Below are 72,089 nucleotides of genomic sequence, written 5' to 3'. Positions count from 1 at the left end.
CTCCATCAGTACCTTCCAAATCCAGACTTCACAAGTTTCCTGTTCAGCAGATCCTCCTCTTGTTGGCTCAAACTGTACATACAGCATGGTTTCACTGTGACTGAACAGTCTTTTCTTTATAACTAGTGCAACTTCAACTGCATAAAGGGTTACAAGAACAACAAAATATTGTCCTCCTACTACACTAAAGCTGTGTTCACATGTTTACACTGAAAAACCGCCATTCTTCCCCTCATAATGTTACACAGCCAAGGGTGGCATGAAGCCGCATAAATGTTGCCATGCTGACCGCAGTGCAGAGCTTTAGCAGTATCGAATGTTTAAGGTGGAGAAAGGCAGGACGCGCTTTACTCTTTTGTTTTTATTGTATAACACTGGGTTCATCTGGAATTTGACAACGAGGAGACATTTGTCGTCCATGGCTCCCAAAAAATCAACGTTTGGTTTATTCCACCGCTGCGGTCAACGGCAAGACTTAGGAAAACTGAACTCTTGACGGATCGCTGTGGTGGTAGGTTTTTCCCCCATGGCTCCATTGAAAATAATAGATCAATGGATTGAAAATAATTTGTCCATTTGTCAGTCTTTCACATTATCGTTATAGTTTTTATTCATTGACGAAAATGTAATACATGTCGTCATAGTTTTTGTTTTAAATGTTGCTTTTTATTTAGTTTTCGTGGTACGAAATAGGTCGTCAATGAATATTTTTCATTCTATTTTTTATTAACATAATTAACACTGTTAGCTGCATTATCATTAAATTTAGTAAAGCCCACACTTTTGAGCATCTTACCCTTTTAGCCATGACCGGAGAGCATGGAATAAAGCTCGGCATTCGAAATGGTTAAGGTCATCAGAGGCATGCAAACGCTTTCTTCACACAGAGCAGAGTGCCCCTTCTGCTAAAATAATGCCCGCTATGTAGAATGAATTAACTTTACATAAATACTGATAGCAGCACTGTTTGTTCAGGAACTTGTTGATATTTCAGTACTGACCAGTCAGGAACCAGTACCAATTCGTTACCAGTTTGCCAAAGTCATCCCTAATCATGGGTGCACATTAAGGTTGGGTGATTGGACAAAATTATCGGCTATCATTGAGTCCATCCCTGGTTGTTTTGTTTTTGGACAATTTTTTTCACCAATTTTTGTCATTTTCCACCAATCAGGCATTGCTGTGTCTGAATCACTCAGACCAGCGCAGCACACACTAACACACCACCACCACGTCAGTGTTACTGCAGTGCTGAGAATGATCCACCACCCAAATAGTACCTGCTCTGTGAGGGTCCATGGAGGTCCTGACCACTGAAGAACAGGGTAAAAGGGGGCTAACAAAGTATGCAGAGAAACAGATGGACTACAGTCTGTAACTGTAGAACTACAAAGTGCATCTATATAGTAAGTGGAGCTGATAAAATGGACAATGAGTGTAGAAACAAAGAGGTGGTCATAATGTTATGCCTGATCGGTGTATATTGCAGTGGTATTTGAGGGGGTAGTTTCTCTCAGTGTAAGCATAACCTGCTCAGCAGATGGTGCATTCGCAAACGGTTACGCAAATTGGAAGTGTTAGAATCACAGGTGTGCAACATGCGTTTGAATGTGAACGTGAAACGAAATAGAAACCACACTTTGGGCCAAGTTTCCAGCAGCATAGACGCATTTTGCTTTTGCTGGGGCGGGTCCCCACAGGAAATGTTACCAGCAAAAACACTGCACTATACGTTTGCAAAGATGGCATGTTGCTTCATTTAGGTCTTATGGCTTCCGGTTGCACTTGCTTTAAAACCATATAATGCCAGACAGGTGATTTTTATATTGTTTTATATTGCAATAAGCTCTTCCATGATTGTATTTGATGACAATGGCATATACGGAGAGGAGGGAGAGGACTCCCACGTCATATTGCCGAACCCTAGTTTGCTTTAACTGTCGTGCATACTGTTTATCTTTTTCTGTTCCTATGATCTTGGGTAAGAAATTTGCGTCAAAATGTAGCCAGAACCTTAAGATAATCACTAGACCTGCTAACAAAACTATTAGTAGGTTAGTTGAAAGGTAGCACACTCATGTTCTTGCCACTATTAACTGTGTGATTGCTGAGCAATCATACATACACTGACCAGCCACTTCATTAAAACCACATCCTTGTATCTGCATTCTTTGTTCATTTTATCAGCTCCACTAACCTTAAAGTTTCACTTTGTAGTTCTACAGTTACAGACTGTACTCCATCTGTTTCTCTGTGTATTTTCTTACCCTGTTCTTCAGTGGTCAGCACGCCCACAGGACCCCCACATAGCAGGTACTATTTGGGTGGTGGATCATTCTCAGCACTGCAGTAACACTGACGTGGTGGTGGTGTGTTAGTGTGTGTTGCGCTGGTCTAAGTGGATCAGACACAGCAGTCCTGCTGGAGTTTTTAAACACCTCAGTGTCACTGCTGGACTGAGAATAGTCCACCAACCAAAAATATCCAGCCAACAGCGTCCTGTGGGCAGCGTCCTGTGACCACTGATGAAGGACTAGAGAATGACCAACACAAACTGTGCAGCAGCAGATGAGCTATTGTCTCTGACTTCACATCTACAAGGTGGACTGACAAGGTAGGAGTGTCTAATAGAGTGGACAGTGAATGAGTGGACACTGTGTTTGGAAACTCCAGCAGCACTGCTGTGTCTGATCCACTCGTACCAGCGCAACACACACCAACACCACCACAACATCAGTGTTACTGCAGTGCTGAGAATGATCCCAAACAGTACCTGCTCTGTGGTCTTTTGGGGGTCCTGACCACTGAAGAACAGGGTAAAAGGGGGTAACAAAGTGTGCAGAGAAAGCAATGAATTATAGTCTATAATTGTAGAACTACAAACAGCACCTATATAGAAAGTGGAGTTGATAAAATAAACAATCAGTCTGAATTTGGTACAACTTACTGGCTTCAACAGGTGACTGATCCAGATGATGGGCAGACCAGAGGTGTTAAGATGGGTGTCCTCACTGTTCTCGAAAATGATGATGCACCTACCTCACTGCCCACGGTTGTCAATATAGCCATTGCGTTGGAAGAGGCCATTGACCTCACAGATCTTCCGGACCTCCCTACTGCGTTTGCCTACCTTTTTGGCCTCCTCTATGCCTTGAACATGGAGTTCCTAAAAAAGCTTAAGCACACTTTCGAAGCTATTCAGCACCTCTTCATGGAGCTTTCCACCAGTTGCTCACAGAGTGTCAGGAGCTTGAAAACAAAGCTCATACTCTAAGTTAGAAGCTGATCTTTTTCCTTTAGATTCTTTTTCTTTATATGTTTTTTTCTTTTTTTGGCTAGCCTAGTCAGCCTGTGTGACATTTCAGGACATTTTAGCAAAGGAAGCTCTAGGAGACAAGAGTGATAGGGGACCCTCTGTGATTTTGACATGGCCAACATTCAAGTTTTTATTATTGTCCTGTGGTTTTTTGAGATAAGGGCCTTTTTTGATTAAACAATATGAGAGCTTTTGACTATATTGTGGAACAGGTGAGCATTTTGTGAGAGAGGTGCTGTTGTACTGGAAGAGGCTTTCGTCTTGTCAATGTTTACTTGTTTTGTGTTTATGCCTTGAACATTGGTAAAACATTGACTTCTCAACAAAAGTATAGCACAGGACACGACTCCAGAATAACAGAAGTTAGTGAAATCAAACATGGTAATATCATTTGGGATGATTAGGCATTGTATCTTAATCTTAAGTGGAATATTTCTAAGACAATACTGGGTATAGTACATATCGCTGCTGTCGGAAGAAAACCTCCATTTTTGTCGTTTTTTGTTTGTGACATCATTTGAAAATGCCTGTTGTCCTTTACATTGTGTGTAAATTTCATGAAAAATGAACCAAAAGAAATGGCCCAAAATGACTTGGAAAAATTCTGGTTCCATTGACTTGCGTTAAAAGTAAAGCAGATTTTTTTCCTTTTCCTGTAAAGTTATCAATTTGGAGATACAGTGATATGCTTCAGCCCACATGCCATTTCACATGGTTAACCAGTGTTTTCAGCAGAGCTTTACTGCTTTCTCTAGGTAAATTTTCTAGTATTTGTATTGTGAATCTTGCTTATACAATTTGTAATTAAATTACTCCATTATATATGATATATGATCATGTTTTCTTGCAAATAATACTCCAGTTATGGCAAACAAGCAAGCGATTGTTTATGCTATACTGCAATACATTTAAAAAAAAAAAAAATCCCCTCTATTTTCTTGCCCAAGTCAGGATTGTTCTTTCTGGTTTCAGGGTTAGCCTGCATCTTTGGTGTCATATTGTGCTGTGTATTACTTTGAATTAATAGATGCAGAAAGGTCAGTTTACCTTTGCATTAATTTGTTGGAAGTATTGATTAAAATATTGTTTTAACAGACTAGTAGACTAGTTGTCAGTCCTGTTACAGTTAGTTGAGTGCATACTATTTTGGAAAGCCCTATTCCAGAACATAACTTGTTGGATAACGGTCAAGTGCAACGCATTAGCTGGCACCGTTTTAACAGTTGGCTGGTGCTGGATTGTAGTTTGCATTGTACATTCAGGACTTGATTATGGTTGAAAGGTTTTACATTTTTTTTACTGTGTCATGTTTAAAATAAACATGTTAGTTGAACTGTTGTCTTGTTTATTATCTTAAGATAATTAGTTGGAACAACTTTTGTTGTTTGGAATTCTTAGTATGGTAAACTCAAATTTTAAAGTTTTTATACATATGAAAGATAAATTATCTGAACAAGAGACAATAAGTTGTGATACCATGTGTAGTATTAGTATTTAGTATTAAGGTCTGGTTAAATATGTGTGTGTGTGTTATAGTTGGGTTAAAAAGAGGTTATTGTTTATTATTTTTATTTAGTTTTTTAAGTTTCAGTTAGTTTTAAGGACACAGTTACTTTTCGATTTTAGTGTTATGATCACTCTTCTCAGTATATGTGGTTGTGTGTGTGTGTGTGTGTGTGTGTGTGCAGGTGTGTCTATGTGTGTGGCTGTGCATGGGTGTGTTTGTGTATGTATGTGGCTGTGTGTGTGTGGGTGTGTCTGTGTGTGGCTGTGCATGGGTGTGTTTGTGTATGTACGTGGTTGTGTGTGTGTGTGTGTCTGTGTGTGGCTGTGCATGGGTGTGTTTGTGTATGTATATGGTTGTGTGTGTGGGTGTGTGTGTGTCTATGTGTGTGGCTGTGCATGGGTGTGTTTGAGTATGTATGCGGTTGTGTGTGGGTGTGTCTGTGTGTGGCTGTGCATGGGTGTGTTTGTGTATGTATGCGGTTGTGTGTGGGTGTGTCTATGTGTATGGGTGTGTTTGTGTGTGTATGTGGTTGTGTGTGTGGGTGTGTGTGGCTGTGCATGGGTGTGTTTGTGTGTGTATGTGGTTGTGTGTGTGGGTGTGTGTGTGTCTATGTGTGTGGCTGTGCATGGGTGTGTTTGTGTATGTATGCGGTTGTGTGTGGGTGTGTCTATGTGTATGGGTGTGTTTGTGTGTGTATGCGGTTGTGTGTGGGTGTGTCTATGTGTATGGGTGTGTTTGTGTGTGTATGTGGTTGTGTGTGGGTGTGTCTATGTGTATGGGTGTGTTTGTGTATGTATGTGGTTGTGTGTGGGTGTGTCTATGTGTATGGGTGTGTTTGTGTGTGTATGCGGTTGTGTGTGGGTGTGTCTATGTGTATGGGTGTGTTTGTGTGTGTATGCGGTTGTGTGTGGGTGTGTCTATGTGTATGGGTGTGTTTGTGTGTGTATGCGGTTGTGTGTGGGTGTGTCTATGTGTATGTTTGTGTGTGTATGTGGTTGTGTGTGTGGGTGTGTTTGTGTGTGTCTATGTGTGTGGCTGTGCATGGGTGTGTTTGTGTGTGTATGTGGTTGTGTGTGGGTGTGTCTATGTGTATGGGTGTGTTTGTGTGTGTATGTGGTTGTGTGTGTGGGTGTGTGTGGCTGTGCATGGGTGTGTTTGTGTGTGTATGTGGTTGTGTGTGGGTGTGTCTATGTATATGGGTGTGTTTGTGTGTGTATGTGGTTGTGTGTGTGGGTGTGTGTGGCTGTGCATGGGTGTGTTTGTGTGTGTATGTGGTTGTGTGTGTGGGTGTGTGTGTGTCTATGTGTGTGGCTGTGCATGGGTGTGTTTGTGTATGTATGCGGTTGTGTGTGGGTGTGTCTATGTGTATGGGTGTGTTTGTGTGTGTATGTGGTTGTGTGTGGGTGTGTCTATGTGTTATGGGTGTGTTTGTGTGTGTATGTGGTTGTGTGTGGGTGTGTCTATGTGTATGGGTGTGTTTGTGTGTGTATGTGGTTGTGTGTGGGTGTGTCTATGTGTATGGGTGTGTTTGTGTGTGTATGTGGTTGTGTATGTAAAACTATTACTTACAGTTTAACATTAACTGGATTTATGGTAAAATCCTTATTCCACAGTCAAATAGATTTTATTTCCAATTTTAAAATCTAATTTGTGCCCAGTACTGTTCATAGCTAGTGATTTATTGTATTAATACAACAAGCACTGGCAAAGTGTTTTCATTATGTTCTGTTTGTGGTAGTTGCAGTGCATAAATGTTAACCACATCATAGATGAGAGCTAAGCACTCTGTTCAGTTTCCTGTGTTAAATATTGGGTGCCGCCTTAATTCTACATCTTCTGAAAAGTTTCCCACAAGTTGGTTTGTAAAAAAAAATAATATTAACTCAAAAAATATACAATGGAGAAAATAAGTATTTGATCCCCCACTGACTTTGACAGTTTGTCCTCTGACAAATAATTAAACAGTCTATGATTTTTATGGTAGCTTCATTTTAACAGTGAGAGATGGAATATCAAAAAGAAAATCTAGAAAATTAAATAATATTTAAATAAAAAATAATTTGCATTTCATTGAGGGAAATAAGTATTTGATCCCCTAAAAACCATGACTAGTGTTGGCTCCCACAGACCACTGACACACCCTAATCTCAGTGAAGTCGTTATCTGCATGAGAGACACCTGTCCCAAATTGTCACCTGTATAAAAGGACACCTGCCAACAGACTCAGTGACACTCCAACATCTCCACCATGGGCAAGACTAAAGAGCTGTCTAAAGATGTCAGGGACAAAATTGTTGACCTATACAAGGCTGGAATGGGCTACAAAGCCATAAGTAAGAAGCTGGATGAGAAGGTGACAACTGTTCAATTATTCGGAAGTGGAAGAGGTACAACATTACTGTCAATCGACCTAGGCCTGGAGCTCCATGCAAGATATCACCTCGTGGAGTCTCATTGATCATGAGACATCCATACCTGAGTTCTACCACACTTATACAGTAACACAGACATCCATACCTGAGTTCTACTGCACTAATACAGTAACAGACATCCATACCTGAGTTCTACCGCACTAATACAGTAACAGACATCCATACCTGAGTTCTACCGCACTAATACAGTAACAGACATCCATACCTGAGTTCTACCGCACTTATACAGTAACAGAGACATCCATACCTGAGTTCTACTGCACTAATACAGTAACACAGACATCCATACCTGAGTTCTACCACACTTATACAGTAACACAGACATCCATACCTGAGTTCTACTGCACTAATACAGTAACAGACATCCATACCTGAGTTCTACCGCACTAATACAGTAACACAGACATCAATACCTGAGTTCTACCGCACTAATACAGTAACAGACATCCATACCTGAGTTCTACCGCACTTATACAGTAACACAGACATCCATACCTGAGTTCTACCGCACTAATACAGTAACAGACATCCATACCTGAGTTCTACCACACTAATACAGTAACACAGACATCCATACCTGAGTTCTACCACACTTATACAGTAACACAGACATCCATACCTGAGTTCTACTGCACTAATACAGTAACAGACATCCATACCTGAGTTCTACCGCACTAATACAGTAACACAGACATCAATACCTGAGTTCTACCGCACTAATACAGTAACAGACATCCATACCTGAGTTCTACCGCACTTATACAGTAACACAGACATCCATACCTGAGTTCTACCGCACTAATACAGTAACAGACATCCATACCTGAGTTCTACCACACTAATACAGTAACCCAGACATCCATACCTGAGTTCTACTGCACTAATACAGTAACACAGACATCCATACCTGAGTTCTACCACACTAATAAAGTAACACAGACATCCATACCTGAGTTCTACCACACTAATACAGTAACACAGACATCCATACCTGAGTTCTACCACACGACAGCGCTACCCACTGCGCCACCATGCCGCCCAATTAGTTCAAATTAATTCTAAATATGTAAAAATGTCATTCCCTTTAATGCATCCTCATTTGCGAATCAAATGTATGCTTCAAAATGTACACACAACTATAACAATGACTAGGTGATTACACATATTAGTGCAACCAAGAACAAAATTACTTTCTTTATGATTGAATCAACTGAGACTCTATATTTCTGTGTATTTGAATAACATATTTAGGACCCGCTTATCTAAGAGAGAGGAGATAACATGCTTGACTATCTTTGCTTGATCTGTGTCTGTTGTAAGTGGACGGATATAGTGTTTAAGTCATACTAGATCCATGCTTAATACAAACTACAAAGAGACAGATCTACTGTGTGCCAACTTGACCAAATATTTTGATCAATTATATCAATTTTCTTACTAAGCGCTACTTTAAAATTTCACAATGAACAGACATTTTGAGGTAATTACAAAAAATGTCCTTCATTCAGACCCCAACCCCCCACCACCCCCACACCCAGATTTAGCCCCCCCCCATCCATAGATTTCTATTTACGCCCTTGCAACCAACCTGTCTTTATTCTGACTTGGAAATACATTTAAGGTGATTCTCATTCACAATGTAGCCGAGCGTGACAATACAGAAAATCGTACTGATATGATATTTAAAGGTACATTTGTCAAGCAGCCATGATATTCATATACAGTGACTCTTTCAATATTGGAATATTTCAGAGTAGTGTTTTGTAGAGAGTTAGAATCAACACTGGAAGCTGAATTTAGTTCTTCTTTGCATTTAAAACTGTATAGATCAGTCTGCACTGTATTGAAGGAGTGCTGTAATTTTTCATTGCTGTGTGAACAGATTCAGCAGAACAGTGTAGAACAGTCTTTACTGTATGAAGGTGCACTTTGTCAGAGACGCCAGTACCATTCATATCATACACGATCACTTCTATTGGAGAGCGGTTTATCATTTAACTGGCTTATACAATAGAAGACCTCTACTTCACCTTAACATGCACTGTTCTTACCAGGTAGACTGGTGGTGAGACAGCTTCCTGATGATTTAATATCTCTTTGAAGGCAGACTTTTTTGCTGCATGTGGTTTTTGTTGTATAACTTAGTGCTGATGTCAAAGCTGATTTCCACACTCAAGGTTTAGATTCAGATTCTCCGTTGTCTGGTATTGAGCTCTACATTAATCAGAAATGGTATTGGATCAGATACTAGAGGTAGTCAGACCAAAAGTTACCAAGAAGAATGGACTTTTAATTTTAATCTTATTCAGCCTTGTTGCTGCAGAAAGCTTTGTCGAGAGAGACTTTCAGTGCCCTTGCAAATTCGGCTTTAGAGTAACACTTTTAATTTTCTACCTGCTGATACCTGCCTTTATCATTTTTGCCATCACATTTTGCATTATGCGTGAACTAGAAAGGCAGGAATCTAATGGGGAAACTCAGATGTCTGGAAGATGTAATCAATGCTCATTTGGGAATTTTATTCCCAGTATCTTTTGGATAATCTTGGTCTTCTGTGATGGCAGATATGTGGCTTGTTTTTATACCACATTTAAAGGAGAATATGCTGACAGCACTGCAGAGCCTCAATGGGAATGGTGTGACAAAAACCGAACGCTGACTGATGACCAGAAGAAAGCAGAGACACAATATAACTGGTCCAAGGTAAGCTGTTTACAACTAAATGTAGGTGATGTGAAATATTCTAGCTGCACAATGTAGAACCCCTTCTTAAAACTTTCATCTACATATTTTACTGTTGCCAATGATTACTTTGACTGGATGGAATTTTGTTAATTCACTGGAAGGTAGCATGGCCTCATACATTTGAGTTTTAACCCTTCTGTGGTGTTCAGGTCTGTGGGACCCATTTTCAATGTTTATCAAAAGAAAAATAATGTGATTTATTATTATTTCAATCTCAGATTCTTGGCCATTTTCTGTGAAGAACATATAAAATAACCCACTTTCAGCGCCTTCACTCTGTTCACCCCCCACACATTTATATTACACATGTGGTGTTGGGCTGAACCCACGGGGAGTAAAAGTGTGGAGGTGCTGTGTCCTTCACTCTGTTCTCCTCCTACATGGCCTGCTGGTAGTGTAGATATTTTAAACATCTGTTATTTTTACATAAATTATTATGGCTGTATTAATATAAAAAACAATCATTTGACCATACCGGCTCTAGTGCCCCTTTAGTGCTCCCCCTTTCTTAATTAAATACAGATTTAAAGATTTTTTCCCCTCAAACTGTATAGCTAAAGCTTGTACAATTTTGTATAAAAATCTGTAGAAAATGTGGTAACACTTTCTATGAATGTCATGTTTGTAAGCATCTATAAACACATTTATAACATGTTATAATGCCTTCATATGGCATTATAAACATGATTATAAACATTTATAAAAATGAATTACACTGGATTACACTTTATAGCCATGTTTATTATACATTGTGAATTGTTAATATAATGCATTATAAGTGGTGTTGATAACATGTTATACTGTCAGTGCCAAAGAAGTCAGTCCCAGCTTGGAGACTGCAAAGTAAAGACAAATACCAAGCTAACGGTGGTGTACATTGACTTTCCCACATTGGGTAAAACACTGATGGCAGCTCTAGTTTAAACTCTGACATTTGAAGCCTGTAATGTGCTTTATTATGTATGTTTTAGTGTTTCAGTAAATTCTTCAGTAAATACTTCAACTTCAAGCCTCACTTTTAACACTGGAGGAGGCTTTAGTACAGTACACTTCACTTTAGAGAGGACATACAACTTATGAGCTCATAATTTGTTATGAGCAGTACTTATAATGTATTATGTTAACAATTCATAATGCATAATAAGCATGGCTATAACGTGTAATGCATTTTTATAAATATTTATAGCCATGTATTATAATGCCTTATGAATGCATTATAACATGTTATGAATGTGTTTATAGATGCTTACAAGGGTGACATTCATAGAAAGTGTTACCGAAAATGTGTTAAAGTTAGTAGTTGAAATCAAAACCATTAACATAAACATATCTGAACAATATGCATAAGATAAATGATGATTATGTTCTAAGAGATGTATACTCTAATGATTTCAGTGCATTTTCTGGATGTTAACCTACAGTCGTATGCCAATGTTTGAACGCTTATGGTCAAAGCATATTTTATTAAAGCAAGGCATATTTTATTTTGTTGATTGTTGATTTGTGGATGAAGTGAAAATAATACAATAATAACACATCCTCTACAGAAAACACACTTAAATATGACATTTTCTGCAAATTTAAGTGTACTATTTTTGCAACCCCAATTCCAAAAAAGTTGGAACGCTGTGTAAAATGTAAATAAATGTAAATAAAAAAAGAATGCAATGATTTTCAAATCTCATAGACCCATACATTATTCACAATAGTGCATAGAACAATATCAGATGTTGAAAGTGAGACATTTTACCATTTCATGAAAAACCCAGACTCTTCTTCTGTGAAGCCATGCTGTTGTGATGGATGCAATATGTGGTTTAGCATTGTCTTGCTGAAATATGCAAGGTCTTCCCTGGAAGAGAACGCATATGTTGTTCTAAACCCTCTATATACTGTTCAGCATTGATAGAGCCTTTACAGATGTGTAGCTGCCCACACTATAGGCACTAATGCAGCCCCAGACCATCAGAGATTTTGACCAGACCATCAGAGATTTTGAACTGTGTGCTGATAACAAGCTGGATGGTTCCTCTCCTCTTGAGTCCACACAGAACAGTATTTCCATTTTGCCTCAGTCCATTTAAAATGAGCTTTGGCCCAGAGAAGATGGTGGCGTTTCTGGATCGTGTTGACATGTGGCTTCTTATCTGCATGATACAGCTTTAACTTGTGTTTATGGACTGCACAGCAAACTGTGTTCACAGACAGTGATTTCTGGAAGTGTTCCTGAGCCCATTTATTGATTTCCAGTACAGAATCATGCCTGTTTTAATGCAGTGCCACCTGAGGGCCCGATCCCAGCATCCAATATTGTCTGTTGTGTACAGAGATTTCTCCAGATTCTCTGAATCTTATGATGATATTATGTACTGTAGATGGTGGGATATACAAAGTCTTTGCAATTCTACATTGAGGAACATTTTTCTGAAGTTGTTCCACAATTTTTGTGTTTGTGTCACAATGAGTTTTTCACACATTGTGAACCTCTGCCCATCTTTACTTCTGAGAGATTCCACCTCTCTAAAATGCTCTTTTTATACTCAGTCATGTGAGTTAGTTGTAAATTGCTCCTCCATCTGTTTTTTATTAGTACCACTTACTTGTTGCCCTGTCTCAACTTTTTTTAGATGCATTGCTGCCATCAAGTTCTAAATGTGTTAATATTTTTGATTAAATGGTAAAATGTCTCACATTTAACATCTGATATGTGTTCTATGTACTATTGTGAATAAAATATGCGTCTATTGCATTCTGTTTTTATTTACATTTATTTACACTTTACACAGCGTCCCATACTTTTTGGAATTGGGATTGTATTTATTTTACTATATTGGAAAAAATAAAACAAAATTTATCAAATCAACCTTTTGCACAGGCTACAGTCTATATATTTGTTAATGTTAAATTCGGTCAATAAACAATAATTGTGCATTAAAATGTGAGGAAATGTGTTTTCTATAGACAATGTGTTAACTTAGTTACACTTAGAAAGCTAAGAAAACAACTGTATCTCGAAACTACAAATATGTTCACAAATAAATTATTATCAATGAACTTAGAACAAGTGGTAGATCAAGGATATACATATACATATCCATATTCCTTAGTGATATTACTTAATAATATTACTGATAATAATAATAATATTACTTACTCTCATTTGGAATCCTGGTTAGTCAGTTTTGTAAAAAACGTGGAGTCTCCATTGAACAGGTTAGTCCTCCATTCAAGGCTTGTTTTAATCTGCAGTGGTGGAACAACAAAATATCTTCCTGATCAAACTGTTCTCTTCACAGACCGGGGGACCACATGAAAGTATTCCATTGGAGAGCACTACCAGGAGAACGCAGATGACAGCAGACGACATGTAATTTTAGACTGCTGAGTTGTCAGAATAATTCAGTATTATACTCTATGATAATGCTTTAATTGCCATATATGGTTTTTACTTAAGCTTAGAACTCTGTAAGCAGAAGAGTTCAGACAGAGTGCACTGCGTACACTCTGGGGTCAGATGAAGGGCTCTCCTATCAGTAAGAGGAAACAACGGTACGCAGAAAGGAGAACTTGTCCTTTGGGTAAACTCTAAGAAAAGGGATGTATCAGGAAATAGATAAACAAGAAGTTGAAGAATAGTTCAGCTGAGCAAGAGTGAAACGTACATTTCCAAAGGTATAAGACAGGGCATGACCCAAAGCGCTTTGAGCATTACATTCTAGACTTGACTCTGTGTGTAACTGCTCCCTTGCTGCAAGAATAAAAGCTTCAAAGACATCGGTGGTCTCAGGCTGATTATTTAAAGAAGATTTTTTTAACATGAGTCATCATCAAACTCTGCCCAGCTTTCAGTTTAGAATGAAGAGCTATCAGGATCATGCAAGAAAGCATCAATTCATCACTGTAACATTTTATCCTCTTTGAAGTCTTTTAACGCTTTTTAAGAACAGATGTTTTTGCATCATTCATATGTTCTTTTGTTTATGTGATTTCCTGGAGTAAGAACTGCTTTTTTATTTATTTTATTTTTCAACTTTTACACCCATATAAGAGCTGAATTTGTTCTGCATGTTGTGTTTAAAGGATTTTCTTGAAGTTTCCTTATTTTTCTGAATGCTGCTGAGATGGTCTTATTTTCCTGTTTCCTACTGTATGGGTGGCCAGCTGCCAAATAACTTCAACTTTTGTTCATCCAGTAACTGTTCTGGTCTGTTCTGATATATAAATGCATATGCCAAATGCTAGGCTTCTGTAAATTAGAAAAGATTAACATTTGTTTATAGTATGCAGTTACCTTAGGACAAGGATGTTCAATGGAGGTCTACCACCCTGCAGAGTTTCACCTGGACCTGAACTCTGCAGATCTCCAGGACCAGAATTGGGCCTTAGAAGATGATGTTAACTCATTGATTTATGAATAAAATGTATAATTTTGTGTTGCTTTTTATTAAGTGGATGACTAGCTAAGAGTACAATTCATATTAGTAAACATGTATCTTTAATTTTTTCACTTCACTTTACTCTGATTTTTGTGAGCTTTGTAAAACCTTACACATAAAGTTACAAATAATTACAGATTACATATATAAGGAAGTGAACATGTGCCAATAAGTCCTAACCTAAATGAAACTGAGCTAGACGATTTGGAATTAATGCAAATCATTTATTGCATAATACATTATTTTAATCAAGGTAAGACGAAGCATCAGTGAGTTATCTGGCTTGGAAAATGACCCAAAATCCACTCTATAACCGGATATTTGTTCTCTGCTTTTAGGCTTCCAAACTCAGCCAACACAGACATGTGATACACATATGACAGTAATAATCAGCAGGACGCACCCTTTTTAGTCTGAGAGGTTTTATCGAGGTGCAGAAAACTAACAACAAGTAATCTGGCTCAAAATACTGCCCAAATAATCAATTATTTTGATGTTATTTCTCTGCTTTAGTGTACTATACTGTGATGTTTTCATGTGACAGTATGATAAGATGGTACGTCACAGTGTAATAAACGCCTGCTAGCAATATGTGACAGTTATTACACTTGGCAAAGGACAGCACAGTTTGGCACTTCAATTTGTAACTGCAAGTCAAAAACTTCAAATTCAAAAGGCAAGTCATTTTCTTGCCTTTAACATAGCTTGAACTGCTTAATGTATAGACTTTCAATTATGTGTAGATAATTTCAGCAAGAGGTGTGATTTATAACTTTAATATGTTTTGAAGATATTTTAGAATAATGTTTGAGATTTTCCCAAAAACTTCAATGGTATTATCTTCTGTGTTTTTTGTGTTGTAATTACTATGATTTGAAATTGTAATAATCAGTAAACACTTTGCTTTAAACCTTTTCACTAACTCTGTCACAGGAGTCTAAATAAGCTTAGATTTTGTATTATTATTATTATTATTATTATTATTATTTACCTTCTTAGCATTTCCTTCAGGAATTGCATATCTACAGGGCTACAGACTGCAACTAAAATGGTTGCAAATGCAACAACATTTATTAATTTGCGAGTAATAAAATTAATTAACTCACCAGTGGCGACAGGTAACAACTTTGGATTATTCTTATTTTTCATATAAATATTTGCATAAATATTTTTCTGTATTTATTACTTTTTTGTTTTTCTGTATTTTCTTTCATAATTTTTCATCTTAAAATGTAACTGATATTCTTTAGTGTCACATAGATGTGTCTGCCTATCAAAAAATGCCTGCATGTTTGCAGGATTTCAACCAGAGTGGCAAAATGTGGCAAAGCAGCTGAGCTTTTTGCACCAAATGTCGGCATGTAGAAAATAAAATATGTGAATTTTTTTCACACAATCTATGTCACTATCAGACCTTAAGAAGTCATCTGCTCAACCCCAGACTCAGTTAGGACCAATGAGCTAGTGAAAGACGCACACGAAGATGTGCTTTCAAACACTTCATGCAGAAGAACAACCACAGAATTTCAAAACTTCTTGGCTTCATAAAATAAATCCAATTAAATGAATATTGACAAATATGTACTATAGATAAACATAAACATTCTGCAAGCCAAAGGATGAGCAAAGGGAGATACAGTACAGTACAGGTACAATTGAGTACTGAAGTACTGAGGTACATATACACAGCACATACAGCTAAATGAATTGAGCAGCAAATATAAATGTAAACATATTTATTAAATATGTATATCGCCACAAGTTAAAGTGCATATGTGCACTGACTATGAAAGTGGGACAGGCTTTTATTCAGGAGGATTATGGCATAGTACACACAGTGGTTTAGTACACATACTAGTACACATGTAATAAAGTGGATGTGCAGCTGTCTCAAGGTCTAAATCTTTAGAGCTCTCTCTTTCTTGGTGTGGAGATGGAAACCACTGGAAAAGAGAATGACCAGGATGTGAGGGGTCAGCCATGATTTTCCCTGCCCACTTCCTCACCCTAGATGAGTGAAGGTCTTCAAGGAGAGCCGAAAGCTGATGATTTTCTCTGCACATGGCAGTGTTCGCTGCAGCTTAGGCTTGGTGTGCGTAGGCTACCAAATGGAGATGGAGGATGTGATGATGGATTCTATTATGGCAGTGTAGAACTGGACCAGCAGTGCTTGAGACAGCCCAAATCTCTTGAGCTGTTGCACGATACAGGATACTGCTGGGCCTTCTTCAAAACTGCATAACTTCATAACTGTCTGTCAGGATTTGAGATCCCCCTGAATGGTGGTGCCCAGGAAATTGTAAGACTCTGCTCTGGAGCTGTATATTTACAGTGGAGGCAGTGGGTGGGTTTCTGTCTGTAATCAATGATCATCTCCACGGTGTTTGTGTGTTTAGCTCCAGGTTGTTAGCTCCACACCATGACACCAGTCGCTTTACTTCCTCCCAGTACATGGACTTTTCATTGTTTGAGACGAGACTGACCAGGGTAGTATAATCTGCAAACTTAATTAATTAATTAATATCCAGCCAACAGTGTCCTATGGGCAGCGTCCTGTGACCACTGATGAAGGACTAAAGGATGACCAACAAACTGCACAGCAACAGATGAGCAGTTGTCTCTGACTTTAATAGAGTGGACAGGGAGTGGACACAGTGTTTAAAAACTCCAGCAGCACTGCTGTGTCTGATCCACTCGTACCAGCACAACACCGGTCAGTGTATACTGTCAATGCATGATGATCTGTCTATCTATCTATCTATCTATCTATCTATATATATATATATATCTATCTATCGTGGACAAAGCTGGTATAGCTTACTAGTTTTTTGACAGTTAACTCCTAAGTCTTTTATTTCCTGGTTTATAAAGGGTAACGGAAAAAAATTACAGGTGCCCCCTGCTGGTCAAAACTGGAAAAATTGTGAGGAAAAAAATGGCTCTTGGCATGTGATGCTAGAAGTATTATTCAGCTGTTTTTGGTATGTTATGCAAAAAAATAAATAAATTGAAATTTAGATTCATGAATGAACTTTTTTCCATCTTACCTTTTAGGGCTTCTGTAAATAATACCTATGTTGCCGTACAGTTGCTATCAACAACATAACACAATGAAATTCAATTCAGCTCAATTCAACTTTGTCATTATACCAATAAAGGGTTGTACAGTATAACAAAACATTGTCAGGCTACTTCTCTGGTGCAGTAATAAAACAGAGTAAAAAACAAAAGTGCAGAGACAATAGACACAAAGACAAAGACAGGTGCAAAGACAGTAAATACAGAATGTATGCAGGAACAGTAACTGTAGGTCAGAAGGTGGAGGTAAAATTTAAAGTGTAAACTGTAAGTAAAAATATGTAGTCTTTGAGTGATTTACAACTTAGGTGTTCTAGACAGTGTATTCAGTTGGAATTGTACAGATGTTGAGGTAAACCAGGTGTGGTGTGCAAATTATAGAAAGTGTTTGTAAACAGCATCACAGCTATTAAATTCACAGAGTGTACAGTGCAGCTTTATGAATAAGTATAAAGCTTACAGCATAAATGTTCAAGTGCAGAGCATTCCAGTTAAAAGTGTGCATACTGTCTCATGGGTCACTGGGACTCAGTGTGTAGATATGCTCAATAAACTCAGAGGACCAGGGTTTAGATCAGTAACAGATCATTAACACTTAACAGATCAATGACTTTCTTCACAAATATACTTGAGTAGAAGCAAATGTACAAATCCAAAAATGTATTTGAGCTCATATAACTGAGAAAATGAAACTAGTTACTACTCTTCTCTTTTTACACCAAAAAAGAAAACAGTCACAAAACTGTTCTAATGCCACAGGCAAGTTAAGAGCTTCAGACAAATAAGATCAGGAAATAAAGGAAGTCAGGTAAACAGTGTGCAGTTCGGGGGAACCGCAGAAGATCACTTTTTTGTCTTTTCCTGCAAACCCTCTCAGAAGATCACTCGGGACTCTCATCCTAATAGGTCCAATCAAATGTTTATACAGGGCTACTTTATCAGATTCAAAACTGAGACCAAAATTCTAATTTCTACATTTATTCATACTTTAGTTTGTAATATTAGTTTGTAAAATTTAGTTCAGTGTTTCTGTAGTAAACTGCTCTTTTGTTTAGAAAGTAGAAACCGGCTGTTTTGCTTGTTAACCACCAGGTGGCAGCAGGTATCCTAGAGCAGAGTGAAGATTAAACAACAAAAAGCAAGAAAGCTGTATTAGCAGGAGATTGAGCCTTGCAGTGGACCTGTGTGTAAATCGTCAAACGAATAAAGACGCTTCAAGCTGCACTCACTTAATTCTGTTTAATGTGATGACTTCCACAGTGGAGATATTACATATTTGGCGACGAGGATAAACTGGAATGTGTTGGGACTGAGTTACAAAGAGTGAGAGAAACTTTCTCGGACAGCGACACGAAAAAATGGCCATGGTAGGAAATGTGACTCCCTTTGATTCCCATTCGCAGTCTTGGGAAGAGTACTGCGAAATGTTGGTATATTTTTTCAAAGCTAATGATATTGTGGAGGCAGACAAGAAAAAGGCCATTTTGATAAGCTGTGTGGGGCCGGTTACGTATAGCTTAATCAGAAGCTTAGTGAGCCCGCAAAAGCCTGGTGAGAAGACATTTGAGGAGTTGGTTAGCCTACTCAAGGCTCACTTCAACCCCAAACCAAGTGAGATTGTGTAGAGATTCAGATTTAACTCCAGACTGTGAAAAGAAGGTGAAAATGTTGATGATTATGTGGCTGAACTGCGTAAACTTGCCCAAGATTGTAATTACGGCGAGTTTTTACCATAAATGCTGAGAGACCGACTGGTGTGTGGCGTCAATGATGATCATATTCAGAGGAGACTACTGGCCGAACCAGAACTGACATTTGAGAAAGCTCTGAAAAAGCCCAGGCTATGGAGTCTGCTAGTCAGAATGTGATGGATTTGCAGGGTCATATGCAGGAAGATTTGGGAAAATCTCATAAATCTCAAGCCACAGTCCATCGTGTCAGATCAGAGCATAAAATTGATCAAGTGTGCCACAGGTGCAATGGGTCACATGCGGCAATGGACTGCAGATTTATAAATCAGCTTTGTCACAGGTGTGGCAAGAGGGGCCATATAAAAAAGGCATGTCGCAGCAAAAACAATGTAGGCCTAGACCAGAAGAAAAAAGGGTCTGTGGTGTGGCATGGTCAGTCTAAGCCCGGCAGAGTAAACAAAGGTCAGAGAGCTCACCTGTTAAAAGAAGAAGGAGAGGAGGAGTCAGCGGAGGAAAGAGAAATGCACACAATTTACAGTGTAGAAGAGCACAGCTTACACAGAGTAGCTCCAATCACAGAGAAGGTGAACATAAATGGAACCGAGGTAATATTCGAAATTGATACTGGCTGTGGAGTGACCGTGATAAATAGAGATCAGTACTCCAAGCTTTGGCAGAAGTCAAACATACCGGAGTTAGAGAGTTGTAATCTGGTGCTAAAAACATACACAGGACAAAGAATAGAGGTGCAAGGCAGGACAGAAGTGATGGTACATCACTATAACCAGACAAAATCCCTCCCAGTGATTGTGGTTAACAGAACAGGACCCAACTTGTTGGGCAGAGATTGGTTACAGCAGTTAGCTATGGTGGTACAGCCAGTTAACCAAGTAGGCCCTGAGATGAAACTCACTCTGGAGGCAGTGTTGGAAAGGCACTCTGAAGTCTTCAAGGAGGAGCTGGGTCAGCTCCGAGGCACCAAGGCTCAAATACATGTAGATAAGGAAGCACTACCCAAATTCTACAAACCCAGGCCAGTGCCTTATGCCATGAAACCCTTGGTAGAAAAGGAACTCCAGCAACTCCTAGAAGAAAAAATTATAGAACCCGTTAAGTTCTCAGAGTGGGCTGCCCCAATAGTCCCTGTTCTTAAACCAGGAGGGGCTGTAAGAATCTGTGGGGACTATAAACTCACTGTGAATCGAGTCTCAAAGTTGGAACAGTACCCAATACCAAAGATCGAAGATTTGTTTGCTAACTTGGCGGGAGGAGAACGATTTACCAAGTTAGATATGAGTCATGCATACCAACAAATAGTGTTGGACGATGAGGCTGAGAAGTATGTCACTGTTAACACACAAAAGGGCCTATACACTTACTGTCGCTTACCGTTTGGTGTGTCCTCAAGTCCTGCAATATTTCAGCGCACCATGGAGAGCATTTTGCAAGGCATTCCTCATGTAACAGTATACCTTGATGATATACTAGTGAGTGGAAAGACAGAAACAGAACATCTCAACAACATGGAGGAAGTACTGACACGGTTGAAAGACAGTGGCCTCAGGCTCAAGCGAAGTAAGTGCAGTTTCCTGCACAAAGAGGTGGTGTTCCTAGGCTACAGGATAGACGCCACAGGCCTGCATCCGGTAGCTGAAAAGGTGCAAGCTATTCAAGAGGCACCCACACCTAGGAATGTGACAGAGTTAAAAGCTTTTTTGGGGTTATTGAATTATTACCACAGGTTTTTGCCAAATCTGTCTACGACCTTAGCGCCTCTGCACAAACTGTTGAGGAAAGACAGTGGATGGAGTTGGGAAAGAGAGCAACAAGTAGCTTTTGAAAAAGCCAAGGCTCTCATGCAGACATCCGGATTTCTAGCACACTATGATGCCAGCAAAGAATTGCTGCTGGCATGCGACGCATCCCCATATGGGGTGGGGGCTGTCCTATCCCACTGTATGCCAGATGGATCGGAGCGACCAATTGGATTTGTGTCTAGGACATTAAACACAGCAGAAAGAAACTACTCCCAGCTGGACAAAGAGGGTTTAGCTGTGGTCTTTGGTGTAAAAAAAATTCACAGCTATCTGTATGGGAGAAAGTTCGCAATAATCACAGATCACAAACCACTCCTTGCCTTATTCAATGAGCAAAAAGGAGTGCCTCAGATGGCCTCACCAAGGATCCAACGTTGGGCAGTTACTTTGTAAGCCTACGAATATACGATTGTATATAAAGCAGGCAAGGATCACAGCAACGCAGATGCCCTCAGCAGACTCCCGCTGAAAGTGACGGAGGAACCCCCAAGGGATGTAGAGAGAGTATTGTTATTAGATCATATGGATACACCTTTGGTGACAGCCAGACAGTTACAGAAATGGACAGACAGAGACAAGCTAATGACTTTGGTACGTGAATATGTAGTGAGGGGTTGGCCAACAAAGATAACTGACCCTAATTTAGTGCCTTATGTACACCGTCGGGAAGAACTCAGTACCAGTGAGGGGTGTGTATTATGGGGTTCTAGAGTCATTGTTCCACCAGCAGGTAGGGAAGCAGTGTTGAAACAATTACATCAGTCACATACCGGTATAACGCGAATGAAAGCACTGGCGCGCAGCTACCTCTGGTGGCCAAAGCTAGATGGTGATATTGAAGCTTTGGTGAGGGCTTGTCCTGCGTGTCAAGAAGACAGACCGCGCCCAGAAGTAGCGCCCCTCCATCCCTGGGAATGGCCGGAACAGCCATGGAGGAGGGTACATGCAGCCTATACAGGACCCTTCATGTTCCTGATACTGATTGATGCCCATTCTAAATGGATGGATGCATATCCGCTCAACAGCTCAACCTCTGCTGTCACTGTAGAATGCTTGAGGAAGAGTTTCAGTCATCTATTCCTGAGATGCTAGTAACTGACAATGGGACATGCTTCACTAGTAGTGAATTTGCAGAGTTTATGAGACGAAATGGCATTAACCATGTCACAACAGCTCCTTACCATGTTTCATCTAATGGATTGGCAGAGAGGGCTGTACAGACATTTAAAGCGCTGCTAAAGAAAACCACCGGTGGAAGCATCGAAACCAGAGTGGCCAGAGCACTCTTCAGCTATTGCATAACACCCCAGAGTACCACAGGAAGATCACCTGCTGAGCTGTTGCAAGGAAGAAAACTGCGATCCACCCTAGATCTACTCTATCCAGATTTCAAGGGTAAAATGGTACAGCAACAGTTACGACAGAAGCACTACCATGACCTACAAGCCAAGGGCCGAAGTCTGAAGGTGGGGGATCCGGTGTACACTCAAAACTTTGGATCCGGACCAATGTGGATTCCTGGAGTAGTTGAGCAGCGAACAGGACCAGTCTCTTGTAAGGTACTGTTGGGAAATGGCAAGGTAGTGAGGAGGCACATAGACCAAGTTAAAAGCAGGAGTGCTTCTTACACTTCTGAGTGTGACTCACAAGGGAGTATCTCTCAGGAAAATGTTGCAGCTGAAAAGGTTCTAAATCCTGGAATGCTGAAGAACGCAGTCATGAGAGAGAAAACAAAAAGTGAGACTGAGACATCAGAGGCAACATCTTCAGAGGTATCGCCCCAGAATCATCAACAACCGGTGCTTCGAAGATCAGAACGAGATCGGAAACCACCTACATATTTGAAGGAATTTGTTAGAGTAGTGGTGAGTTCCCCAGCCACAGGGTGAGAATGAGCCCTGGAACTCATTGAGGCTGAAGGTAGTCTACCCTGATGTCTCTAGTGTAGGAAAATGACAAAGCCAGGACATTCCTTTGTGGATAGTTACAACACTTGTTGGTGGACTAAAAAAAAAAAAATTCAAGTTTGTATTTGGAAAACTGTTCATCTCTGAGTGATGTTGAGCACCTTAGGCATAGGGATAAGTTTTATTCAGAGGGGAAGGAATGTAGTAAACTGCTCTTTTGTTTAGAAAGTAGAAACCGGCTGTTTTGCTTGTTAACCACCAGGTGGCAGCAGGTATCCCAGAGCAGAGTGAAGATTAAACAACAAAAAGCAAGAAAGCTGTATTAGCGGGAGATCGAGCCTTGCAGTGGACCTGTGTGTAAATCATCAAACGAATAAAGACGCTTCAAGCTGCCCTCACTTAATTCTGTTTAATGTGATGACTTCCACAGTGGAGATATTACAGTTTCTTTTTCTGCCGGAGATGCTTTTCTCGCATCTCTGGCAGGAAACTTTTCATCAAAAGTAGAACAGTTTCTTGTAAAATGTTTCTCAACGTTTGATTTTTACGAGGCTGAAGTCACTTCTCATTCGCCAGCTTCTTGTTTAAATTTTCCGGTTCCACCTTAAATGGTGCCTGAGGTGCTAGAATGTAACTGCTGCACCATTTAAGGTGGAACGGAACAATTTGAACAAGAAAATGACTTCAGCTTTGTGACTTCTTGTTGCAGATTAAACAAATCAGGAAACCAGCTGGAGTGATGAATGCAATTAATTCCATTTGTCTCTAAGTTATCGATGTTCATCTTAAATCTCTCTCTTTGCCGTTTCATTAGCTACTAGTCTGTGTTGCTATGGTGACCAGCAGTCTGCGCTGATCTTCAGGGTTAAAGGGTGAATTAGCAGTTCTACATTAACTCCAGAGTTTAAGACCATTTATTGTTAAACTGTGTTATAATAAATAAAGAACTGTGTCATAATAAAGAACAAGACATTAATAAAGTCCTAGTACTTCTTATAATAAAGTGTTACCAATAATTCATTATAAAGTAATACATATTTGATATTGTGCCTTTTATGTTGCCAGATCTCCATCACATGCAGTGTAGTCAGCTGAGCTTATTTTTTTCTTTATATTCGTTTCATTTGAGGTGGGGAGAGGAGAGAAGAAGCAGAGGTTACTAACCAACACTGAAGGCTGTCGGATTTCTGTTTTCAGGTATACATAAATTAATGTATAAAGTTTTGGAAGCCTAAAAATTTCTCTTAAGCACCACAGTTATGCTAATGGTGCAGAGAGCAGCAGAGTGATGTCATTACTGTGTGCACTTGTTTTATCTGTACACACAACCAAGGTATTATTATCACTAATCAGCTGTAATATTTGAATTATAATTATTGTAAGTCATGTTGTTACCTTTGTTATCTCATCTTTGCTATGAGCTTTGTCAGCCCCTTTTGACTTTTGCCTCATATGAGGAGGTGAAGAGAGAAGAGAAGAAGGACTCGCTAAACAATAGAAAGGTCTGTTTTGTTTCTGTTATCAGAATAAAATCCTCACAATGAAAATACAGCACAGAGTTTCTTTGTCTATCGGTAGTAGTGCTTCAGTGTCCACTGGTTACAATAAGGCAGGAGTCCATAAACTTATAAGAGAGAGTAATAGGATGCACTTTTTGTAACCAGCAGATTTGCTAATGGATTTTGACAGGTCGTAGCCCTGCCCCCTTTGACCTTTGACCCCCCATTATCATCATCATCATCATCATCATCATTACCCTTCCGTCACCCAGGGTGGGGGGTGTCACCCTTGACCTTTTGAACAACTTCATGTGTTTGACACATGAGAACAAATGCATCAAAAAAGAGTAAGAGTATAATTCACCGCAGAAGGTCAAGGGTGACACACCCCCCACCCTGGGTGACGGAAGGGTAATGATGATGATGATGATGATAATGGGGGGGTCAAAGGTCAAGGGTGACACCCCCACCCTGGGTGACGGAAGGGTAATGATGATAATGATAAAGGGGGGTCAAAGGTCAAAGGGGGCGGGGCTACGACCTGTTAAATTCAATTAGCAAATCTGATGGTTACAAAAAGTGCATCCTATTACTCTCTCTCTTATACTTCTCATAGCAGCATGATGAAATATGAAGTGGTTAACATTGTTTATTTATCTTCTTATTCTCCAGGGTATATTTTGTTTGTCCATCTCAATTTACATGACCAAATCGTAAGGCAAATTATTCAGTAACTGCATGAAATAAATGTACATTTTTATTTTATTTTATTTTTTTTATTTTTTTGTAGAAGTTCCCCTCAAATTAACAGAACATGTGTTTTATGATCTACACATATTGCTATATGCTTACAATTTACTGCTGAAAGCCAAAAATCTTAGATGCTCTTTGTATTATTTTATAAAAATAATGTTTACAGAGCAGATCACTGAAGAGACGCCATCTGTTTATAGTTTTTAGCCCAGATTTGTGGAAAAATGGGTCGACTTTCAGTAGAAAAAAAAATTGTGAGTTCAGCTTCTTTTATTATAAGGTTTTAAAATTACATCACCCATCTATTTGACTGGAAAGATGAGAGTTACAGCTCTCATATGACCCCCACCTTTAGAATGTAGCTTATGAAATATGAAAGTTATGAAGAATATGACAAAGCGCGTTTTGGAACCACCGGTGGTCTCAAGAAGCTTAAGAGGCTACATCAGTTTAAAAATGCACTCGTTGTTAGTATAACTTCAGTCTTTGTGAATAGATTTTACTTCATGTGGAAGTTGAATGACTTTTTCAAACAGTTGTGTAGACACAGCATTTCTTTTACTACTGCTGTTGAGTTGCAGAGTTTGACCACTAGATGTTGCCTAAGCACCAATTATACTGACATTTCTTTAATAAGAGCAGAGTAACTGACAATATGTGTAGGATTATCTGTGTATATATATTGTGGTGTATTTTCTGATTTATTATACATATGACTGTATACTCTGCCTTATTGATACTTACAATAATATATGTGTCTGGTGTTCTTTTATATGCATAATTATGTTTATCTCAAAAATATATTAAAATATGAGCTTTTAGAAGAGCTCTTAACCATGTTAACCTGTTATCATACATTTATTTTTCTTAATTAAACTGACATCTATCTGTCTATCTACAACAGGGACACCAGGGGCTTACAGATCTACCACCACCTGGCTCTATTATTTGGATGCCCCTGAAGGCCCTCATTACCTGGATCAGGGATGGTAGACTATGATTAAAGCTAAACTCTGCAGGGGATGGATCTCCAGGACCAGGACTGGGATCTATACTATACTGTTCTGGATCACAAACACCACTCAAACTCATCCCAAAGGTATTGGATGGAGCTCCATCACTCAAGAGAACTCAGTGCTGGGGGACTTTATAACCCTCTAGCTGATGTTTGGCATTGGGCATGGTGACCTTAGGCTCACGTGTGGCTTTTACAGGGTATCCCATTCTAGTGCCAATGCTTTATTCTGGAGATTATAGAAGCTTTGTGTGCATAATTGCAATTGAATACCTTTGTCAGCAGTGGGTGCACATTAATGTAGCTGAATTCAGTGAAGGGGTCTACAAACTTTTGGACACATAGTCAGTCTGTTTGTCTGTGCTTGCCATAATAGAGGAAGTGTTAATGAAGTAATTGTTCTTTTCTAGGGATTTAAAGGTGAATGGGGTAATTTCTTCTCATATTCCAAAGACGTAGAGTTTAAGATGACCATGATGCTAGAGGAGGAGGGCACCACTAAAGATTCAGTTTCTCAGGATTGATTGTTTCCTCATGAACTGAAATTTCACATGTTGTTCACACCTATATTTAAAAGATTTGGTAGAAGGACACTCTTACTATATAAGGATCTTCAATCAGAGGCCTTTTTATGGTCTTCAACAAATATTACATTATGAACATTTGGATGAAATTTACTTACTATAATACTTTCTGAAAATTAAGTCAAGAAGATAAACAGACCTTTCTTTAAAGACACGTAAGTAACAGCATTGTATTGAAAAGATTAGCAGACAACATTGGCCAAAAAATATTTACAATCCATTGTGTGGCCTATGTAATGCATAATAAAATACTTATCTTTTGGTGTTTCCTACTTACTTTTATCACAATTGTGTTTTCTTTTTCTGACAATAATAAACCAACTTGTGTATCACTCCCATTTGTTTCTATATTAACAAGGTGTCATTTAAGCTGCAATAGTCCATTTTGATATTGATATTAAAGTAATGCCACAAAAGGGAAATCATGTGTAAGTAAATTAGTTCTTTCAGTTGAGCCAATGTGACAGAGAGCCACTCATAAGGTGATGTTAGAACTGGCCAGCATAACCCTATACAATGTAAGAAGACAGTCCTTGTATTTCTTGTAATAACAACAATAACAAGGACAACAACATTTATATACATCTGGAATTCAGAGCAAATCACAAGGCAGGATTTCTTCAATCCTGCTTCCATTCTTCTTTTCTCATATGAAGTGTTTGTTGAGTTAAATTGCTTCCTTGTGGTCAAAGCTGGTACAGCATGCCAATTTTAGCTCCCCAGAGAATTTGTTCACCTGGTCCCTGATGGGTAAGAGAAAAAAAAAAACTGTTGCCTTTTGCTGGTGTTAGCCAATATTTTTTCCCTATGTTACCCTTCTGGTGCAAGAGTAGAAGAGTAGCCTCAGTAGAAGAAAAAATGTTTTTGATGGCTGAAATTGTACAAGTGATGCTAGAGATGTGTTTTGGGGTGTGTTATACAGGCAGAACAAATAAATAATGTGGAACTTAGACTCAGGAACACACTTATGTTTTTTTCATCTTACCCTTCAGGGCTTTTGTAAGAAACCCATGGTCCTGCGCATGTTTCAGGCTGCTGTTGGCACTTCTCTCCAAGTGCCAGAAAGGGTGAAATCAAGCATGGCAGAACACTATCCTCTCCAGAAGCAGGAGGAACACCCCTATCCGCCCGCAAAAGGCCAACCTCTAGTGTGCCCCCTGATGTGAGAAAAGATTTCCACACATAGAAAATCCAACAGAGAAGCAAGCACGGCACAGGCAATTGCTTCTTGAATGTCTAGTTCATCTTTCCCTGAACAAAGACAAAAACAGAAACATCGCAATACAAAATAAAAAAGAGGTTGTGAAACAAAAAATAAAGGAAACTAAACGAAAAGGTTCCTCTTGATTTTGACACTGAGTGATAATTCCCCTTTGCCTTCGTACGTTTCACTTCTGTGACTATTTTTGTCGGGGAAGAGGTCCACTGGGGAGTTACTTTGGGGTTTTTGGAGAAGTATTGGGGCGTGCGCTCTTAAACTCCTTGCATTTATGTAGCATCATGGCTTGAGAGGAAAAAGCTAAATGTAAACCAAAACAAGACGTTACTTGAATTACTCAGGAACAGCATGCACAAAAAGGCAAAACACAGCTCTAAAGCAGGTCTACGGCTCTTAGAGTGTAAATGCTGTGTAAAACTTCTGACCTGTGCAGTTCCATTTATTTTTTTGGCTGATCCTATTCTTTGGTGATGGCAGATATGTGGCCTATTTGATAACTGCACCACAAGATTATGTTGACAGCAGCAAGCTGCCTCCATGGGAATGATGTGACAAAAGTCTAACACTGATCGATGAGTAGTACTATGCACAGATACACTATATTTCCAAAAGTATTCACTCACCAATACAAATCATTGAATTCACGTGTTCCAATCATTTCCAAGGCCACAGGTGTATAAAACCAAGCACCTAGGCCTGCAGACTGCTTCTACAGATATTAGTGAAAGAATGAGTCGCTCTCAGGAGCTCAGTGAGTTCCAGCATGGTACCGTGATAGGATGCCACCTTTGCAACAAGTCCTGTCGTGAAATTTCCTCACTACTAAATATTCCACAGTCAACTGTCAGTGGTATTATAACAAAGTGGAAGCTATTGGGAACGACAGCAACTCAGCCACGAAGTGGTCGGCCACGTAAAATGACAGAGCGGGGTCAGCAGATGCTGAGGCACATAGTGTGCAGAGGTCACCAACTTTCTGCAGAATCAATGGCTACAGACCTCCAAACTTCATGTGGCCTTCAGATTAGCTCAAGAACAGCATAGAGAGCTTCATGGAATGAGTTTCCATGGCTGAGCAGCTGCATCCAAGCCTTACATCACCAAGCTCAATGCAAAGCGTTGAATGCAGTGGTGTAAAGCGCCGCCACTGGACTCTAGAGCAGTGGAGACGTGTTCTCTGGAGTGACCAATCACGCTTCTCCGTCTGGTAATCCGAGATGGTACTTGTCTGACTGCATTGTGCCAAGTGTAAAGTTTGGTGGAGGGGGATTATGGTGTGGGGTTGTTTTTCAGGAGTTGGGCTCGGCCCCTTAGTTCCAGTGAAAGGAACTCCTAATGCTTCAGCAGACCAAGAGATTTTGGACAATTTCATGCTCCCAACTCTGTGGGAACGGTTTGGGGAGTTTGGCCCCTTCCTGCTCCAACATGACTGCACACCAGTGCACAAAGCAAGGTCCATAAAGACATGGATGAGCGAGTTTGGTGTGGAAGAACTTGACTGGCCTGCACAGAGTCCTGACCTCAACCCGATAGAGCACGTTTGGGATGAATTAGAGCGGAAACTGCAAGCCAGGCCTTCTCGTCCATCATCAGTGTCTGACCTCACAAATGCACTTCTGAAAGAATGGTCAGAAATTCCCATAAACACTCCTAACCCTTGTGGAAAGCCTTCCCAGAAGAGTTGAAGCTGTTATAGCTGCAAAGGGTGGGTTGACATCATATTAAACCCTATGGATTAAGAATGGGATCTCACTCAAGTTCATATGCGTGTGAAGGCAGACGAGCGAATACTCTTGGCAATATAGAGTATCATTTTACATTTATAAGGTAAGCTATGTGTATCTAAATGAGAATTCCACCAATTATTATACAATTCTACATTAATTAATCATTGAGATGCAAATACTGTCTTTTCTGATTTTTTCTTTTCTGGTTTGGTGTGAAACGCTCTGTTCTAGAGAAAAGCAGAATTTTTCACACTGGTAGTGATAGGAACCAGACATCTGAAGAGTTTAATGCCTCTAAAAGAACAAAAAGTCATTACAAAAAAAAAAATAGTCACAGATATATTCCCTGATGCCTGTGTTTGGATTTGTTTTGGATTTATTTTCTTGCTATTCCTTTTATATCTTTATTTATCTTTATTTAGTTATAATTCCTTTTTCCTTAAGTTGGCTCTTCTTTGTTAACCAGCATTAACACTAAAGCTTCTTTTGTAACAGTCTAATAAATTACTTTTATGATACTTTCTGTAGAAAGTTTACGACACTAAGTTATTACAACATGATTGGAAAACCACCTCTGTGCTTTTAAGACTGTGTATCAAGGGTCTCTTTTCAGACTCGGTTGTTGCAGATGGACAGTGCACTCTTCAATTCTTGCAAATAGATGGAACAGAAGGACAAGATGATGAGAGGATGGAACGACAGAAAAAACACAGTTGACTTTGATAGACACAATATTCCAGAACGCTGTGTCTCAGAAGGATCTTGTGACAGCAAATATTAATTAACACATAAATTCCTGATAAATTCAGACACTGAAAAAAGCCTTTATTACTTTTAACTTCATTCATTAGTACATTCGTTTGTAATTTAGTCTTGTGGTTGGTAATATATAACTTATTCATTTGTTCCTGATTAATGACTTATTATTTTCTGATTAGTTATTCATTATTAAATGCCTTAATTACTCACAGATCATGCACCCTTAATGTAAAGTGTTACCAAATTGTCACTGTCCAAACACTTATGGACGAGGGGCCGTATTACAGAAACTTCCTATCTTTTTGTCTTAAGTTAATATCTGACAGGTCAAGATAAGATTTTTCACAAATTCGTATTACAGAGACAAATCTGATCTTAATTTAGGAATCTTATCTTATAGCATCTTATCTCAAGTTAGGAAATCTTAACTTTCTCGATTGAAGTCAACAATCAGCTGTCATGTCTGTTGTCATGTCGTGCACAGCTGAAATGTAAACACGTAAAAAAAGTCAGTCAGACAGCTAATGTTAGCTACCATTACTGATGTAAAAAAAAAGTTCTAATAAAACTAAAGTGCGATAAACTGAAGGTTAAGAATATTGTGTCAGCGCCCCCTGCTGTTTATCAGAGCATCGCTGCTTTCCAGTTTCAGTCTCCATTTCCTAAACGCTTTAGCCAAGCGCGCTAACGTTATTCTTTCTAATAAACAGACACACATTCAGCTCCGTCTCTTCATTATTCACCACCATCACTGTAATATTTCATCATCAACATTAACACACGAAAGCAATAAGAGGGGATAGTGGTGATCGTGACTGCAGCGTATGGAGCTTTTAAACAGTGTTAGAAAAAAAAAAAACTTAAGTCAAAGCACAGTTTTCAGTGTAGATAAATGTAGCGTCATTATGCTGGTTATAGTGAACTGTGCTGCCCATCACTGCATAAAACAATAGAAACAGGTTAAACAGAAGTTAAGACGCTCTGGGGTTTATCTTAAAGTTAAGACAATATTTAGGATATTTTGGCAATTTAGGATGTTTCTGTAATACAGTTTTCTTATCTGAAAATAAGAGAAGATTATAGACTTAAGAACTGTTTTTCTGTAATGGCTTCTGTCCTTAACTTCAGTCCTAACTGAAGTTGCCATGACAACAAAGCAGATATGATCTCAGACTTAAGAATTTTCTGTAATACGGCCCCTGATAAGCATGGAAATGGTGGGGTGTGGTGGCAGGCAGGAGCTCAGGTTACATTTTTCTCTCATCGGATTCGCAAGACACCCGGAAAGGACTTCAGCTGTTACTTCGCTCTGAGTGCAGTATTTTCAGCTATGGCTCCTTCTCCATCCCTAGTGACAGCAGTGTTACTTGCTTTGTTTATGAGAATTATAAGTTAGTTTCTTGCTTGATGGAGAATATTATATAGTTAGAGATGCATCCAAAAATTAGAAAAGAGCAGGGTTAGTCAGCAGGGCTCAGACTCACTGTTAGGAACTCCGGGTTCCTCAGGGAGAGCTAGCACACCCTTGACTCCGGCAGCAGAGCCCTCACAGCGGGGCAAATGGTGTCTCTGCATAGTCACAAAGCTAAAGCTAATGCTAAAGCTACCCTATGCGAGCGCCACTCCTCTCCCATTCACGTGTCCAACAGGTTTGTCCCACTCAGTAAGACACCCTCTGAGAGGCCTGTTTGAAGAGCTCTAGTTGTAGGTGATTGTATTTTATGGCACGTGAAATAGCCTCTCCTTTGGGGTGGCAGTAACAATTAGCTGTATACTGGGATCCAGGGTGCCAGACATTAGAGGGAACCTGAAGCTGCTAGCTAGCCATAGATAATCAAGGATAGTTATTCATGTACGTACTAATGACGTTCGTCTGCGGCAGTCAGAAACAACTAAAAATAAAATTAAAGAGATGTGTAAATCAGCCCAGACGATGTCAGATGCCGTAATATGCTCTGGCCCCATCCCAGTTTGACATGGCACTAAAAACTACAGCAGGTTATGGTCACAGAACTGCTGGTTGTCCAAGTGGTGCTTAGAAAACAATGAGGGATCTGTAGATAATTGGCCTACTTTTGGCCTGGTCTCTTGTGTCGGGATGGTGTTGCTCTCATCTCCTGTAGCATAGCTTGTGGTCTCTCAGAGAGCCATCAATGTAGGACAGTCAGTTGCTGACAAACCAGGGCCAAGGCCAGGCAGCAGACAAACAGACTAAACTGACCGTCTGCTAGATGCCTTGAGATTGAAACATCAAAATTTCAGAAAACTTCGAAAAGTTTGTCTTACTAATTTGATCAATATCAGACCAATTATACTAATTTACGATGACAGCACCTCTAAAACTAGGACTGCTTAACATAAGATCTCTTACATCTTAGGCCGTCATTGTAAATTGACTTATTACTGATCATGATTTTGATGATGTGTGCCTCACAGAAACGTGGATTATACCTGAAAAAGACTTTGGTCTCAATGAAGCCCCCCTCACAGGCTACAATTATGTACATAACCCTCGTTTAAGAGGCCGGGGTGGAGGTATAGCAAACTTTTAAACAAATGTTTCTGATACAAATCACAAAGCAGGCTGTACACTCTTTTCTTTTGAAATTCTTTTTCTTAATATAAGTGATTCAGGAACAAATTCATTTTCATTGATTAAAATATACAGGCCACAAGGTTCATGCATATATCATAATAGTCATAATATATTGCTGTTGTTGGAAGAAAACTTTGTATCTCCAATTTTGTTGATTTTCAGTTTTGGGCATAATCTGAAAATGCCTGTTGCTGTTTACATTGTGTGTAAATTTCATGACGAATGGCTTGCAAAAAAGTCTGGTTCCATTGACTTACATTAAAAGTAAAGTATGTTTTTTCCTTCTCCTGTAAAGTTACCATTTTGGTGATACAAGGTTTTTATCCGACCAAAGCAATATGTTCATCACTACGCTATCATGTTAAGCACGCTATAACATCCTCCACAGCTGGTAGCTTTATCAGAAACCTCCCAGATCTATCAGCTTCTATCAGCTGTCTGTCTGAACCAAATAGGTATTATGACCTGGATTATTATTTAGCACAATTTCTAAATTGACTAAGAACCAAACAGCTACTGAACCCCAGATGCCATCAGCCTACAGCAGCAATGATTTTATGATTTTTTTCAATAATAAAATTAAAACAATCAGACAAAAAGTTTAAAACACACAGTCAACCTCTACTAACCTGCTGCCCTACAAAGCTAATCCAGATCTTAAGTACAGTTTAGCTACTGCAGAGAGGCTGGAATCGTTTATCTTACTTCAACATACTGAGCTAGTTAAAATTATTTCCTTCGCAAAATCTTCTACTTGCATATTAGATCCAATTGCTACAGGTTGACTCAAAGAAATTTTGTCAGTAATAACCAAGCCTCTTCTGTCAATAATAAACTCCTCTTAGCCTTGGCTATATTCCAAAAACTCTTAAACTAGCAGTAATTAGACCTCTGATTAAGAAACCTGATCCTGATCCCTGCAAGCTATCAAATTATAAACCCGTTTTGAATCTCCCCTTTATATCAAAGATCTTGGAAAAAGCTGCAGCACAACAACTAATTTCCAATTTGCATAGGAATCTCATACATAAAAAAATTCTAAGTCTGGATTTAGACTTCATCATAGTACAGAGACAGCACTAGTGAAAATTGTAAACGATCTCTTATTATTCTTTCACCAAGAAAATGTATCATTGCTGGTTTTTGATACAATAGATTGCTCTATCTTACTAGACTAGAACACCTTGTGGGATTAACAGGAATAGCTCTTTCCTGGTTCAAATCTTACCTGACTGATCGCTGTCAGTTTGTAAGTATAAATAGTAAATCCTCTATTCTTACGAAAGTAAAGTATGGTGTTCCACAAGGCTCTGTTTTAGGACCTCTATTATTCATATTATATATGCTACGACTGAGAACCATAATCAATAAACATGGCATCAATTTCCACTGCTATGCAGATGACACACAAATGTATATATCGACCAAACCAGATGATAAAGTTAAATAAAAGTTGATAAAGTTCTTTTTGGTCCAAAAACTGCTAGTTGCATCAAGTACATCTGTAAAAACCTTGGCATAAAGATTGATCCCAGTGTGTCCTTTGACACACATATGACCAATATAGAATAGCTTTCCTCCATCTTTGAAATATTGCCAAATTAATAAATGCTCTGTCTCTACAGATGCAGAAAAGCTAGTTAGTTTAATTAGTTACCTCAAGGCTGGATTACTGTAATGCCCCGCTGTCTGGATGTTCCAGCAAAAGCCTTGACAAGCTTCAGTTTGTTCAGAACGCTGCAGCCAGAGTCTCACAAGAACCAGAAACTTTGACTATATCAGTACTGTTTTGTCAAACCTACACTAGTTGCCAGTTAAATTGCTTTTCCTGACATATAAAGCTCTAAAAGGCCCCTCAGTACCTGAGTGAACTTCTGTCTTATTATGAACCATCGTGCCTACTACAAGGTGCTGGTTTACTTTTAGTACCTAGAAGTTACATCAAGGGGGGAGAGCCTTCTCATACTAAGCCCCCCAGCTTTGGAATAATCTTCTAGTCAGTGTTTGGGACTCAGACACAGCCTCAGTCTTTAAGTCTAGGCTAAAAACCCACTTGTTTAGTGGAGTCTTTGGTAATTAGTTTTCCCTGTCATATAAAAGGTGCAGATCTGAGGGTTCATGGTCACAGAGTATTATGGTAAACTGGGAGTGTTGGTGCTGTCGTACTGCTGCTCTCACTCATTCAGGTTTGTTGATGGTGAAGTGGAGGGGTGCTGACTTCTCAGGGAGCTTCATGTCTCTGTTACCTCGCCCTTTTAGTTAGGCTGTAATAGCTCAACCTCCCAGACTCTCTGCTGCTCTGTTAATACTGTAAAAAATGGTGATCAGTCACTCATTACAAAACTGACTCTCCGTGTGTTTCTTTTTCTTTGCTGAGTTGAACAGCTGCCCATCCTGTGCGTCTGATGCTGTTGCTTCTTCTGCTCGCCTGTCTTCTGGACCAGTGTGACCACCATGGAGCTTCCTGCTGTACAAACCTATGCAAACCTCACCTGCATGAACTGTCCCTTCTGATGACACTGCTGCTGCTACACAGACTCAGTCTATCTACAACCCCATTTTCAAAAAAGTTGGGATGCTGTGCAGAATGTAAATAAAAAAACACAATGCAATGATGTGCAAATAATGTAAACCAGGAAGAAAAATACTACAAAGACAACATATCAAATGTTGAAACTGATACATTTTATTGTTTTTTGAAAAATATATGCCCATTTTGAATTTGATGCCAACAACAGGTTCCAGAAAAGTTGGGACGGGGGCATGTTAACCACTGTGTTTCATCACCTCTTCTTTTAACAACACTCTGTAAGTGTTTGGGAACTGAGGAGACACTGCTGTAGTTTAGAAAGTGAAATGTTTTCCTGATCTTGTTTGATATGGGATTTCAGCTGATCAACAGTTCAGGGTCTCCTTTGTCATATTTTTCATTCATAAACTTGAAGTGTTTTCAATGGGTCACAGGTCTGGACTTCAGGCAGGTCAGTTTAGCGCCCGGACTCTTTTAATATGGAGCAATGCTGTTGTAATACATGCAGAATGTGGTTTAACATCGTCTTGCTGAAATAATCAAGGCCTTCCCTAAAAAAGACGTCGTCTGAATGGCAGCATATGTTGCCAAAACATGTATATATCATTTGCATTAATGGTGCCTTCACAATTGTGCACGTCACTCATGCCAAGTGCACTAATGCCCCCCTATACCATCATGAATACTGGCTTTTGAACTATGCACTGATAACAAGCTGAGTGGTCTTTAGCCTGGAGGACACAGTGTCCATGATTTCCAAAAAGAATTTCAAATGTTGATTTGTCGGACCACAGAACACTTTTCCACTTCCCCTCAGTCCATTTTGAATGAGCTCAGGCCCAGAGAAGGTGGCGGTGTTTCTGGATCCTGTTTATATATGATTTCTTCTTTGCGTTTTAGAGTTTTAACTTGCATTTGTGGATGCAGCGACAAACTGTTTTCACAGACAGTGTTTTTCAGAAGTGTTTCTGAGCCCATGCAATGATTTCCACTACAGAATCATGTCTGTTTTTAATGCTGTGCTGCCTGAGGGCCCAAAGATCACGGCCAGCAATACTGGTTTTTGGCCTTGTCCCTTACATACAGAGATTTCTCCAGATTCTCTGAATCTTTTAATGTTATTATGTACCATAGATGATGAAAAGCAAAAATTCTTTGCTATTTTATGTTGAGAAACGTTATTCTTAAATTGTTGCACTATTTGATGATGCAGTCTTTCACAGAGTGATGAACCCCTCCTCATCTTTACTTCTGAAAGACTCCGCCTCTCTGAGATGCTCTTTTTATACCTAATCATTTTACTGACCTGTTGGCCAATTAACCACCAGGTGTTTTTTTAGCATTACACAATTTTACCAGCCTTTTGTTTCCCCCGTCCCAACTTTTTGGAATGTGTTGTTGGCATCAAATTCAAAATGGGCGTATATTTTTCAAAAAACAAAATTTCTCAGTTTCAGTGTTTAATGTTCTTTTAGGACTATTTTCAATGAAATATAGAGATTAAATGATTTGCATTTTGTTTTTATTTACATTTTGCACAGTGTCCCAACTTTTTTGGAAATGCGGTTGTAATTATAACCATTGCTTCACCTGTTTTTCCCCCATTTCTGTATTTTAATATTTTATACTAATGTTAAAACCTTATTCTCTGTCCATATTCCCTTGTGTTTTTGTTTTGCTATCCAGTGTCGACCAGATGAGGATGGGTTCCCCTTTTGAGTCTTGTTTCCTCTCAGTGTTTCTTCCTGTTGCTCTTAGGGAGTTTTTGCTTGCTACTGTTGCCATTGGTGACACGGTGTATCAGAGTCTGATAGCTAGCTAGACAGGTGTAGCTAGCTATGTGCTGTATTTTACAAGCTAGGTAACACATTTTTTCAAAATGATGGCAGAGATATTACTAAAGGCTCTGAAAATTAGAGAAAAATGTGTGCAGTTTATTTGGAAAAACTGGACTGTCTCAGCCAAACTCCCCGAGAACACTAAGGTTTGCAGTAGCCATTTTCCAGAGAACTGTTCTGTAAATTTTACTCAAAAGCAGATGAGGTTTGCCATTAAACTTATATTAAAGCGAGTCTGAGCCAACCGGTACATTTATTGTTCTTGTGTTTTATTCGTGGACTGTGTACAACAAATCTACCAAGCTAAAGTCAGCTTCTTATTCGCTAGCTTCCCGCTCAAATTTTCCTGGTCCACCTTAAATGGTGCAGCAGTTATGGTAAAATTGGAATAAGATGGTGTGAGGTGCCAGAACATAACTACTGCACCAGTTCAAGTGAAATGGGAAATTTGAACAAGAACTGATTTCAGCCTTGTAACAAATCTGCAGTGTGCTAGATAAGGTAAACTTCTATTTGCATTTTCATAGTTTCGCACATACTGAATGAAGGCAACGGTGTAGAGTTACATCCAAGCAACGTTTAAAGCATTGGGGGATTAGGGACTTTTTTCCTTGAATATCTTAAAAATATATAATAATATATAAAAAATATAATTCTGATGTACAGAGATGATGTTTTAGGGGTTTCATTGATGCCTGGAGAGGGTCTTTAAACTGTGTTGTTAACAGTCTGCAGAACAAAAAGTCAGCTGCATAGCTAAATATGAAATGCATGTAGTCCACAATGTTTTTTGTTCTGTCCATAGAACCTTAATAATGAAATATAAATGCTTTAGATTCTCTACTTAATTAAACTGTCACTTTATGTGGATGGTCTAAATTCACAACTACAAAACTGCCTACTTGAGAGGATTAATATACTTCTCCATATAGATGGAGAGTTTGGTCTAATAAGCATCTGAAGTCTGACTAATAACAGTTTGAATTTCTACGTACATACTGCTGAAAATCTGTTGATGGTTAGTAGCACATCTATAGAATTAATACTGATTGCTTGATGATAACCTCAAAGTGATAGATTACTTACTGACTTGTATTTTAGGGAGGATCTGTTGAATGCCTAGAAATATTTATCTGCAGACCATAATCAAGAGCCAAATAGAGTGTTTGTGTAATGGAAACCACTGGTACACTGATGTTTTTGTTTATGGTCAGTTAACAATCTACAGATACTCTCTTATTTCTGGTCAACAGATGCACAGTTATCAGCTTTCTGATAGTGTGTTCAATATCTGCAGGAGGGTCCTCCTTGTTGGCATCCTTGAAAAGCAGTGCTCATGAAGAAATGAAAACCTCAAGTGAATCCTAGATCAGCAGTTTTATTCCGATATACATATGTCTGGTTTTCGTCAGGTGGAAGTGAAACTGTAAAGTACCAGAGAACAAAAATAGCTATTATGACAGAAGGAGATGAGATGAGGGAAGAAAAAATGAAAATGAAACTCTCATGCTGAGTGTTCCAGTAATGGCGAGGAGGGAAAGTGAAGGTGTTCACTGATGATGTGTCTTAGCTGATGCTGCTGTGCTGGTCTATATTTTGTAAACAGAGAAAAACACATTACTAGCCAGGTGGAATTGGTGCTACATAAATGACTGAAATGGAATAAAAGTAGTAAACAAATACAAAGGGGTAACAAGCATACATATTTTAATTAAGTAATAAGTACATATTATATACTACATATACATTACAAACATCTACACTCCCATGCAAAAAAGGGGCCAAACACAAAATGGCAAAACACTGAGCTTTAATAATCTAAACAACAAATCATTAAACAAATAAATGCAGTTAGAGTGAGAGAGCTTTTCCCTTTAATTTCTTGAAATGTTGAAGTTTGACCCTAAATAAAAATATGCAGTGGAAGAGCTCTCCTCTGACCAGCCATTTTCACCAGAAACACGGTTGCTCTGCCAACATTTCTGGGATGTCATGCCATCATCAGCTGTGTACTGCTATGAGGCAGGGAATGAAAGCTTTTAGATGTGAAGCACCTCATGGACCTGGCTTGTAACTCTCTCACTCACATTTGTATGTTTGTCCAGACCAGCGGGATGTCATATGTCTGCAGCACATATATTTGGATTTGCCCTGCTATAGGTTACATCAGGGCAATTCAGAGAACTTCACTTAGTCCTCAGTTTACTATTAAAACCTTAAATTTCTCCTGGAGCTTCTCTGCATCCATGTACGCCACTTTCAGTGGCTTACTTGCTGACAGTAAGGGATTTGCCCATTTGCATGATATTTTACACTTTACAAGTGACATGGTACTTCTAAATCTGCTTGAGGATTTGTTGATGTAACTGCAATGTACATGTTTTTCAAGGTATCTTGGGAAATGGTGGAAGGGGAGGAGATGACAATAAATATCGGCATATTATAACATGATCTGCTATGTATTGCATGTACAAATAGCCGTTTGATTAAGTTCATCTCCTTGTTTCTACACTAATTGTCCATTTAATCAGCTCCACTGACCATATAGGAGCACTTTGTAGTTCTGCAATTACAGACTGTAGTCCATCTGTTTCTCTGCATACTTTGATACCCTGTTCTTCAGTGGTCAGGACCCCCACAGGACCCCCACAGGGCAGGTATTATTTGGGTGGTGGATCATTCTCAGCACTGATGTAGCAATGATCAGTGTGTGTTAAGGCGGTACATGTGGCTCAGACACAGCAGTGTTACTAGTGCCCAGTTTTTTCTCTGACTATGATGCAGTCTGTGCCATTTGGATTTCCTCAGCTCATCCAATCATATAAAAGCCTCAGCCACAAAGACAGGACAGAATTGTCTTTTCTCCAACAGAATGTTAAAAACATACTTTTTTATTATTGGATAAATATATTTCTATGTTGAACTTCATTAAATGTTCATTTTAACTTACAGGGCTTCATTAGGTTTTATTTATTTATCTTAAAAAATGCAGTACATATCATTTGACGTTACAAATGAATTTAGCTTAGAGTCACACTTTTTCACATTATGCTACCCCGACCTACATAAGTCGGCTAGGTTATAGTAAAGTCCACTGGTACAAAAAACAAACAAAAAAAAACAAACAAACAATACAAAAGTACATATAAAAATACAAATGGGGTATTACATGTTGGTGCTTCACATCAGTGACAATTTGTGTTTTTGTTTTTAATATCAACATGTAACCACACCAGTATACATGCATTCTCCATTCTCATGTCCTTGTCAGTTTGTTCCAGAGACATAATAGTTCTCTCTAGCAAAGTAAGTTTTTAAGAACATTCTTCCCAAGAAAGGAAGTTCGTTATTCTTGTTTTTGGTATTAAGAAACAACCACTGCTTTCTCATAATGAAACATAGAAAAGGAAGTTAAAAAGCAAAAAGAGGAAGAGGTGCTTTGCGTTTGGCATAGTGTAGCGGGGAACACCTCTGTCTGCCAAACTATAGATCCCAAACCTGTACTAATAAGATACTAATAAGAATCCTTCGGCACAACTCCTAACACTACATTTGCCTGCCAGCATGAAAAAGATTTTAAGTTGGAGTGAATTTTCAATAATACATCATGTTGGTGTGTCCACATCAAACACGTTCTGAAAGCTAGAGTAATACAACCCCATTTCCAAAAAAGGTGGGACACTGTGCAGAATGTAGAATGCTGCGTAGAATAAATGATATGCAAATCAAGTAAAGCATATTTTTAAAGGAAAATACTACAAAGATAACAAGTCAAATGTTGAAACTGAGAAATTTAATTGTTTTTTGAAAAATATATGCCTATTTTGAATTTGACGCCAACAACACATTCCAAAAAAGTTGGGACGGGGGCATGTTTACCACTGTTTCATCACCTCTTCTTTTAACAACACTCTGTAAGCGTAGTTTAGAAAGTGGAATATTTTCCTGTTCTTGTTTGATTCAGGATTTCAGCTGCTCAACAGTTCAGGGACTCCTTTGTCGTATTTTTCATTTCATAATGCGCAAAATGTTCTCAGTGGGTGACAGTTCTGGACTTCAGGCAGGTCAGTTTAGCACCCAGAGTCTATTAATATGGAGCAATGCTTCTTGTAATACATGCAGAATGTGGTTTGACATTGTATTGCTGAAATAATCAAGGCCTTCCCTGAAAAAGACATATGTTGCCAAAACATGTATATATCATTCAGCATTAATGGTGCCTTCACAGATGTGCATGTCACCCATGCCATGTGCACTAATGCCCCCCTATACCATCATGAATACTGGCTTTTGAACTGTGCACTGATAACAAGCTGAGTGGTCTTTAGCCCAGACGACACAGTGTCCATGATTTCCAAAAAGAATTTTAAATGTTTATTTGTCAGACCACAGGACACTTTTCCACTTCTCCTCAGTCCATTTTAAATGAGCTCAGGCCCAGAGAAGGTCGCAGTGTTTCTGGATCCTGTTTACATTTGGTTTCTTCTTTGTGTTTTAGAGTTTTAACTTGCATTTGTGGATGCAGCGACAAACTGTTTTCACAGACAGTGTTTTTCAGAAGTGTTTTTCCCATGCAGTGATTTATACTACAGAATCATGTCTGTTTTTAATGCTGTGCTGCCTGAGGGCCCAAAGATCACGGCCAGCAAATACTGGTTTTTGTGCCTTGTCCCTTACATACAGAGATTTCTCCAGATTCTTTGAATCTTTTAATGATATTATGTACTGTAGATGATGAAATCTCCAAGTTCTTTGCTATTTTATGTTGAGAAACGTTATTCTTAAATTGTTGCACTATTTGATGGTGCAGTCTTTCACAGAGTGGTGAACCCCTCCTCATCTTTACCTCTGAAAGACTCAGCCTCTCTGGGATGCTGTTTTTGTACTCCATCACGTTACTGACCTGTTGCCTATTAACCACCAGGTGTTTTTTTAGCACTACACAACTTTACCAGCCTTTTGTTGCCCCATCCTAAGTGTCACATCAGCAGAGGCAGTGTCCAGACTCGCTTCAGCAGAGCTTCAGTGCACAGTCCCCCTTCAGCAGAGCCACAGCACTCAGTCTGCCTTCAGCAGAGCTACAGCATGCAGTATCTCTTCAGTAGAGCTTTTGCGCGCAGTCTCCCTGTGCAAGTCTGGTGATCCAATAGAAATACTCTTTATAACAAATTACACTGCAGTGTGAGCATTTTGCTTAATCCTCAGTCAGATGACTGGTTAGCTTGGGGAAGCTGGCAGGGGGTTAACCAACCTGCTGTACATATGAGACGGTATAATGGAACTGGGCAAGGTGGGGCAGTGTGAGGGGGGAAAGGGGACAGAATCTGTGTTTAAAAGGTCGGCTAACAGGGCAAAGACCATCCTGCACACTAAAACGACCATGACAAATAAATGTTTAGTGTCTCAGACTCAAAGTGCCGCCATGAGTGAATTGGAGGAGAACTCTGTGTCTGACTCCGAGAAGCAAAAGTCCTTTGATTCTTTGCTTTTTGAGAAGCACATGTCCGCAGCGGGGGTTTACAGCCTGGAGCAGGTGCGCTGCTTTCTGAATGAAATAATAGGTAAGAGAAACATCAAGGTTAAGGAGTATTTTCCGAACTGAGAACTGTTTATACAGTTGGTGAGGGGTTGATAGTGTGAAGAGAAGGGTCTGAAATATACCATCTAAAAAAACTAGTGCTCAAAGTCTGAACTGAACTTGAATATGTAGAGCAATATGTTGTGCATTTTTGGAAAAGGTCTCACAGACTTTAGCTGAGTGTGACACTGATCATTACTTGGTGTTGGGGGTGATTTTAACTGCACAGGTAGTGTTCTGGATAGGAACCACATAGAGCCTGATTCTGCTTTGAGGCATATTTTTGGGGAGGGGGAGTGGGGGGGTAGAAAAACAGCATTAGCAGACCTGCTGGGGCAAGAGCACAGGGGGCATTGATCAGATCTCATTTTCAGTACATTTTCGAGATGGATGCCCCATCAAAGTTTTTCTACAGCTTGGAGAACAAAAATGGACAGAGCAGATCCATTCATTACCTAAAGACCTGGCGGAGGTCAGGAGGAGGGCAGTAGAGTTTTTTCAAAGCTGTACTCCAGTGAGTACAGGGAGGACCAGTCAGTGTCACAGCAGTTTTATGAGGGGTTGCCAGAGGTGTTGCCTGAGCAAAATGAAGCTTTTGTGCAAGTGATCAACATGCCGGAGCTACAGGTGGCGTTTCAGGGCATGGCTACCGGGAAGGCTCCTGGTGTTGACAGCCTGTCCTTTGAGTTTTATAAATCATTTTGGGATGTGGTTGGGGAGGCTGTGCTCAATGACGGTCTCACAGGAAGACAACTGCTGTTTAGACCAAGAAAAGGCCTTTGGTCAGGTTGAGCATCAATACTTGTGAGATGTTTTTAAGGCACTTGGTTTCAATGGTGAGGGTGCTCTACAGTGACATTGAGAGTGTGATGAAGGTCAACAGTAGTTTGTGCACTTCTTTTAAAGGAGGGGAATCATGCAGTGTTTCTCACTGTCAGAAATGCTTTATGGCATAGCCATTGAGCCCATGCTCCACTGTCTCAGAAGGGAACTTAGTGGAGTTCAGGTAGCCAAAGATATTCTGCTTTTTTATCTGGCGGCCTATGCTGAAGATGTGGTCATAGGGATTGCTGGAGATAGGGATGTTAACACTTTAAGTGGCATTATACAGGATTTTGAAATAGTTTCTGGAGAAAAAGTATGGGTTTATTGGTGGGGGACTGGCAAGGAGAAGAGCCAACATTGCCAAGGGTTGGTTTGATCTAAACTGGGTTTAAATATTTGTATTTTTAAGTGACCAGACTATGGTGCAGAAAAATTGGGAAAGGGGTTTTACAAGCTATATGGGACAGGTTGGAAAAGTGGTGTTGGCTTTTGCCAACCATGTCTTTTAGGGGAAAGACACTTAAGTTAATAATTCAATTGCCTCTTCTCTCTGGCATCGTTTGACTTTCCTTGAGCCTCCATAGGATCTTTTAACTGGAATTCAGACTCTCATTGTTGATTTTATGTGGAATAAACTTCACTGGGTTTAGTGAAGTGTTCTATACTTATCTAGAGATAAAGGGGTTCAGGGCCTCATACACTAGGAAACAGAAGGAAAGCCATTTAAGTTACAGTTCCTACAAAAAATTTTATATGATTCTGTACATGCTCTTTGGAGGTCTGTGGAAGGTTTTGTTTTATGCAAGCCTGAAGGCTTTGGACTGGAGGGGAGTGCTTTCTTATTACAAACTGATGAACTGTCTTTTTTTAACTTCTATCTTTTTATGTCAGTGTTTTTGATGCATGGCAGTTGTACAAGGTGGAGAAGCAGACATGATTCCCTTTACTGGCTTCTGTGGGAGCCAGTTATCCATGGAGCTCGACTGCCACTCAGGGAGGGAGGGGCCCGAAGCCTGTCTGAGATAATTAAGAAGGCGGGTCTGGTCAGGCACCTGGTGGAGACTGCTGGAGTGGATCTTGACGGCGCAGAGGCACTGGCACAGAGACTCGGTATGAGATCCAGCAGAGTTACCATGCAGATGCTCTGCAGGGTTCAGCAAGCGTTGACAGAAGAGGACAGGAAACTGCTGACAGGGTGGACATGTGACCATACTGGAAAGGAGGAAGAGGGCCCCTTTCCCATGCCTGTGGGTTAGTCCAAAACTGACTGTTTCTGACACAATGAGCCCCTTATTGAATCTTGATGGGTTGAGTGGACTGCACTATCATTGCCTGAATGCTAAAGTCATCTACAGAGGGTGTGTCAAAAAACTGAATTAGTCCAGATTGACAGGTCAGGTGGACACTCCCTGGCGGGCACATTTCAGCCTTGCCAGTGACATGAAACCTGCATGGAGGGCCCACCTCTCTGTCCTCTCTGTCCTTTTCTGTACAAAAGCCCCTTGCCTAAACGTTCAGGAGACCTCCAGTGAAAAACTTTGCTGTACTCACAAATGGTTTTGTGTCAAAATTTAACAGTGCTGTTCAGCCACTTTGCAATTTCTTTAATAATCCTGATACTGTTATCCATGTATTTTAGGTCTATCAGAGGCTGGGTCCTCTGTTCAAGCTCCTGGACAGAGCACTCAGAGGATGCCCCATCAAAGTTTTTCTTCAGTTTGGAGAACAAAAATGGACAGAGCAGGTCCATTCATTACCTCCTCTCAGTTGATGGCCAAGACCTTAAAGACCTGGTGGAGGTCAGGAGGAGGGCAGTAGAGTTTTTTCAAAGCTTTACTCCAGTGAGTGTTTGACACTGTTATCCATGTATTTTAGATCTGTCAGAGGCTGGATCCTCTGTTCAAGCTCCTGGATAGAGCACTCAGAGGGCTGGGTGCTCTATTTGAGCTCCTGAACAGAGTGCTCAGAGGGCTGGGTCCTTAATTCAAGCTCCAGGACAGAGTGCTCAGAGGGCTGGGTCCTCAAGTCAAGCTCCTTGACAGAGTGCTCAGAGGGCTGGGTCCTCAATTCAAGCTCCAGGACAGAGCGCTCAGAGGGTGGGTCCTCTATTCAAGCTCCTTGACAGAGTGCTCAGAGGGCTGGGTCCTCTATTCGAGCTCCTGTCAGAGCGCTCAGAGGGCTGGGTCCTCTATTCGAGCTCCTGCCAGAGCGCTCAGAGGGCTGGGTCCTCTATTCGAGCTCCTGCCAGAGCGCTCAGAGGGCTGGGTCCTCTATTCGAGCTCCTGCCAGAGCGCTCAGAGGGCTGGGTCCTCTATTTAAGCTCCTGGACAGAGTGTTCATAGGGCTGGGTGTCTGTTCACCTGGACTATGTTTATTTTTGGCTGTAGATATGCTAAAGCTCAGCGTTCTAAATGTACTTTGGCTAATTTCTTTGTGGGACAAGCAAAGTTAGCAGTGTGGAAGTCCTTCAGGTTAATGTCTGAAGGGCAGGAAGTGGATGTTTTAAAATTGTTCCAGGTTAGTGCAATCACGCATTAGAGTTGAATTTTTTTAAGTACTCATAATATTTCCTGTTTTAAGAAAAAGTGGTGATGTTGTTACATATTTAGCAGCAAGGGGGACTGTTTGCCTCTCTCCAAAAAAAAATAAATAATAATAATTTCTCCAATTGAGTACATATTTCAAAATGTAAAACAACAGAGTTTTTCAGAGTCTGACAGGGAACACATTATTTATGTTTTTAAAACTCTTCAAAGAAAGTTTCTCTGATTGATTGGTATTTTGGGCAGTGTAAAAGAAATTTTGTTTTGTCCTCTATCTACATCAGACTGAAGTGTATGCAGGTTCTCTCCTCTCTGGGCTTCCACGTTCTGTGGTCTTTCCTGCACTTATTTAATGTTTAGATAATGTGCCAGTTTGGCGGTGCGATTTAGGGATCAGAAACAATTTTATTTTACTTGTTGATTTAATTAATTTGTCCAAATCTCATTGTCTTGAGAGTACGAATTTTGCCTATTTAATGTTTATGGAGCAGGAGGATTAGGAAGAGGAGAAGGAGGAGGGGTTTAGATGCTGAAGTTCAGTGAGCTGTTAACTCATCAGGCAGAGTGGGTGAGGTTCTGAGGACAGGTGATTGGCCAGAAGCGCTTTGTTTTATTAAATTTGGATTAGGCTGATTGAGTGGTAGCCAGTATTTTACTGATCTTTTTTGAATGTCAATGTGTAGAGGGTAAAGGCCCAGTTCTGCTTTGCAGGCATTATTGGAGGCGTTTATTTGCACTCCTAGAACATTTTTAGCAAATTCCAGTTTTTTCAATCATGTTTTTACCCATTTCTTAAATTTAGGCAGAATTTTGGTCCCCATATTTCACACCCATATAGTAGAATTGGTTTTATTAATGAATTGAGCTATTTTATCCAGATTTTGAATGGAATGTCCAGATGGAATTTTTCCAAATTCGGTTGTAATAGCTTTATAAAGCTCTTCTGGCCTTATTTTACTCAGAGATGTTATAGCCAACGCTCCCTGCTAAGCTGATTTCAATGCCCAGGTGAGAGAAGCTTGTGCCATGTTGTTGAGTTCATCCTCCATAGGTACACTGATATGTTTTCCTGAGACCTGGACTTTTTCTGGAAAATCAGAAAAAGGAGGCTTAACTGTTAGAGCCCAGTTCTGGGGATGTCCTACTGCTCCAGTGCTGTTGCCAGATCGTTCATATAACTTTTGAATAGAGTGGGACTTAGACTACATCCCTGTCTTACTCCATGACCCTGCTGGAAGAACTCTGTCCTGGATTTGCCAATTCATATCGCACATATCCTGTTTGAATAAAGTGTTTTCATAATATCAAACGTTTTCCCACATATTCCATTTTGAAGAAGTTTAAATAGTAAGCCTTCATGCCAAATTGAGTCTTTTGATGTGCTCGTGGATCTCTTTAGATGTAATTGGTAAGCTAAATGTAATCTTTAATTTTTTTTTATTAATTATCCAGCTTTTTCATGCCTGGGTTAAATATAGGGAGGTCTATATTTTTTTAACTTTATTGCCATTAACACACATTGACTGACTATTAACATATAACAAATTCACTTTGAGATTGGGGCTTCACTTTACATGCATGTTGCAGGGACAGAACATGAGCACATATACATATCCACACATTCTATACCTCCATATACATATTCACATATACTCGAGGGGAAGGAGAAAAAAAAACACCCCTAACTAAGGTAAACAATAACAGGTTTCCATCTTCCTATAAAAATAGGTACTTTTAACTGTAGCTGGGCTGTCATGTGTTCCATCATATAAACATGCTTGACTTTTTGTAACCACTGTACAATTGTTGGGGGGTTAGGCATCATCCAATTAACCGTAATTAATTTTCTTGCCACCATCAACAAAACATGCAGTATGTAACACTGGTCATTAGTAAGTGTTCAGGTAACACTTCCAACAAGAACAGTAATGGGTCCATGGGAATATGAACTTCTAGAATGTTCTCCAACTTCTCTTTAATATTCTTCCAGAATGTCTTTATTTTTAGACAGTCCCAGAACACATGAGTATGATCATCGACCATACCACACTTTCTCCAGCATTTATTAGTAGATTTTTTTTAAAAACACATGCAACAAGTGGGGTCCTGAAATACCTAATTTTAACCTTTCAATCAAATTCTTTCCATAGCGGATTCTTGGTCTCCTGTTTCGCCAAATAAATTTTGATATCCATTTTCCTAGCAAATTGAATGTAGACTGTGATATTAAAACAGGTAGAGATTGAAATAAAAAGAGTAGTCATGGTATAATATTCATTTTTATTGTCTCTATCCTGCCAAAAAGTGATAGGGGTAGTGTATCCCATCTATTTAGATCTTTTTTTATTTCTTTAATCAACTTGCCATAGTTTGAAGAGAATAGTTGTGTTGTTTTAGGTGTTATAACAATACCCAGATATCTGAATCCCTGTTTAGACATTCTACAAGATACCAAATCATCTAGTTGGGTAGGCCATTCTCCAGCTATCATCATGGCTTCAGATTTATTTGTATTAACCTTATATCCTGACACTGCACTGTATTCACTAAGGCTATGTAGGAGGACAGGTATAGAAGCAACAGGATTTTCTAAGAATAATAATATATCATCTGCAAAGAGAGCCAATTTATGTTGATCATTTCCTTCATCAGTTATATCCTGTATGAGTGGGTTAGTTCTTATTAGTTCAGCCAATGGTTCAATACTAAGTGCAAATAGGAAGGGTGACGGTGCATCTCCCTGTCGTGTGCCATGTTCCAGGGGGAGAAATTCTGAACAATGTCCATTTACCCTTACTCTAGACATAGGGTGTTTATAAAATACTTATAAAAATAATAAATCCAATTAACAAATGTTTCATTAAAGCCCATACAACTTAGGGTCTGTTCCAGGGAGGTCCAACTGACCCTATCAAATGCCTTTGAGAAGCAATGATGGGGTGTCTCTCTTGGCTGCTAGTGATTGTAGGTTCAAGGCTCTTCTAATATTGTCATTTCCTTGTCGATTACAAATGAAACCCGTTTGATCGGACTTTATAAGCTTATTGATATGTTTTTGAATTCTATTTGCTATAATGGAAGTCAGAATTTTAAGATCCACACAGATTAAGCTAACTGGGCGATAAGATGTACACTGATTCAAATCTTGGTTATCTTTTGAAGTAACACTTATTATGGTTTCCAGCCACGATCCAGGCGGATCTCCCTCCGTCAGGGCGTAGTTATATACTCTACATAAAACTGGGGTTATCTCATTTACAAAAATTTTATAATATTCTCCAGGGAAGCCATCTAGCCCTGGGGACTTATTATTTTTAAGTCTAACGATAGCTTCTTTGATTTCTTCTTCTGTAATAGGTAGCGTCACCATATTGGCCTCATCTACTGACTAGTCTAGATAGGCTTATTGAGTCAAGGAATTATCTAATGTTTTCTTTTTTATTGGGTGCATCTTCCTCCTTATACAACATTCTGTAGTATGTAGCAAAAGCTTGTGCAATATCTTTTGGTTGGTTAAGCATCTGATCAGTATCCGGACATCTTATTTTGTGCACTATTCTATTGGATTGGGCTTTATGCATCTGAAAAGCCAACAACCGACTTGCTTTGTTGCCCATTTCATAATACTTTCTTTTTATAAATCGCAATGCTCCCTCTGTTTTGTAAGTTAAAAGGTCATCCAATTTTTGTCTAGTTTCTTTCTACGTGTCTAATACTTTTTAGTTTTTTTGATTGTTGATGCTTTAGCTTTAATCTCTTAATTTCCCTCTCCAATTCAACCTGTTTAGCCGATCTTTGCTTTTTCATTCTTGAAGAGAGAGCAATAATATTTCCTCTCATCACCTCTTTAGCCCCCTCCCAGAGAGTAGATGGAGAGACAGTCTCATTGTCATTAATAACGGAATACTCTGTTAGGGATTTACGCATTTCTTGTTGGATTGTTTCATCATTTAATAGCGAGACATTAAGTCTCCAGTATTTAAACTGTTTGCTTGGTCCTAACTTTATCTTCAGGGTGACTGGAGCATGGTCTGATATGGTGATTGGTTCTATGTTACACTCACTAGCCCTGTATATATCTGTTCCAGATATCAAAAACATGTCCAGTCTAGAATAGGTGCGGTGCACATAAAGATAAAGTCCTTTTCTCTAGGGTGTAGGTGACTCCAGATATCCACCAAGCCAAATTCACCCATCATTGTCAAGAGAGAGATAGATTTTTTGGACAAAGGTCCTACTTCTACTGGACATCTATCCATATTTTGTCTCAAAACACAGTTGAAGTCCCCACTTATCAAAATAGTTCCCTCTGCTTTATCTGCTAATAAAGTTGCCATGTTCTTAAAGAAATGCGCACAATCCTCATTTGGAGCGTATAGATTACACATTGTTATTTTAGTACCTCCTATAGTTCCTATTACCATCACATATCTACCGTCTTTATCTCCAATTGTTTTTTCAAGGTTAAAATAGACTGATTTATTAATCAGAATGGCAACCCCCCTTTTCCTCCCATTTTCAAAAGAAGCACTATATACCTGATCCACCCATTCTCTTTTTAATTTTAAATGTTAACTTTCAGACAGATGGGTTTCCTGAATCATAGCTACAGAACAATGTAGTTTTTTAAGTTGGCAAAATATTTTTTTCCTCTTAATTGGACTGCTTATCCCCTTTACATTATAGCTAATACAGTTTAAACTGTCGATATATTACCTAGTACTTTTCCTTGCTTGTATAAAGTCAAGTCATATAGAAGTACAAAATAACCATAGCTCCTCAGTAGTTTAAGGTAAAAAGAACAAAACAAAAACATATAACAAAGCAACTAAGATAATGCGAACAAAACAAAGTGAACTTCCACATACCCAACTGGTTTTTAGCACCTAAACACAAACCAGTTCCCATTGTGACCTGGGCAGGAGAGGGTGACTGCTCCTCTGGAGGAATCACACATTGTGCCTGAGCCGCCATCGTCCGACGCGGTTAATTTACTCGCGTGACGTAATAGTTCCGTCCGTTACAGTAAAACTTCAAAAAGTTATCCTCCTAACGCTCATTGTTTCAAGCTTTCTAGAATGAAAACTAGGCGTACACTGAGGTCACTCAGCTCCACTGAAGAAGGCCCTAACATCCATGCCAGTAAGCACCGCTGGATCTTTTCCTCGTCTCCCTCCCGAGTTGCTCCATCTATACTGGGACAGCTCTTTCTCCATCTGCTCCCACTCGTCCACCCGAACCTGTATGCTGAGTTCTTGAAGCTCCAGAAGGGCATCTATGAGGGTTGGGTAGGTCTTCTCACCAGATTCCATGAACATTTTTAGCTGTGCCGGGTAAATGCACTTGGCCTTGATGCTTTTCTGCTTTAGCTGTTTAATTACCTCCCGCACCTGTGCTCTCTTCTTTTGTAACTCCGGGGAGTAATCGTCATCAAAATATATCGGCTCTGTTTTATACATCACCTGCTTTTGATTCCATGCTTGTCTCAGAATTGCTTCTTTCATGGAGTAGTCCACAAACTTGACTAAAAGAGACCTCGGAGCAGCTCGATGGGCTCTCTCTATGGGCTCTCTCTATTTGTAGATTCACTTCGGGCACTGGTTGGAGAATCAGCTCTTTCACGAACGCCTTCACATCCCTTCCTTCACTTCCTTCGGGCACTCGGTATATTCTCAGGTTATTGCGTCTTGACCTGTTCTGCAGGTCTTCACATCAGGCTGTCAGATCAACCTCTTGGCGTAGCAGAAACCGAATTGCGTTCGCATATCTCTACCCATTTGTCCTCCATGGTACTAATGTGGCCCTCCGTCTCCATAGTTCTTTTCTCGAGTTTTGTCATTTCAGCCTTCAATTCTTTCATTGATGATTCCAGCTTTGTCAACGATATCTTAGCTTGTTCATGACCCTCCTGATTCTCTGTCCTCAATTTCTCCAATTCAGCTAATTTTTTCGACTCCGGCGAAGTTTGTTGCTTCGAGTTTTCATTTATCTCTTTCACTTTCTCCTGTTTACTTGCGCCTTTACTTCTGCAGGATGATGCCATTGTATGCCACATTTTTAGTTAGGAGTTAGTTTAGTTTAGTTAGTTTTTGTTAGGAGATTTTTAGTTAGTCGGACGGAGCTTAGATTTTAACCTACAGCCTTTAACATGGCGCCACCGGAAGTCCCCACGGAGGTCTATATTTTTATAAAGGGTTTCAAACTAAGTTTTCCATAATGCAGTGTTTTGTATTGGTAGCCACCTCTCATTAAAGTCATTTTTTGGAGACCTCCTAGAATGAGTTGTCATTGTTCACTTCTTTAATTTGATTTCAGGGCAAGTGTCTGACATTTTAGCCAATGTTTCAAAAAATATTTGTCATTTATTGCAGTGGTTAGTCCCTCCAAGCTTGGTGTGTAGCTCAAATTGTATGATCCAATGGCTGTTCATGTTTAATTTTAGTTTCTCAATTTTTGATTCATTCCATTTGTATCTGGGTTTTGATAGATATAATGTTTCCGATTCAGGATGATCTTCTAGCTCATCATTTATGGTTTTTAGGTACTGAACCATTTCGAAGTAGTCAGACAGAGGGAGCTGTGGCCTGTCCGTTATACAGTATTATATATATAAAAAAAAAGATATTTCCAGTCCTAAAACCTAATTTGCTGAGCTGTGTTTGAAGCTGTTAATAAATAATACCTGCTATATGCACACCTATGCAACTGAATTCCATATAAACGTGGCAGGTTTTATTGAATTGAATACGAGCAGTGTTTGGTGACATGGCAGTCAATATGTAACTTAGCATTTGCCATATCATGTAAAATTTATTTTCTCTTTAGGTACACCAAAGAGTCCATGTGGGTAAATTTCCTTGGCTCCTTGCCAAGAATTTCTATGGCAGCTGGCTTTCTGTAACGTAACAGACCCAGTCACAGTAAAATCCAAGAGAAGAGGCTTTAATACAAAAGGGATTGGCAAGAATCGTAGTCATGATACAGGTGTGGGTCAAATCCAAAATAGCAAGAAGGCAAAACAGAGCAATCATAACCAGCAGGGCAGAGCCAAAAGACAACAATGAAAGATTCAGAAGAGAATCCAATAAATCAAAAGAGCAACTGAAAAACACAATGGAAATGCTCAGATGTTCTGCAGGAGAAACAATACCTCGCAGTTTGGCTAAGCTTAAGCCTGGGCTTATAAACTAAACAGGTCATATGACATATAACACAGGTGTCAAGAATCAGTACTCAGGAGACTTAGAGTGCTTATTGGTTGAATAAAGAAGTTCAGTCACATGATCTCCCAAGGAGTTCTACGAAAAGAGTCCTTGTGTGAATCAAGGCTGGAGGGATGCGTGACAATAACCTCCCCAAAGAGTTCGGGATGGCCACGGAACAAGGTCGACCATGACGACAACCTCCCATGCTACTGGAGGCCTGACAGGAAGCACACCCAGAGTTGCCGCATTGCTGGACCGATGAAGAACTCCAATGACGATGGCCAGGGACCAAACTGGGAGAAGCCCTCCATGGTGACCCTGAGGATGAGGAGTGGGCTTATTAGGGTGCTGATCGAAAGTCTGTGATTAATCCAGGTTCCAAGATGTCCCCAGTGGGCACCCAGCACTGCTCCTCCGGGCCATATCTCTCCCAGTTGACGAGGTACTGCAGCTGCCCTCCACATCTCCTGGAGTCCATCAACCACCACAAAGCATAGACTGGGGTCTCGTCAGTCTCCTCTGGAGGGGAGGCATGTCAGCCAGTGACGCATCGTCCAATGGACTTGGGACAACAGGTTTGAGCAAGGAAACATGAAATCAACGTGACACACAATAACGGGGAGGCAAGTCAAGCTTATAAGGGACATCATTGACTTTTTCAGTTATCTTGAATGGACCAATGTATTTAGGGTTCAATTTCCTACTTCCCTCAGCAAACCTGAAGTCCTGAGTCAACTGCTGTACTGGTCTCCAGGCTGGTAGCGATCTGCCTGCTGCTTCTTTTTAACAAAGAAGAACCCTGAGACTGCTGGTGAAGTTGACAGTCTGATAAACCCCTGTTCCAATGCTTCTTGTATTTAAGTATTCATAACCTGTTCCTCTTCCTGAGTTAATGGATAAATTCTCAATTTGGGCAGAGTAGCATTTTCAGTGAGGTCAATAGCGCAGTCATATGGATGGTGTGGGGGTAACTTAGTGGCATTTCCCTTATTAAAAACTTCTTGGAGATTGGAATATTTGGCTGGAATGCAACAAGTTGTGTGTTTGTGTTAGGACTTTCCACTGATGTAGAGCTGACCTGAATAGAAGGAAAGGTGAGGCAATTCTGGTAACAATATTCTGACCAGGCTACTATTGAGGGGGAGGACCAAGAAAAATAGGGATTATGCTTTTCTAACCAGAGGAGAGCTAATATCACAGAGAGGATTCTAAGACTAAAAAGGAAATGCACTGGCACACATTCTAATAGGTTCAGTTTCTTCAGTGATGGATCCTGGTCCCCTTCAAAGGCATCACAGGAATCTGCAGCTGCCCAACCAGTCTTGCATGAACAAAGTTTTGGCAGTAGATATTCACAGGCAAGAGCAAATACTTTGAAACCAACCCCTAAGCCAAATGAACGAGTCTCTTTGACTATTCTAATTAAATGTGAGAAATAGAGCAAGAACTCTTGGTCTTGGAAGCAGGACGTTCAGTAAAAGAGCAGGGTTTGGAGAGATGCTCACTTGAATATTGTTGGGTAGAAAGAAGCTGGTATATAGGCATAGTGTATATGGCTGTAAACACAAAGACAGAAATAAAACAACAATGCATACATTATACTTTACACTTCCAACCCTTAGCTGTGAATTAAATAGTATGAAGTACTTACATTTGATAAATATACATAACACCTATTTTCTCTGCTTTACTTAAACTCAAGTAGCTAGCTCACAAGCATTTTTAGTGTTATCAGTCTTTTTCTGTGCCACAGAAGAGATATTCAGCAGAGCATGTTTGCAGAAACGATGATCTTTATTTGAAGAGTCCTCAGTCCATCTCGTCACAACCCAATCTAAACAGCAGTTTTAGGCAAAGAGCTTTTATACTCTATTTGTCTCAAACAGAATAAAAAAAGAACAGAGTTGGTTTTCTCAGAGAGTCAAATCCTGTTGTAAATACCTAGGTGTTGTAAACAGAAGGTTCTGTTCTCGTTCTTAGGAAGTGTCATTAAAAAAGGCTTAATACTGTTATTTTCTTTAAACCACAAAAACAGAATAAAGTGGGCTTCTCAAGAGAACCAAGCTTCAGAGTCAACACAATGAACAACCATGAATAACAACTAAAACAAAAAAAAAAATCCCAAAAATCCTCCAACTGAACTGAACTGAAGCTTTCACTATAATAAATTTAACTGCTTAAGTTTGCTTAATGACATAACTGATTACTCAGCTTCATACTCCATCAAGAAATAAGTCATTACACTTCAATCCATGTACCACACATAAAATGGAATTGTTTGACTAGACGTTCTGCATCCATGTGGTACATACATTTGCTTTATGCCTTTAGAGGCACAGATATAGAAACAGCATATCATTATATAGAAATGATCATACAAATTGTGACACAAACATCGATTCAATATGACCACCATGGGCCTCCACAAGTCTTTTACCACCTTAAGTCATCAAACTCTATGTAGGTATTCAGGTTCTCAGGACCAGTTTCTACACCTGCCCCTTTGCTGTGCTAAGATACTTGATTATTACATTTTACATGTCCACAAGTGTGCGAGCAAGATCCAGTATTACATTATTAGGCAAGATGTTACATCGTTAGGTTTTATTACATTTTTGACCAAGCTAAGTGAGCAGTTTTATTTAATTTCTGGGTGTCATTACATTATTGGGTAATTATTACACTATTAAGTGCTACATCTGTTGAAGTGTGATATATGGCTGAATAAGTAGGGAAAACAAAAAAAGACACAAAAGAATAATGCAAAAACTTGCATACATTGTAATAATACAGCCTATAATTAGTGAAATGAGTCTAGGATAGGGATGTTTGTGTTTTTTCAGTTTTTTTTTTTCTTTGTATAGGTATTCAGATCTGAAACCTAAAACCTGTTTGGGTATTGTAGTTCAATACTTTAATACAATATACTTCCATTTTTGTTTTTTGTTTTTCCCTAGTCATTCGTCCATATCTCACACTACATTATATACATCACATACCATTCATGTAACATTTGTAGCGTTGGCAAAGACAAAGTCAAACTAAACAGGAACTTGAAGTTTAGTGCCCTTCACTGAAAATAATGACCCCAATCCATGAAAACCAAAACCATTATTATACAAACTTTACAGTTGGCCCTATGCATGTAGGCAGGCAGCTTCCTCCTGGCATCTGTGAAACCCAGCTAATGAGGATGATTTACACTCCAAGACTTTTTATACTGTTCCAAAGTCAATTGTGCACTTTAAACCATTCCAACAGATATCTGACATTGCGCATGGTAAACTCGGGCTTGCATGTGGCTACTCAGCTATGGAAACCCAATCCATGAAGCTCCTGATCAACAGTTCTTGTGCTGGTGTTGCTTCCAGAGACAGACTGACCCATTCTACTGCCAGTGTTTGTTAAACGCCCACCAGCAGTCTAAATTCTCTCTGAGCATGCCTGAGGAAAACTCTCCCCTAGCAGTATAAATTCTTCCAGACTGTGCCCCAGACAAACTCTCCCAGAACACACCCCAGACAAACTCCCTACAGCAGTGTAAATTCTCTCAGACCATGTCCCAGACAAATCTCTCAGACCACACCACAGACAAATTTCCCACAGCAGTGTAAATTTTCCCACACCACCCCCCACACAAACTCATGCCAGCAGCATAAAATTTTCCCATACCACACCCCAGACAAACTCCCTACAGCAGTGTAAATTCTTCCAGACCACACTCCAGGCAAACTCTCCCAGACCATGCCCCAGACAAACTCCCTAAGCAGTGTAAATTCTTCCAGACCGTGCTCCAGACAAACTTCCCCCAGCAGTGCAACTTCTCCGAGACCAGCAGTGTAAATTTTCCCACACCACACCCCAGACAAATTCTCCCCAGTGGTATAAATTCTCCCAGACAGAGCCCCAGACAGACTGTCCAGACCACGCCCCAGACAAACTCCTCCAGTGGTGTAAATTCTCCCAGACCACACTTCAAATAAACTCCCTCAGCAGTGTAAATTCTCTCAGACCACACTTCAAATAAACTCCCTCAGCAGTGTAAATTCTCTCAGACCACACTTCAAATAAACTCCCTCAGCAGTGTAAATTCTCTCAGACCACACTTCAAATAAACTCCCTCAGCAGTGTAAATTCTCCCAGACCACACTTCAAATAAACTCCCTCAGCAGTGTAAATTCTCTCAGACCACACTTCAAATAAACTCTCCCAGCAGTGTAAGAGCTCTCAGACCATACCCCAGATAAACTCCCCTACTAGTGTAAATTCTCCCAGACCTCACCTTAGACAAACTCTCCCAGACCATCCCCCAGTCAAACTCCCCAGTGACGTAAATTCTCCCAGAGTGAGCCCCAGACAAACTCTCCCAGACCACGCCCCAGACAAATTCTCCCCAGTGGTATAAATTCTCCCAGACAGAGCCCCAGACAGACTGTCCAGACCACGCCCCAGACAAACTCCTCCAGTGGTGTAAATTCTCCCAGAGTGAGCCCCAGACAAACTCTCCCAGACCACGCCCCAGACAAATTCTCCCCAGTGGTATAAATTCTCCCAGACAGAGCCCCAGACAGACTGTCCAGACCACACCCCAGACAAACTCCTCCAGTGGTGTAAATTCTCCCAGAGTGAGCCCCAGACAAACTCTCCCAGACCACGCCCCAGACAAATTCTCCCCAGTGGTATAAATTCTCCCAGACAGAGCCCCAGACAGACTGTCCAGACCACGCCCCAGACAAACTCCTCCAGTGGTGTAAATTCTCCCAGACCACACTTCAAATAAACTCCCTCAGCAGTGTAAATTCTCCCAGACCACACTTCAAATAAACTCCCTCAGCAGTGTAAATTCTCTCAGACCACACTTCAAATAAACTCTCCCAGCAGTGTAAGAGCTCTCAGACCACACCCCAGATAAACTCCCCTACTAGTGTAAATTCTCCCAGACCTCACCTTAGACAAACTCTCCCAGACCATCCCCCAGACAAACTCTCCAGTGGTGTAAATTCTCCCAGACAGACTCTCCCAGACCACGCCCCAGACAAACTACTCCAGTGGTGTAAATTCTCCCAGACTATGCTCCAAACAAACTCCTCCCAGCAATAGATATTCTCCAAGATAACATCCCAGTCAAACTTTCCCAGACCACATTCCACACAAACTCTCCCAGTAGTGTAAGATCTTACAGACAATGCACTTTCATAAACTCCCCTAGCAGTGTAGAATCTCCCAGACAAACTCTCCCAGACCATGCCCCAGACATATTCTCTCCAGCAATGTATATCCTCTCTCCCAGACAAACGCCTCAGACAAACTCTCTCAGACCACACCTGGACAAATTCTCCTCAGCAGTATAAATTCTTCCAGACCTCACTCCCTGCAGCAGCACCTGTTGTTTCCTGTACAGTTCTATTTCTGGCCTTTTTTTTTAGTGCTGGGGCTTTTAATTATTTTTACCATGGTGACAGGGGATGGGCTGAGTGGTCTCATATTTAAGGGCTTTTCATTCATTTATTTTTCATCTGCATTGCACTGTCCTCTGTCTTTGAGCTGCCTCAAGCCTTGTGGCCTGAGGCCTACCCTGGGAGTCTGTGGCTCCTGGGCACTGGTCTCACTGGCCCTACTGGTCCAGTCAGTAATCCACACCTGACCAGGGTTAGATTAAACCAAGCTTAAAGTTAGCTGGGTAAGCAAGAAATACTGCGTCGTGGGATATAGCTCTTTTCGACATTATATAGTATCTCACTGTTGGCGAAGTACTTCTATAGCTATATTGCAGAGACAACCAGGAGCTTGCAAGGTCTTCAAATAATTTACCATAAAGTGGACATGTATGATATATAGACTGCAGTATCTATATGATTCTTGTTACTCAGATGGTTCAGCATCACAGGCCATTTAGGTTTGTTTTATTAATTTAATTAGTAAAACTTTATTACTTGACAATTCATTGTCCACACTGCAAAAAATGGCTCGTCAGATGTACTTAAAAATTACTTCATGTGGTAATAAGCAATTGAACTAGTTTGATTAGTTAGATTGAACAGTACATTACAGGGAAGTAGAAACCCAATCTAAAAAATAACCCCAGTCTGATTATTGGCATGATGAACACCATTACATCTTACTGTACATATTTAAGGCAGTACTTTTGAGGCATACTACTGTAGTGTAAATCTAAAAATATTGTCAGGACAAAAGGCTATCCCCTTCAACCCCAGGCCTTCAAGATATTCTGAATAAAAAAGAAATCTTTTAATACTGGCTAAACACTTTCACTAATAACTGTTTTAAGTCTAAGTTCTCACAATATGTCAAAAAAAAGAGAAAAAAAAAAAGAAAAAAGAGTCTTCAGACGCTGAGTTTGTGGAAGAGGGAAAAAAGCTTTTTCTTTATTTCAGCATAAGGTGGCTCAACTGTGCAAATAAAGTGCTCCGAACAACAGTTTATTAAACATTTATCTGGGGTAATGTGATTTCCCCCTCCTTACTTCTCAAATTTTGATATTAGCTCATTCTCTAATAGGTGCATCTCTTCATCCATCAATTTGGTCATCACTTGTTGAGCTCACTCCTAAAACTGGTCTCAACCGGTTATTACCAGTCTGCTTTACCTTTCAAGGTCAACTTGCCCCTTTCTTACTGGGTCAGTAGGTACACACAGGCCTCTCTGTGAACTCAGGGGCTTTCCAGTGTCTAGAGTCTCCTATGCAGACAGACTAAGGCCGACCCTTTGTTAGAGAATATATATCCTCTGTTAGCCAAAACTACCTATTTGGTTATTGATTACAATATCTAATCTATTTGATTACTAATTAAGGGAATATTTATTCAAAATCTCGGTCAATATTTAGTCTCATTAAAAAAGTGAATAATTTATATTTAATTTCTTTTATGATTTAAAAGAAGCTAAATGTAAATGAATGTAATTAATTGCACTTTATTCAAATAAATGATTTAGTTAGAGTAAATTTAATTAAACTAATATTTGTGTGCAGGGTTGGTATTTCTGTGAATTCAAGACAATGATGTTAAATAGTATTTCCTTAAAAAAAAAAAAAACAAAAAAAAAACTGATTTACCATACTGAAATGATACCAGTATGTATTCAGGACATCTAAAATCTGAAGTGACAGCATAAAATCATTTGACTAAATTGTCTAAAACATAGGTGACTAAGCTACACTATAATTCAAATTAAGATTAATTCATTGATTAAACTAAAACTTAATTTAAATTGCTGCTAATTTTATTTTTTTTAATGGACCACAAAACAAAAAAGCTTATCTAATTTTGGTCAATTTCAGTTACACAAAGCACTATGGCAACATAAACCTTTGGAAAAACCTACTCTACATCAGGCTAAAGCTGAAGCTTATTGTATAGCTTGGTTAATTGTAATGAACAAGCTATATGACGGCACATGCTAGCTAAGTTAAAACACTGCTCAGAAGAAATGCTCTGCCTCAGTACTGTCCAATTTACTTTTGTAAATAGAGTGCATTGACTCGTCACACCCCGGCCACCACCTGTTCCAGCTCCTTCGTTTGGCATTTCAGCCAAATGTTCTTTTGAACAGTTAATTATTACACATGCACAATATTCCAACATCTAAACTGCACTTTTTAACTGTATTGTTATATAGTATCACATTCAACATTCCAACCTCTGAAACTACTGTCTCAGACCAGTTTATTCTAGCATCTTACTTCCCTGCCATATTACCCCACTTATCTGACTGTTACTGCTTATTTTTCTTTGCCACTATAGACCCTTTAACTGCTGCACCTAGCACTTTAACTTAAGACACATACTTTGCACAATGTAAGGTTTACAGGTATGACTGTGTATGTATGTGTGTGCATGAGTAAGTGATGGTAGGAATGCTTGTTTTATTTTATTTTATTTCATTTACTACATGTAAATGTCTGTCTGATACTGTGCTCTGTGAGCTCCTTTAACCAAAACCAAATTCCTTGTATGTGTAAGCAAACCTGGCCAATAAAGCTTGATCCTGATTCTGTTCCTATTCTGTTTTGTGGCTGCTCCGAACCAGATCATGAAGGAAGTGCACTAGATGGATTCGATGTCTGTGGTGTAGAACTGGCTCAGCAGCTCCTGTGGCAGTCCCAACTTCCTCATTTGCTCCCGAAAGTACATTTTCTGCTGGGCCTTTTTGAGGATGGAGTTGATGTTGGTCTCCCACATCAACTCTCGGGAAACGGTAGTCCCAAACTCTCCATAGTTGACACAGGCCTCTTAGATTTTGTTTGGGAGAGCAGTGCAGAGGGGTGTCTCTTAAAGTCCACAGTCATCTCCACAGTCTTGAGTGTGTTCAGCTCCAAGTTCTGATTGCACCAGACCCCCAGCCATTCAATCTCCTGGATGAGTGCAATGATCGCAGTGTCATTTACAGACATCAGCAGTTTAACAGAAGGGTCCTTAGAGGTGCAGTCATTGGTGTAGAGAGAGAAGAGCAGTTGGGAGGGAACACATCCTTGAGGAGCACCAGTGCTGACTGTTCATATACCAGAATAACCTGCTGTATCCTGCCTGTCAGGAAGTTGGTGATCCACTGACAGATGGAAGGGGATACAGTGAGCTGGGAGAGTTTGAAAAGATTTCTGGGATGATGGTGTTGAATGACAAGCTGAAGTCCACAAACAGGATCCTTGCAAATATATCTGGGTAGTTAAAGTGTTGCAGGATGTAATGCAGTCCCATGTTGACTTCATCATTCACTGGTTTTTCTACAGGCTTTGCAGAATTCAATTTCTGCCTGTAGTGATCACATCAGAGTGCCCTAAAGCTGTGCAAGGAACAGAGCGATATGCTTCTTTAAGAATAGTGTAGCAGTGGTCCATTGTGTTATTATCCCTAGTGGGACAATTAATACGCTGCCTATATTTTGTTAGTTTATGGTTTCTTTTTGCTCTGTTAAAGTCCCCAAGGATTATGAACAGTGAATCTGTATAGTTATGTTCCAAGCTGGTTATCCTGTGGGCAGGTGTTACAGTGCATCATTCAGCTGGCTTGGGCTGTGATGAAAACACTGACCAGGATGAAGGAGGAAAACTCCTTTATTTGGCAAGGAGTGGAGATTTGCCAGAGGAATAGATGGGAATGCAGTTCGAAATCCCTGCTGTTGGAGCTTCACATCCTTGCTGGCATGATTCCCCCATCTGTGTCCCCACAGATCTGCAGTCCCTCCAACAAGGATCTCCAAAGAACTTCCTAAGTTTATGAAAACTGGCAAAAAACTATCTAAAGTGATCTGCCTTAAGTTTATTGGGTTGAAGTAACTGAACACACAGAAAATAAAGACAGAAAAAAGTAAAGACAGCTCTACAGAGTGATTTGCTGAGGCTGCCACTCCTGGTGCCATCTTGCTTTTGAGATCTTATTAATCCATGATTCTTATTATTCAAGATTTTTTACATTATATTAGTTTTGTATATTTTGTGTTGTACAGATGTAAAAGAATTTCTAGATCCTCACCACAAGCACTTTTGTATATAAATGTCCTTCAAATATTGTGCCTATACCCTATAAAACATGGCTTTGACTTTGAAACAGACATGTTCAGATGCTGCTTTTGAATGCAATTGCCTATACATGATCTACAGATTATATCCTTGCTGCAAAAGAAAAAAAAAAAACAGTATCTCTAAAATAGCAAACTATGTGACTAACAGGGCAAACCATTCTTTACTTTAATGTAAATCACTGTGCCAAGCAATTTTGGAGCATGTCTATTGGTCCATTCATCATGTAACGTAAACCAGCACTCCAGAGATTTGAGCTTTGGAAAAGCTTGAAGCACATGTCACCTGTCATCAAGTGTTGAGGGCGCACATCTATACAGTGATGTCACTCTGTGAATGGCCTGATTCACACATACTACCTCTGCAGCACTCATGCTAACAGGTCAGCGCTTTCATACAGGCTACATGAGTGAAGCGGCAGAGCGTCCCAGATGCCGCACTGGAGTGGCGCAGTATTTTAGAGAAAAGACCAGGTGCCATTTTTTTCATGTGCCACATGCGTCACATAGCAAAATACAACAAAATAAGACAAGATAATAAATGAAAATTTAACAGAAAACAGAATAAAAACTTAAAAATGCTAATTCTTTAATCTAATTCAATTCATGAACATTATCAGATGAAATACTAGTTAAAAATTCCATGCTGCAAACAGATTTCCCGGTGGGTCCACCAGTGAGAATGCTGTTGAGGGTAAGCAAATATACCATGCTCTTTATGAATCATATTTTTATTGAGCAGAGTGACTGATCTGACCATTTATCTGTCTGGGCAAGGGAGTGTCTGTATAACTTCCCCACTGCTCTGCTCTGTAGCACAATAAAGTAAGATGTAAACAGTTTGTTTTGAGATCAGCACAGTACCATATGTGAACTGAATCTACTCTAAGTCAGAGCTAACTAACATCTGTAGCAGTCACATTTGTTGAGGTCACACAACTGTACAAACCATCAGCTACATGAAGTGGCTCACTACACCATATTAGCTGTCGTTGTAGCCATATGACCATCCAATATTCATCTTGAGATTAATATCTAGAATGCTTCAGTAAAGTTGGCAACATGAAGCACTACATGCTAGCTCTTAGCATGAAGCACAGTTGCTACTGTTAGCAGTCTTACAGCAGAATGGCTAGCTTGCAAGCTAGTAATGAATGCCATGTACAGTGGCTTGCTAGCTAGCACAGAATTAGTGTACCATTATTCAGTGATCACTACATGCTGGCCACAGTCCAACAAATAATTCAAGTCCTAGTAAAATTGTTCAAAAATATTTATTTAGTAGAAATTATACAGGCATTAAGAGTAAAATCCACCATGGGTCGACTCTTTATGATGACAATGATCTAACTTTAGCATTTAACTTGCAAGCTTCTGTAGCATTTAGCTTGCAACCTGCTTTAGTTTGCTTCTTTATTCCTTTTTTTGTTGCTTGCATCTTTTCACCTGTGATGGACTGGCGACCTGTCCAGGGTGTATCCTGCCTTCCGCCCGATGACAGCTGGGATAGGCAAAGTATGTGTGTGTGTGTGCATCTTTTCACAGAAAAATTATAACATTCCAGGAGAAAGAGCAGTAGTGCTCTACAGCAGGGACAGGGACTCGATTTTTTTTTAAACTGTCAGTTTTTATTGAAAACTGTCAGGTTTATTTACAGATATCTTGTTTTATTAAAGTTGTCAGGTTTTATTTAAAGATTAAAAGTCTTTTGTTATTTAAATATGTAAATATAAAGATGCCTTACTTTAAAATGTTTTACTTTTTGTAAGGATAACCTGCTTTTATTTAAGCATGTCTCATTTTATTTGAATGTGTGTGCTTCTATTTAAAGATGTTTTCTACTTATTTAAAGAAGTCTTGCTTTATTTGAAGAAATTAACTTTTTTTGAAGATGTCTATGTCTTTGTTTTTAATAGTTTGCTTTTTTTGAATACGTCTTGCTTTTGTTTTCATTTGTCTTTCCTTTTTGTAAAAGTAGCCTGACTCTTCTGGGCCACTGTAAGTGGGTGGGCACACAGGTTTCCTGTTTTACTCTTGTAGCAGCTGATATGATCTTATGATCTTCATATATTCCTGCAGATGGAACGTGAGTCTTCAAGCTGACGGACTCTGTAAGGGTTAGTTCTGATTCTGAGTTAGTGGTGTTGTGTTACTCATAAGCTTTAGAAATGGTGCTGAGTCAGTGGAGTGGATTCTTTAAACAGTACCCTTACAGTAGCAGTGTGCTCTTTAGCCTCATTCTTGTGGTTTTGGAAAAAGTTGTTGAGCATGATTTTGTGTGTCCTTGTGAAAAGAGATATAGCATGGCATTTTTCTGTTGTTACTTACTGGTGCCCATGGTCATTGCTTTTGTCTTTGGACTTTACCTTCTGAGCCTTGAATGCGAGTCATCATGTGAAAAATGTTTTTCAAGTTTCCTAAAAATTCTGGCCTGTATGGTTCCATCTGCTGTTTGGCTGGCTGTGTTTCTCTGTGATGGTAGATACATAGCTTGTTTAAAAACTGTGTATTCTACTGACATCAAAAACTCATCTCCGTGGAAATGGTGTGAAAAAAACGAAACAGTGACTTTTGGCGAGTTCAGTACACTGGAATTATATTACATGTCTAAGGTAAGCTACTACTACTTAAATTTAACTGACCATGTGAGAAATATTGGTGTACAATCAAGATCAGTGCCTTGTAACCCTTTCATCTGCAGAATAGTTACTTTTGCAAGGTAGTTACACTGTGTCACATCATTGTTACAATGTAGCACCTTAAAAGTAGTTAATATTAAACTATGGGGAAAAAAAGACAAAGAAAAAAGAATCCCGGTCTACAGATGCAGAGTAAATGCTAATTTGAAGTATTATAATTTATAACCTGAGGTAGACTTACTGTTCATGCACAACTACTTACTACTATACTACTGCACTATTTAGACTTCATAGCCAGATTAAAAACATAAACAGTCATTCCCACATTTCCTACTCTGTTGAACAGAAGGTAACATTTTAATTTACCTGTTTATTTGACTTTATGAGTTTATGCACTGCTTTGTTGTGTTTTATTGTACACTGATTATTCACTGCTGTGTTGTCTTTTGTTCCAGTTGGGAGGTCTCTGTGTCCTTGCCTTCATCTCATTTATAGCACTGATTTATAGATGCTTCATGAAATCCTGTGACTGGCTAAACTTCACTGATGAGGTGAGTTTCCCAAACAGTGCTTGTTTAAATCTGATACATACCTGATTGAGGTTGTGTATTGTGATGCATGAAATCACAGCTGTGCTAAGTCCCAAGTCTTTTAAATTAGATGTGAAGAAGTATAAGACAAGAAACGGATATTAGTTTTAATTTTTATAAACATATGCAGTATGTCTTTAAAATTGAGAAAATTGAGAAATGGGATTTTTTTAAGGATGTTTTAAATGCACACCTTTGTGAGCTGTCAAATTTTTGTTTGTGCTAATTCATGTTTCGCCTAATACCACCACTGCACCAGTTTATCATATTTATGTATTATAATATGTTCAAATAAGGTGTGGAAAGCTCTGATTTAACTGTGACAAGTTAAAATCCTGTCTCAAGTGTTTTTCTCTTTTTTGTACATTCAACTCATAACTCTGTTATTCACCACAACGTTCCACCTTGCATTAAAGTAAATGGTAAAGCAAAAAAGCTCTTCACATTTTTCAAATATATGCTTTTGATATTGAGATTTCATAAAACCTTAAAGTGAAATAAAATATGATATGGTTCAGTATCAGCTGTTTACACCTATAATAGAAACAGAGATTAATGTGCAATATATTATTAGATATTATACTGAAATTGTCACTAGTTTTATCTGATTAAAATGAATTGCACCAAAACTAAATATTTGTTAATGAAATTCAAATCAATATATTGAATCAATGAATGAGTGTATAGAGATTGTGGTAACTGTAATACTGTACTATAAAGGCTTATTTCAATAGGTGTTGGTTGTTATAAAGACTTTTGTCAGTTTTGATGTCAAGTTAACACCTTTGTCAGGTGACATCATTTTTTTTTTTAATTAGGTTGTCATGACACCTTTGAGGTGAAATGACATAGCATATTATAACAGCTGTTTTTTTGCCTTTATATATTTTTGCCTTTATATACTTTATTTATTAAATACATATATATTTTAATCTTATAAATAGTAAAAATAAACTTTATTTAAAGGCTTTAGAAATGCTCACTTTCGTTCCACTGACTTGGCAAGCGCTGTTATATTATCAGCATTATGTGACTGTGACATAAACTGAGCTACAAAGTCTGTCATTTCACCCCAGAAAGTGTCATGACAACTTAATGTCAGAAGAAAATATCAATATACATTTACAAAAATAACATCTTGGCATTCATAAGGGGAATAATTTCATAATTTTTTAAAGACAGCCAACAATGACCAAAATTGCCTGGAATAACTACACTGAAAAAAGGCGAACAGTTGTTTCAACACCGGAAGTACAAAAACCACAATGTTCTGTCTCTAATTTAAATCTCTTCTGAAAAAACTCACTAACCGGATAGATGTTAAAGATTATTTTGTAATGTGTCTCTTTAACCTTAGGAGCTACAGGCAATGACTGCAAATTACTATTAAATTTCCAGTGAGATCTGAAAGATTTAAAGTCAACTGACATTCTAATGGATAAAGTTACAGCACTGTGATCAGTTAAAGGAGAGGGAGAAATACCACAGTCAAAAGAATAGGAGACAAGATTACTAGTTATTAACCAAAAATTCAGCCTAGAATGCTGAGATCTACTATTAATGGCTTTGTTAGTGTAACCATAAACATTTACATGTATGTAGATTTCTTGGCTAAATTCATGAATAACTATTATCCAATGACCCTCAATATCACTTTTGAAGTCGATAATCTTACCATCTAAGTTCTTAAATAGAAAAGCGACCCCTGCTGAATGTGAGTAACCATGAGAAAATAATGCTTCTCCACCCCACTTAGACTTCCAAAATTTGACCTCAATATCTGTAAAATGAGTCTCTTGCAGAAAAAAACAATTGATTTTGGATTGCTCCTTATGAAAGAAAAAAGTGCCCTGCATTTAACATTATTTCTAATACCTCTTATGTTTAAAGACAACAGTGACATCGACATATGAGTTAGCGATTTAAGGCAGAACTCTAACTAGATGCAGGACAACATAATAATCATTGAACCTCAAAGTATCACCTTAAGTATTCATGCAGTCGCATATCAAAGAACCCAAATGACCTCACGGTTCAACAGGTTAAAACAGCATTAGATTGCTTATACACAAAAAAGAGTGAGGCAATTAAGTAGATTGGTAGCGAACATTCAAAAACAGGCTAAAGACAAGAAACAACCCTTATGCTCAGAGGCATTGGAAGGTATGTGATCTACCTGAAAGTCTCTCTCATTATTCCAGCTCACTCAGCCACCGACCATTTATGATTGCGTATCCATCACGCAGGTAGGCTTCCTGTTTTTCGTCCTTGTCTCCTCAACTTTTGGGCAAAGACGAGCACGAGCAGCCCTGTCCTCCTTACAAAAACCCTCCCTGAAGTGGATTTTTTTGGTATTGCAGAGAAGACCTGGTCATGCACATTTCTCAACCCAAACTGGATGATGATTTGCAGTAGCCCTCCTTTTCCCATTTTACCCATGCGATGCACGGTGTCCCCCTCTGTCTCAGGAACTTAATTTAACCGTAGAAGCTATTTCCTTTTGTATCGATCATGCTCTATGCACTTCTCTCTCAGAATTTTGTTTTCCTTTTGTTTTCCCTCTGTGTCTGCATCCACCGACTCTCTAATTTTAACCACTGCCTCTGTATTTTCTCTGAGCTTAAAATTGAAGACACACATAAACTCAGCATGGTCATCAAACTTACGGCTGAGGCTTTGGATGGCCATGTAGAGGATGCTAGACAAAATCTCCTCGCCCTCAACTCTGGCTTTCTGTCTTTTAGGACCTGAGCTCTTGAGTGGTGTGTGTGGCATATTCTGTAGCTGTGACTCTTTAGACGATATCATCTCCATGACATCGTCTGCACAATCATGCACCTCTGTAAAGACACTTGCAAGTAGCCATTCTCCGTTACATTAGCCTGCTCAGCCATGCTGATTTGACCAACTAACAAAATGAATTTAGGCAGAAATATGTGGTCTTAACTTCCAAACACAAGAATAAAAAGTGAGCTTAACAGTTTACAGCAACTTCCTCAAACTGACTGCAATTACTGCAATAAACTAGAAAGTTATCTGAGCTTGCAAAAAGTTTGACCGCTTACTCTGCCATCTTAGAAACAACCTTGAGTGCACATATGGTCTCAGAAGCTCAGAAATCACTGAAATCAGGCCTGTTTGTCACTGTTGTGTAGAATCCTGACTCCCCTTCGCATGAATGCATGTCTCTCAGGCATATGGACACTACAGATTACACTCGTGATTTTGGTTGTCTCTTTGTGAGGACTGAATGGCTTTCAGTCGTAATGATGAGTATCTTGAAGAGGGAGACACGAGAGAGGCTACAGAATAACACAAATAACAGACACATACATTTAGACTGACAGAACAACAGCAACATTAACGACACGACACAGCTCTGCGTAACACGCCTCTAAAGCTTCTTTCCCAAAACAGGAGCAGCCACAGTATTATATGAACAATATGTACAGAGGACAGCGAGGAGCTCAGACTGATTTCACTGTTAAATGGCCTGTAGAGTATCTAACCCATACCCCACCTTCAGTTGTTTGCTGATAGAATAGCTATGTCAGATATTCAAACATCTATAAAAACGTCATATAGTCTCCTAAAATGCCAGGACTAGGACTATCTTTTCAACATTCATGCCTGATCTTTTCTGTCTTTAACATTTTACCGCTTGATTTCTGATCTTCTGCGACTGTACGTGCCTTCTGCACATTTATTTCCTGTGATAGTGATAGAATATTGTAAATTTAGATAAATAAAATATGACCCTTTATTCGTCGTCTTTTTTTTATGATTAGTTTGTGAAACTGTAAAACGAAGCCATGACTTGATTTTATCACTGACAATAACAGAACCAAAATGAAGAACTCACTCATTTTCTTGTTTCTCAATACCAGCATTGAAATGAAAATCAAAATGAACAGTAGATACACGGACCCACAAGCTATCACTTGTTCGAAGTAGCTTACTACATACTGCTCGCATACTGATTGTGCCCAAAAGTAGTATGGATGACTAAAAGGTTGTTTGCATCATGAAAGGGTTCTTCACATTGATGGAGAATGTGCTAGAGATGGTTCTATACAGAACCTTTTTGGGGAGGATACTATATATAGCACAAAAAGGGTTCCACTATTGTTACCAAAGCCAAAGAACCCCTTTTTTTGTTACTATATAGAACCATTTTTGCTAAGAGTGTAGCAGTTGTAAAACAACATGACGTTTGATGAAGCCATATAACACATAACAGTTCTGTCTCCTCACAGTTTGTATTAAGTACAGATATGACTTTTCACAACACAGATCTTCTTCACACTACTCAATAAAAAGACAGTAGACTGGTAGAATCTCAGTTGGGGAGATCTGTTGAGTTCTGTTGTCTGGTTGGTTCTGTCTCATTTTAAATGCATTTACTGAAGAACAGATCTATAGATAAAGTGCAGTTTGAGCCCTGTCATTGCGCTTCTCTCTCTCTTACCAAACATCTCACACACACTTGGAAATGAAGGAAAACACAGAGAAATATAAGCAGTTATAGACCGGAGAAAGATAAGCTGTTTGGGAGAGCACTGTGAGGAAATTAACCATGAAATAGCTGAACTTCCACAAGATCTGTGAATGAACTAAACAGAAATCTCAGTGGCCGTCCATTTGTAGTTCCTATAAATCCTTGTTCCAATGATTATACTCACTTGTTTGCCTTATATAAGAACATAAATAAATTGGCCATTTTCATACATTTTCAAATTTATTTGTATTTATTTCACAACCCAAAGTGAAAGTCTACCTTGAGGAAACCAGGAAAATGAGAAAAGAAGACTGTTAAATGGATGTAACAACTTTATGGATGGGTGAAGGAAGGATGCTGGGGGCAGGTGTTATTTATGCACAACACAAAAATCACTTGGCTTTTCAGCCCAAAGAAAAATTAAGACAAGATGCTCATCAGGACTTTTCAGTCCTTTCTTTCTTTTGCTCAGCTCAGCTTAGCTTAGCTCTCCTCAGCTCAACTCTCACACCTTCTCCTTCTCTCCCTGGGCTCTGCCCCCTACTGAGGAAAGAGATGGCTATAAGTAAGCTGGCAGAAACAAGGCACTGGTGAACATCATCAGCTACTTAGTCCGCTGGTTCAGGCCGACCGGCTCTCCTTCCTGCATTCAACGCTTGGCCACGCCCCCTTCTCCACAATGGATTACATGTTTTTTTAGTGAAGAAATGAAAAAAGAATTGAGGTTAATATCTAAAGAGTAATTCTAATGGCTTCTCTCATTCCTTCTTCTTATTGGTTATAAATACATTTCAGAGGCTGACCTGATAAATCAGCTGTGACTGCTAAAGCCCTGTAAAATGGGCCCAGCAACACCAGATCAGATGTATACGTGTGAGACGATGGAGTACTTTACTGTTTCACATGTTCTGTTTTAGGAGGTGTAGAATTACACCCTTAGTGAATTACACCCCTCGTGAAGGGGAATGTTTATTTTACGCACATTGTGAGCGCATACTGTCATTGCATTAAAGAGCCCTGCTCCTGCATTTGTACATGCGTCCTCATGATTACTGTTACCTGTGTCCTGTTTGTGCTCCTTATTTTCACCTTATTTTTCTTAGTTGTGTGTATTTAATCCTTGTTTCCTCTGTGCTTTTCAGGAGGCCTGCTACTCGGCCCATGGTAAAACCTGCAGCACAGCCCACTGCAAAAAATGCTGCGCAGCCCACTCTCCCAAAGAAGC

The 72,089-nt window shown here is 39.4% G+C and overlaps 1 pseudogene; it reads left to right on the top strand.

The window, feature by feature from the left end:
* Positions 1 to 19,510: 19,510 nt before the first annotated feature.
* On the top strand, positions 19,511 to 27,946 carry LOC118802383 (annotated as a pseudogene).
* The last annotated feature ends 44,143 nt before the right edge of the window (positions 27,947 to 72,089 follow it).

Source organism: Colossoma macropomum, unplaced genomic scaffold (genome assembly GCF_904425465.1).
Source record: "Colossoma macropomum unplaced genomic scaffold, Colossoma_macropomum, whole genome shotgun sequence".
NCBI lineage: Eukaryota > Metazoa > Chordata > Actinopteri > Characiformes > Serrasalmidae > Colossoma > Colossoma macropomum.
This window is presented reverse-complemented; position numbering and strand designations above follow the sequence as displayed.